Raw genomic sequence first — 72,089 nt, forward strand, 5'->3', positions numbered from 1 at the left:
TTCTGGAAATGTTCTGTGCAGAGCTGGAAATTGGCTTTGGATTTGAATTCATCACTTAATTATCTCTGAATTCGATAAGTGTGAACATCCTCACATTCTGTTGGTGTTAATATGCATTTTTAAAGACGTAACCCTCCAGTGATCATATCTCATGTTACATTCCTTTATTATCATGTGACTCATCATATGATATATCATGTGTGATATATCACTGGCAGCCCACTACTGGCTTTTTTACATTTTTGCTCTTTGAAATTTGTTTTCTGACCTTTTGATGAAAGAAGCAACTGCAAATAACATATACTTGCAGGCTATATACATTCTGTTTAGATTTATTTTTGTAAATACTGGAGTAAATCAGTCCTGTATTTTGGGTTAACAAAGTGCCAAAAAGCTTATTTCCATGTAGAGTAAGAGTCAAACTAAAGCCATGTCCAGAATATAAATTCCAAATAATAAATTCCATATTGTCTCTGTGAAGCATTTGAAGCAACAGCGGCGGCGTACCGACTGTTTGCTCACTTCTCTTCTCCCTCCTCTGTGTGTGTGTGTGTCTGCAGGAGGAACCTGACCAAGCTGTCTCTGATCTTCAGCCACATGCTGGCCGAAATCAAAGCCATCTTCCCCGGGGGACAGTTCCAGGGAGACACCTTCAGGATCACCAAAGCCGACGCCGCCGACTTCTGGAGGAGATTCTTCGGAGAGAAGTACGGTTCAGACAGAGTGTCAAATCGACGCTCCCGTTTTTTTCTGGCGGATCGTGATTTCATCCTCTGTAAACGCGAGGCTGGCTGTCGGGATCTTTTGATGTCAGGGTGTGCGGATGTTTTCGTTTTTTTTTTTGTTTTTTTTTTGTATCTCTAGGATACTATCAGTCTCCGACGGTTCACATGTGCTCACGCTGTTTCTCAATATAATGACCTGAGGGGGAGATGCTCGGATGTTGGTGCGGCTCCAAGTCAGTGTGACAGACTGTCACGCTGAGCTACTACTTACACACACACACACCCACACACACACACACACACACACAGGCCACACCCAGCTGAGAGCAGATGCTGGGCTTGGCCTTTCTTTGTCTCACCAACATGCACAGCTGAGACAAGGTCGTGACATCAGTCTGGTTGTGTGTGCACATGCGCCTACATGCCTGCGCTAGCTATATTGTCTATATGTGTGTATCGGAGTGTATTGAGTCTTTTGGCTCGTACAACAATAGAACCCCTTCCGATGTTACAAACCCATGTGGGTCCTGGAAGAATATTTAAAAATTGGTTTTATTAAAAGAACCTTTTTAAAGCTGCACTAGGGCAACTTTGCACTTTGGCGGCCCCAAGTCACAGGGAGACATAAGGGCTTGAATTTTTTGAAAGTTTGAAGGACTTCATTACCCAGAAATCGTGTAACATGATGTCAGTAAACTGCACACTCCTCAGACCCAAATGTGAATCTGCAAGTTCTCAATTAGGGGGGATGTTACGCTCTTCTCTGTTGCAACTCTATAAAAATTGCCTAATACAGCTTTACGCCTTGTACAAGGCTCTTTATTCAGATTTCTCTGTTTTTATTCTCTGTGTAGACTGTATAGTGGACACTAACTGGTGTGAGTTTAGGCAGCCTAGCATGTTTAGACTGCATCACCAGCAAACGGTGATTATAGGTTATACAGTCTGTTGCATTTTACTGTCAAAGTCAAAACACTGAAGAACCACTTTGTTCTGTATGGAACCCCTAGATGCTGTAAGAAGCCACTAATCGTTCTTTAAATAGAAGTAAAGAGCCATTTAATGGTTTGAGTGGCTCTATAAAACAGTATTCAGCCCACCGAGAACCTCTAAAGAACCATATTTTTTTTACAGTGTGTGAGAGAGCGGCCTGAGCCGATTTTGTGAAGGAGAAGTCCCATATTAATTTGCTGAGTCCCCTAAGTAGGGAAACACTTTCCACATTGTCTAAATGGATTGGAGATAATAGGATACACAGAAAACATTTGAAACTTAGATAACTGATAAATGATTCACTTTTCTTTGAACTTGTGTGTCTCTGTTATCTAAAAGAAACTAAATGAGGCCAATAAGCCCAAATGCAATGAATGAAACAGTGAGAGCTTTCCAGTAACTTAGATACAATAATGTATGTCATGTAGTTTCAGTTAGTGGTGTGGGGAAAGTAGCCCAGCTGTGATTAACACTTGCTATGCTTACAAGCACACTAATATTCCCTTAATATTCAGGATACTCAAGTATTCCGTTTATGAACCGGTGCATGTAAATGCCGTATCCTGTTTACAATAATTTGGATAAACTCTTATCCTGGCTATGAAAAAGCTGGATAAGGTAGCTGGGATATTCCTGTATTATCTGGGATACTGATGCAGGTAAACATGTTATCCCGTTTACTGTTGGTTTTCATGGTCTGCGCAAGCTCAGTGTAGCATTTTGTCATGGAGAAGGTTGGCGGCAAACATGGCAGCAAGCGCTAGTAACTCCAGGTTCCTCTCACTTCTGGGGCGAAGATAAAACTGAATTGTTTATCTATCATGAAAGATCAGAGACCATTCACCATTCACCATTAGCCTATTTCATTTACAATAAGTTAACACAATTAGAGAATGTAGAAGAATGACTGTTTTGATCATAGTTTCATTGTCTCTCTACCTACAATACAGATAGTCATGGAATTCTGGACAAAATCATATCTAACAATACAAATATTTTCAGATTTGGGTGCGAGAAACACAATCTCATCAAATGGGGGTCCGTGTGCGTCCGTATGTGGACTAAATTAGGGTCCTTGATATGAAAAAGGTTGAGAATCACTGGTTTAGAACAGCAAATGGAAAAGCTTTCATGAAGTCAGGTCGCAGTGGAAAGTTCTGAAAAGATCATATGACACAGCCGAGGGTCAAAGTCGCACAATTGGTTGCATGCATCTTTCTGTTTAGTTGTAACTAGATTACATTGCTAGCCATATCATTGGCGGGGGAACACATAGGCAGAAATTCTGTTTATTGGTAGGTACGTGAATACAGGGCAGGGTTTCCCATAGAATGTTTTTTTCAGGCAGGAGACAAGTACACCCCCCCTAAATTGAAAAGGCATGAGAGATTGCAACCAAAACTGGTGGCAGGTTGTTGATAGGCGGGATTTGTAGCTAGATTTACTGCACAAAACAATGCTGCATGAAAACGGCACTGACACTTAAGACTTTTAAGACATGAAATAGAAAATATGACATTAAAAGTGGTCGAAATTCAAGTGCCAGGGAGTTGTGGGCATCTTTCGGGCATTACTGCTGAAAAATCATGAACAAACTGAGGGAAGCAGTGGCGCAAAATTAGGCGGCTTGGTTGAGTGAAATTTCAAAACAGAGCTCCCTAGAGGACAGTAAGCGCAAATGATTTTGCCTCCCAAGTTGTCATGTTTAGAGACCGATGTGACGAGAGAGTAGACATTGTTTTTTAGAATTCTGTTAGCCTTGCGGGGGTTGGACAATTGTAGGGGAAAGCCTGGATATTGGAGAGCGGGTTATTAAAAGTGCATGTATAGAGCCCATCTTGAACGAGGCCTCAGCTTGGGTACGAGCCAGTATCCAGAATGCTGTGTGCATGTGAACGTGGCCACCGGTTCTGCACTGGTACACAGTTGCGCCAGAGCGAATTAAAGCAAACGTTTCCGACCTCAAGACGCTCCTCCTCTCGCTCCCGGGGTTTTAAGTGCCGCTCCCCCCCCCCTCTGCTCGCGCTCCACTTTGTTCACAACCACTCCGAAAGACTAATCTATTATAGATTGTTACAAACCTCAGCTTCCCGCGGTCGGGGGGTTGGGGTGGGGGGGGGTGGGGGGGGATGATGATGATGATGTGTGCATGTCATCAATCCTGTCGAGAGAGACCCGGCGTCGCATGTTAGATCTCCATAAAACACTTTTCTCCCCCCCCCCCCCCCCCCCGTAAATGAAAAGCCCAGTCAAGGTCATATCGAAGCGTTCAATCACAATTGTCCCAGATTTGGCGCAGGTCCACCTTCGGAAAATGAGCTGTTACATGATCTCTTTTTTCAAATCGATGAACTCTTATGTTTGTGTTAAATATCACGATGCTCTTCAGAGTGGTGTCGCACATAAACTCGGCTACAGCATCCCTTGATTTGCTCTGTGTAAAGCACTATTCTTTGTGTCTGTGATATGGCAAACACAGCGCCATAATAACTGCGATTCTGCGTGTGGCTTCCAGTAAGGTGGTGGCCAGATACAGCAGTGGGCATGTGAGGCTAATGTATATAGGCAAGTGCATATTAAAGTTGTGGTCAGCCATGCGTTGGACCAGAGAGTGATGTTCCCGTCAGCAGTGGGTTGTTGTTTTTTTTTTACAGCCTTGATTAGTATCACCCCAATGAGATGAAGCAACAAAATAAAGGGATTCTGCTCAACTGCCCGTCCTCACTCGTTTCCCTCTCTCTCTCTCTCTCTCTGAAACTCGCCCCCTGTGCTTGTAGTGAGCCACGTGACGATGTGCTGTCGTTGTGTTGACTTCTCGTTTTCACAGTTTGATTCTCCCATACTGCTATCATCACGCCGGAGTAAAGAATTAGCTCGCCTCACACAAGTTATTCTGTTTTTTTTTTCCATTTCTTAGTCTTGGTACATACAGTTCATACAGTACTTTGTTTTTTTCCCAGAGATAACCTGAACGCTCATGGTGTGTTGCGAGGGAGAACATAACAACATTGATATTATAATCAATTTTAAGAATACTGAGGCATCCAAATGAAGTGGTTGGTAACTTTCAGGAGGGCTGGTTCTGCATTAATAGTGATTGGGAATGGGAATATCCTTACAGAACGGCACACTCCAGTGATCATGGTTGTTTGGGACAAGCAGGAAATGTGCAGTGACAGCTACCCTCTGAAAATGTCCTCATAACGGAGCTGCCACTCCTCATTTGGTTGCTCATTGCAGAGTTTCGGTGTTGCGCCAACATTGCAAATTGTCTATTTTTTGCTGCAGAGCGACATTTGTCACCATGGCAGTGCAATAAACACAGCTATGTGGCCCATACCAGCGTTGTTAAGCATCGTCAACAAAATCTATTTTCAGTATTTCATTTATTTTATTGATGATATATGCAAGCCAAGAGTTCTCATGGTTCAAAGTGCTGTAATTTAAAAAAAAACGACAATGTGTGTCTCTTCCACTGACAGGTAGTGTGAGACCTTTCGATCTCGGTGCAGTGAATTTGAATATCTTTGGTATAAGAGCATTTTATCCTCCTTCAGAGCTGCCTCCACCATGATGTGAAGCAACCTCTCAACAAAAAAAATCCTCAGAAGGAAAAAAAAAAAAAAAAACCTTGACCAAGAAGGCTTAGCAGTTGGTGGGCACAAGATGTTGCAGTCCTCTGACTATCTTGTTTCTTGCCTATGTTGCCGTCTTAAAGAAAAGCTTGTGTTTTGCTCATTCCAATAAGGCTTCATGTGTTGGTGCCATAACACAATCCCTATGCACTTGCCTTTTTCTGATGTCCCACATTCCTGCCTAGCCTTATTTTGGTGACAGCAATAATGTATTTCTGTTTAGCAGTGTTGTTACAATAAAAGCTTTGAAGTATGTGAGGAAGTAACATAACGTTAGCCTGACTTGTCATGTTTGACAACATGAGCAAAGTGTAATGGGTACTGAAACTGCAATCATGCTGATCACGCTCTTCGCATAAATTAGGTAACGTGACCTTTGAAATAATCAGATATTACCAAAAGTTCAGTTTCAGTCAGTTTCCCATGTTGCTATCAAATCAACAGGCAAATTGGGTGAGACACTTTACTCCTCTCGTTGCATGCTGTCAAACTTCATCATCACGGTTTACAGCCCTTGAGAAAAAAAAAATTTCTACAGGATTTAGTGAGCAGCATCTAATCAAAAAAAGCAAGTAAAAGTCTTATGATAAATTTTTTTTTTCTCTCCTGCAGGACGATAGTGCCGTGGAAAGTCTTCCGACAGTGCCTTCACGAAGTGCATCTCATCAGCTCGGGCCTGGAGGCCATGGCCCTCAAGTCCACCATCGACCTCACCTGCAACGACTACATTTCTGTTTTCGAGTTTGACATCTTCACGCGACTCTTCCAGGTTGGTCAATAATAGCGCTCAACAATCAAAATCGAACCGGTTTGGAGCTGCCACATCAAGTATTTTTGACATACTTAATTGGTGCGTGTTCAGCAATTGAAAGCAGTGGGTGCAATAGGTTTGAAACCATGCGTGCAATGTTTCCGGTTTGCTGTATTTTTTACACAGCTCGTTTATGTTGAATTCTTCGGAGAAAAATCAATTTATCAGGATCCGTTCCGCTGTGTACCACTTGTATTTTTCAGTCTCCTGCAAGCCAGACGTTTACTGTTAAAAGGTCCGGTCAGAAATGTCATTATGACATTATATTTGTATTATGTCAAGAAAGCAGCAAACGGTGTAGCTCATAATAGTGATTTTTCCTGAGAACTCAAAGGGCACACCATCAAAATTTCTCAGAACAGGAGGATGCTTTCAAATTACGATGTTATTCATTGTAACATCCAGTGCTTTAACTCATAACATGCTTTTAAATGGGTGTAGGACATAGAACTCGTTTGTCATAAACAAAAAATACGTATGAAATTTTGTTTGGCAAATTTGCCATTTGGAATAAGTGCCAAAGAGGCCGTTTTAAGGAGAGAGGTAGTGTCAGAAGTAGCAGTCACTCTAAATTTCACACAGTATCTCTTAGTATCTATCAGATGCTTGCATAAAAGAAAAGATACTGAGCCCACTCTTCTCCTTATTTGGCCTGAAATGGTTCTTGGCCATATCGTCCTTGTTTGGTTTATGCAGCAGAAGTCCTGTTTGCCTGTTTGAATGTATGCAGACTGACTCACTCCGGAGGTCTTCTGTCCTTTCTCCCCCTGCCTGTGCTCACCAGTGACGTCACACCGACTCGCACAATGACTGGAACGGTGTGTCATAGCGAGAGGGGCACGATGAAAACGTTACTTGTGGGTTTGATAAGTTAACAACACAGGAGCAATAAAGTGCGTAGAGAGGATTTTTTTTTTTTTTCTATTTTTGCGCTCGTTTGAGGTTGTTGGATGTGTGTGGCTCCGGCTCTCTCCTGTTGACAGATTACTGGCCCATGTGGCTTCAAGATGGTGTGTGGGCGGAGAGGCCTTACAGCGATGTTTTACTTTGGCAGAACTTTTGCACTAAGCATGCTCACTTCCAAAATGAAAAATCGACTGTGAACACAGAAAAATCATTTGGTGAGGATCAGTGTATTTTTTTCAGACTCGGTTCTCAGAAAATATATATAAGTGAATAGAAATTCAGAAAAAAAACAAACCTCAATTTTCATTTTCAGAGCAGCTATTTTCACTCTTGACTATTCAAGAATGTTGCAAAGTGCAAATATTCTACCAAAGCGAAATATTCCTCAAACGATCCTCGCCGATAGGAGTTGCCACGGATCGACCGATTCCTAGGAAGTCAATCCCGGAGCAGTCTAGCCTGTGTGTCGGTCAAGACGGGCCCCCCCCCCCCCCGTGGTCAACCTCATGCCCCTGGCTTGGCTGATTCACTGGTCGGGAATCCTGGTGGGAGGCGGAGTGGGGGGGGGGATCAGAGGGCCCACATGAAGGTGAACACGACCGGGTGAACAAAGGAGGCCAAACCCAGTGACGAGGCACGGGCGGAGGTATTATTCTCTTAGGGCAAAACTCTTGTAGGGGGCGTTCATTCTTTTTTGCAGAGGCTCAGATTCTCTCAGCTCTAGTTTACTGTGCTAATATACGAGTCAAGAAGTCAGAAGAAGACATAAATAACTTTTCATTCGACCCTATGGTTTGGTTTAAGAATTGTTATGAGTCTGGCTTGGATTTGCGCATGCAGATATAGTCTGACGTAGGAAATCTGACCATAAAAAATAATAATATAAAATAATAAAACCCATTTAATGGATATGTCTGATCTGACCTTGAAGGAAACGAATAAGAACGGTTGCTTTCCTTGCTTCCCATTCTGCGCCCTACTCAATAATCAGTATTTTTTTTTTTTTTTTTTTTTTTTTTTTTCATTTGGCCGCCTCCTGCCTCTTTTCGCGCCGGGCCGCAATCCAGTTTACTGGTCAAATCAACAAAAACTCCCAGAGAAGCGGCTTGCTCGGGCGCCAAGTCAGTCCAAAAAGCCAGTAATTCCAGTATCCGTGAGGCTTTTCCTCTCTCCTGCCAAAAAGCCGGCTACGCAGACGAGGGCAGCGGATCATTGTCCCCCCCGGTGAGCTCCGGCTAACGGGCGGGATGGAGGTGAATGTAGTGGGGGTTGGCATCGCGCGGAGCCAACTGGCAGCCCGTCCCAGCACAATGCCCCTCGGCCCTTAACAACAGTTTTATGCTCTTAATGTAGGGATCTGATGAAAACGGCGTCTCCGTCAACCCCCAGTGATGGTGTTGTGGGAGGATGTGTTGCTGAATTTCCGCACGGTCGCTTCAGTGCCTGTTGTATTTGATCATATACCAGATTTATGTTTTTTTTTCCTGCTTTATTCACAATGTGAGGAGGATATTAAGCGGGGTTGTTGGACAGAATCGCACCCACTCACGCCGAGCTGGCCATGGCAAGAAAAGATGCAGATGTTGCCAAAATTCCTCTCTCTCTTCGAATTTGTGCTTTGTAGTCAGATGTCAAATTCTTCTATGTTTATATCTGATGTTACAAATATAACGTTGCTGCTTTCATATATGCATTCATTAACTCCACAGACGCCACCCATTAGCAGTAATGTTAAATAGCGTTCTTCCACGTCAAATGTTTTGGGATCTGTGCAGCTCAAGTTCTTTATAAACCAGCAATAGATGTATTTCCAGTTAAAAAAATGTCTTTCCAGGTTCAATTACACTGTTCAGGAGGACCCCAAGCAAAATCATGAATCATTATTATTATTTATTATTTAATTCAGCGGAGTTATTCCAATTACAGGATGTATGAGTGACTGTTCTAATCATAGGATTCACTCTCACCACCAGTATCTCCCCACATTCTTCATTTTCAATACTGAATCAACCCCTGAAGGCAGAGACCCCCCCCTGCCTTAGAGTGTGTGTCTGTACATGTGTGACTGTATCCTAAACCTCCCGGTCTCTGTCCTCCAGCCGTGGGGATCGATTCTGAGGAACTGGAATTTCCTGGCGGTCACTCACCCCGGCTACATGGCCTTCCTCACCTACGACGAAGTCAAGGCTCGGCTGCACAAGTACATCAACAAGCCTGGCAGGTACGGTATCTGTGTGTGTGTGTGTGTGTGTGTGTGGGTGGTTGTGTATATTTGACTTCACGTGAGTGTTGGACTGTCATAACCTACTTCTAAGCTTCTGTTGCCTCTATCCTAAGGCCATAATTCAGGGTTTGTTTACCCTTGCCTTGTACGAACCCCTCCCATTGGTCAGCTGCTGCTTCCTTGTTGTTATCTTATATCAGAAGTGCAGCCAGATCTTGATCTAAAAGCCACCAAGGTGGTTGTGATCTAAGTCTTCCGGATATTATAATGGGTCTCCTTGGTCTGCGCCCGTCCTCATGAATATTTATGACTCGTTGGCAAACCTCAACGTCGACGTAGCAAACAGCCTAATAGCACACAATCAAACACAATGAATATCAATCAGAAATGTTGATTGTCAAGGCATCTTCATTCGGTATTACACGCCGTAAATGGGGCATGATCTGCTCTTGGACCTCTGAGCTGCAGCCTGAACAACAAACACACCCAATCGCTCCCTAATTGCTGTCATATATATACATAAAACATGTCCTCTCTCCTCTCTCAAGTGCTCATGATAGCAGTTGGGAGTAAATGATCCCTCATCACGGAGCGAGAATCACTTTCAGTTTTCAATTGCTGCAGCTTAAGGGGAACCTTGAACGAAGTCCAAAGGCCTGGAGCAGTTGAAGCAACCAGTTCAGTGGCAAAAAAACTGAAGTGAAACTAGTCTTTAAACCCCCATGTGCAAAGAGGGGAAACAAACCCCCATGTGCAAAGAAGGGAAACAAACCCCCATGTGCAAAGAAGGGAAACAAACCCCCATGTGCAAAGAAGGGAAACAAACCCCCATGTGCAAAGAGGGGAAACAATGTGCTATTTATTTGCGAAATAGACCACTTTTTACCCACTTTTTTTAGGCCAACAGAAATCTCTAAGTAGCATCAAACTAATGTAAGTTACATGATCATAGGTTGTTTTCACAAAAAAAGCATAAATATATGCTTTTCTGAAGATATAATTGTTTTTATTTTATTGGTGGTTGTTAGAATTAATATTGTTGAAATAGTAGTAGTGTAATGCATAATGGATACACATCAGAAGTGGGTGGAAATCAGCGTTTCTGTGTCTTCACTGAAAGCAGTGGGTACCGTTTCCTGCAAAAGAACCAGCTGGTGTAGTATATGGAGCAGTACACACTGGTTTCAGAAAACGAACGCTGACAAGCCGTGTTTGGTGGAGTGCCAATCCACTAAGAGGGTTTTCCCCCTCTTCGTGGCAAGCTCCCGGTGGAAAAAAAAAAAAAGGAAATTGAATTGAAAATACCTTTAACAACAGTGCTAATTTATTGAGAGCGACTAGTGTAGCCTTGAGGAGAGCCGTGCCCTGTGATTAGTCGGGGCCTAGCATAGCAGTATGGTAGAGCAGAAGGGATAATGACAGGACTCTGAAACCTGTGTGTGTGTGTGTGAGAGAGAGAGAGAGAGAGAGAGAGAGAGGATAGTGTGTCCGGGTATGCAAATACATAGGGTGCTGATCCCCTAGTGAATCATGCAAATACCATAGTCATGAACCAACAAACACACACATACACATACACAGCTGTGTGTGTGGGACAGGGCAATCATCTGGGATGAGCTGCTACGTGTTCCCATTTCATCACACACACACACACACACACCAGCAACTACCAGGCGTCCACAGTAATCTGCTCAGAATAGAAAGATTGATCCTATAGAATGATGAAAAGGGAAACCAGAGAGGATTTTGTACTCACATGTCACTGTATTAAAGAAGGACATGTATTGTGGATGCAGTGAATAGGCCGCGGCAGTGATCAGTAAATCAATAGCATATGGGCTGCACATGCAACCGCTGAAGCTTTTCATTGTTATGTACACAGGGAGGCTCTCTGTCTTCGGGAAAACTCTCCCAGTCAGAGGCAAAAACACCGCTTATCGTCTGGAACTCTCTGTTTTCTGTCTTCCCACGTCTCTCCGCAGTCAAAGCCCCCCCCCCCCGGTGGATTTAGCCTGATGCCTTTGTTGCTGGTGGAGGTGGGATCATACCGTGGTCAAGGCTCCCTCTAAGCCCAATACCCGCGCCGGACTGCATCCATAATGCCTTTCTCTTTCTCTCTGTTTTTTTTCTCCGACATCTTTTTCACATTCGAATCGTTCCACCTCGCGCCGGGCCCGCTTCCTTTGTATTCAGCCGCGATTGGAACGAGGAAATCCCTCTGCGATAAAGGGGGGAGGTTTGAAAGAAGCCGCAGAGGCAGGCCGTTGTTTGTTGCCGTATTAGTTTTATATCAGAGGTAAAGGTAGAAAGTTCACAGTTCGCCGTAGAGGAAACAGTGCGGCTCGTGGCGTCGGCTCGTTTCTTAATGCCCGAAGTGAGATGAGCTGTGATTATCTCATCCGTTCTGCCCCTCCAGTGTTCATTCAGGTGTTATTGATCACATTGGGTCTGTGCAATTGAATCATGAGGCTATTTGAAAAACCTATTAGCGCTAATTCCAGGCATGGCACAGGCACTGCTGTTCATGAAATTGACCCCAAAAAAGAGCCATATAAGACAAAATAAAGTGCCCCTCCTGTCATAAGGCAAATATGAAGGACATTTTACTCTTTGTAAAGCTCAAAGACTTTGAGGTTCAGAAATACAGTCACCTAAAGTCCTTACATGGACTCATCTACTGATCAGTATTCATTTTTCTTCTCAAACCACAAAAATCCTCTTTTTAATCAAGGGTGCATTGTTTGCATCTGGCGTCTTTTGATGTAATGTCTCCAAAGCCCACAACAAACGGACACGCACACAACACACACACACACACAGAGCAGTAGTTAGTTAGTGAGGTCTGTCCAGTGTGTGCGAGGGAATTGAGCACGTGGGTGTCGATGCAGTCATCGTGAGGCCTGCTGATTGCCTCCTTGAGGGGGCAGTTCAGTGGCGCCGTGTACAAATGGTGCAAATCGGAGCTCGCCATAGACTCTTTGGGGACTTGCTGAAATGCATCTGAACCAGTCCACCGCTTATGATTATTAACTCTCTTGAGTGTCATGATGAGTTGATGAAGGCTCCATTTGTCCTTATTTTTGAGATTTTTGAGAAGAGAGCACTGTGCGCTAAAACTGGAATGTTGAAAGCCTTAAAGGAATATACAAAGTTTCTGGGATATTGTCCCATTGCTAACATGCTAACATGCTAACACTTCAGCATACTCTATGTTGAGTGATAGTAGGTCACTAGCATTATCTCAAAAGTGAGAATGTGAGAAGTTGTAGCAGCTCTAAAGCTAAATGGTAAGTAGTCTTAAATGATATGTGGCTAAGTCTGGCAGTTTTGTGTAGGAGAGTGGTAAAATTTATGCAAAAATAATTTGTTTTGAACTAGCAGGGACTACTTTCCCCGTTTCCATAGGAAGTGAAGGTGGTGGGTGATGAGAGTCTGTTTACAGCTAAAAAATCACTGCGCAGTAGATGAATACATGGCTGCTGACCTGACATAGTTCCAAAAATAAACCTGGCAGCTATATTGAGTTAATATTAAATTTACAAAAAAATATCATAAAAACCACCAACAACTTTGAATTACTAAAACATTAGTCTCCTTATTTTGGATAATGCTAGTGTGCCACTATCACTCAACATAGTGTATACTAAAGTGTTAGCATGGAGCTAACAGGTACACATGAATGCTCTATCACTGAGCGGGTAAGTTGACCAATGGGAGAATCCCCCCCAAAAATTGGCGTATTCCTTTAACATTGTTGATTTTAATTGTGTTAAACATGTTTTATTTTGTGACTCGTATGTGTGACCCGTGTGTTCCTGTTCCTCCCCCACCAAAAGCTACATCTTCCGACTGAGCTGCACACGGCTGGGCCAGTGGGCCATCGGCTACGTGACCAACGACGGCAACATACTGCAGACCATCCCCCACAACAAGCCCCTGTTCCAGGCCCTCATCGATGGCTGCAGGGAGGGCTTGTACGTAACCTACCACACACACACACACACACACACACTCTTTCTCTCTTTGTGTATTGATCAGTTGTGCTACTCTCTACTGTGTGCAAGCTGTAGACAAATGAGAAATGATCAACTGTAGTGGGATCAGTCACATCTGATTCTGTCTTTAAATGTTTTTTGGCAGTCCAAAGCGCTGTGCTTGTTGAACATGTAACCCTATGTTGTGCACATTCTGAAAGCCAGTTCCCAGATGAAACGTCATGTTTCTGTCTCGGCCCGACAAGAGGGTGTCTTTGAGCCTTAACTCCTTTGCGGGGCCATCTGTTTCTATCATACCTGACAATTTGACAGGCTCCCAGACAGATCAAACATGCTTCCCTCCATTTAGTGCACAGCATCACGCTTCCCTCAGCCGTCAATCAGGACTCTCCGCCTGGCTGAGGTTGTTCAAGGCCCGGCGCGTCGCCTCGCAAGTCCGCCGCCACGCTGTTTGAAGCACCTCTGTTTTTGATGAAGCAGGGAGGCCCCAGCACCTCTGGGGAAGGCCCATTCACTCTTTCAAATATCAATCTTTCCAATTATACCCAAGCTTGCAAATCCTGAGTTACTTTTAAAGTGGGACTGAAAGCAGAAAAGCGACACTATTCAGTTTTGTGATGATGGTTATTGGCCAAATTTCAATTTTTATACTCTACTCACCTATGAGATATTGCCACTAGAGTTTGGATTGGATTTTGGATTGAAACTGCCATAAACGTAACATTTTGTGCCGATATTCAATATCTCTGAATTTGGTCTTTTTCATGCCAAAAAATCCCCCAAAATTAGAAGTGTTCTGTGTGTCCTCCAGAAGTTCATCTTGTCAGAGTGGAAAAGCCACCTTAGACCACGGGACATTAAAACTCTCCATTGAAACCCAGTATAATCTTAATTGCCTCGCAGAGAGAAAATTGTTGTGCTGTCAGGCGTGAACGCTCAAAAAGACAATGCATATATAAGTATGTTTACAAGAAAACAAGATAAGTGTTTCCATAAAGTACAAGTGTATAAATAAAAAGTACTATAGTCGATACTACTACCACTACTATTACCTCTACTACTATTACTACTACTGCTACTACAATTAATAATAATAATCATAATCTTAATCATAATAATCTATTGTGTACTTGCAGTGCTGCAGGTGTAGAATGTTGTAAGATTTAAAAAAAATAAAAAAATCAAATCACACTTGATCTAATCAAGAGGCTCTGAGTGTAGGAAATGAAGAAAGAAGAATTAATAGCATAATAATAATGTAGAGCAGAAACTCCTTTTACAGAAATTTTGACAAAATCTCATAGTGCCCCATTTGCACGGTTAAAAGTTTACTTTTTCTCATCCGCAGCTACTTGTTTCCCGATGGCCGCAGCTACAACCCCGACCTCACCGGCTTGTGTGAACCGACGCCCCACGATCACATCAAAGTCACACAGGTGGGTTTGTGTCGACTTGTACGTATGCCAGTGTGTGTGTGTGTGTGTGTGTGTGTGTGTGTGTGTGTATGAGGTCATGCTCCATCTGCGTGAACAGGGTTCCTGCCGGTAAAGGAAATTCTGGAGTATCGCGGAAGTTTGAGAGGTGTACACCAGACTGGGCAAGTCAGGGAATTTGATGAATTCTCTGGGGTAGTCAGGACATTTCAGGGAATTTTACAAATGGGTCAGTTAACAGGAAAATAGCAGAATGTATTTTACACATTTATTGCATTAGATGATGGTTTTCAGCTGTATTTCTCCACAGCAAGCCCAACTGTAGTGGAAACCAGACTGTTTACCCCTTTTTCACAACATTAACAAACCAGGCAGGAAGAACATTTTTAAGCCATGAAAGAGATCTGACTTGGGTACGGAAATTCCAGAAAAACTCAAGGAGTCTTACATCAGGGCCTGTGCGCATAGGTGTGTGTGTCTGTATTCGTGTGTGTGTGTGTGTGTGTTTATGTATATTTGCATATGCGCATCACCCGATGACTAACACCAGCTTTCTGTGCCCCGAGCAGGAGCAGTATGAGCTGTACTGCGAGATGGGCTCCACCTTCCAGCTCTGTAAGATCTGCGCCGAGAACGACAAAGACGTGAAGATCGAGCCCTGCGGTCACCTCATGTGCACTTCCTGTCTCACGGCCTGGCAGGTACTGTGCTGAACAAACGCCGAGTATACTTTTGTCGGACTCGGGGGGGCCCGTAAGAGCCACGCGCTGTGGGTTTTGAAGCCAGAATCGTGATCTATATATATGTTCTACAATCCCTTTCCTCTCATCTTTCTTGCAATATTCTGTCCGGGTCGAGCAGAAAACCTCCCCCCCCCCCCCCCCCCCAAACCTCACATGGAAAAAACTTAACGTCTTCAAAGTCGACTTTTTTCTAGTAACGTTATTTTTAGATTTTTCGTGTGAGAACGAGTGCGGTTTGAAGATTAACAAGCATCTGCATATAAGCGGGAAAGGACTATTGAATAATAGAAGCAGCTTTCAGCCTCCAGTGCGATAGACGCTGGTTGAAAACCTCCCTCCTCCTCCTCCTCTTCCTCCCCGTGTCCTTGCATCTGTCCTAATCAAATTTCCACATATCAGTCAGTAGCGGAAGTGAAAACTGAGAGTGTGTGCATGTATTTCAGTATTTCTCTGTGTGTGTGTGTGTGTGTGTGTGTGTTTCCGCATCCTGCTGTGTGCGTGTGTGTGTCCTTATGTGTGTATACAGTACACCAACCTGCGCTTGTGTGTTCATATTGTGTTTGTGTGTCAGAAGCCGCGCCAGCGAAGTATGTTTGTAATTACCCTCCCTAATGAATCATTAGCGTCGGGTCCAGAGACTCCCTCCTCTCGCCTCCCTCTCCATCTCTCCTCCTTTCATCCCTCCCTGCTCTCCTTTCCTCCTCTGGGTGGGACATCTGTGTTGCAATCACACAGCGATGGCTCTCTAGAGATAGAGGCGTTCTGCACTGACCCCACTGACAGCGTATCGATCTCTGGCAGGGACACGCACATTCAGTCTGCAGGCCTGGAAGCCAGCCCAGAAACATGTCTCGCAATCATAGGTCTGTATCAAGGTTATTTTGAGTTAGCCCAAACAAAATTTGTTACTAACTCTCAAACGTTGTCATGTCACAGACTCCCAGATAGACACACAATCCCCATTTGATGAGATTTTGTCCCCAGGAACCCCCATATGGGAAGATTGTTGTTGTTGGTTTAGTATTGAATTGTCTAACTGGAGATAATAGTGGGGCAAGTGAAACCTATGGCTACAATAGTCATGTGTATACATTTTCTAATTGGGTTAGTTTCTAGTGAATTAAATTATACTGAAATTAAACTATTCCTCATTTTGCTGAGGACCCCCTGGCAACCCATCAGGGACCCCTGGGGATCCTGGACCCCACTTTGAGAACCACTGACTAAAACTAGCAAAAACTAAGACTAGCCATGAAAGAAATGAAACCAGTAAAATAAAATAACAAGCTTTACGGCAAGACGAGTAAGAGTGGATAGAGACGGGAAACCAAATGACACTGAGTTCAATCTTCATTGGAACTTAAAGCAGCGGTTCTTTAACTGGTGTCCTGGGACCCCCAGGCGTCCTTGAAGGGGTTCCAGATGGTCCCGAGCAAAATGAGGTATAACTGTTGCATTCATTCAGTTAACACTTAAATAAAGATGATGACTTTTCAGATCAGAGGTTTCAGTCTCTCTCCTGTTATCTCAGTAGAGGCTGACAGCAACAATCCTTGCAGATTGGGCTCCGTACAATTTTTCTGCATGACATCGTCAAATGCACAGTGTATTTGTATAATTTTGACTTTTTCATATAAAATGGTCCAAGCAAACCATACATCAAAAACTATTACACTACAACCGACTCTGCAGTGGAGCTTTTGAGAGGGAGGAGATGGAAGATGATTCAGACAACAATGAGTTGTAGTTTCATGTGCGAGTTTAAGAAATTGTTTTTTTCATTTAACCTGCACTATAACTGTTTCCATTTATCATGAGCCTTTGGTTTGCCTATTATTAGTCAGAAGAATACAAAGTCTACCTTAAACATAAATCAAGTCAAGTTTATGTAGCCTTTTATCACAAGTATGTCTCCAATTTTACCACTTTCTGCAATTTTACTGAAAAAAAAACCACAAGCTTTTTTTAGGGCACAGAAATGCTCAGAAATCATAGAGGGACTGCAAAACCTTTATCAAACGGGGGTCTAAAGCAGTGGTTCTCAACGTGGGGTCCGGGGACCACCAGGGGTTCTTGAGGGGGTTCCAGGGGGTCCCCAGCAAATTGATAAATTGTTAAACTTCACCATTATTTCATTTACAAGAAGTTAACACCATTAGAGAATGTAGAAGAATGACTGTTTTGATCATAGTTTCACTGTTATCTCTCTTCCTACAATATAGACAGTCATGGAATTCTGGACAAAATCATATCTGACAATAAAAATAGTCTCAGATTTGGGTCCAAGAGACAAAATCAGATCAAATGGAGGTCCGTGGCCCTAATGTGGACTAAATTAGGGGTCCTTGATATGAAAAAGGTTGAGAATCACTGGTCTAAAGCATATACATTTGGGGGTCCTCGACATGAAAAGACTCCAGAACCCCGTTATTTAAAGCATTTGAGCAGCTTTGAGGAGCACACAAAGCCGCTCGGTCCTCAAGAGACTCAATTTCACGGCTACAAACTTGGACTCCGTTTTTCTTGGGTGGCTTTACCCTGAACAGAGCTGTAGGTTTAGCTAATGAGCGCACTCTTTCCAGGCCCCGGTCCCCCACTTTGTAAACAGTCTATGAGCGCAGGAGTCGGAGGCAGCAGCCACATTAGCAGTGTTTGTTTGTCATACTTCCTGTTATGACAAGTCGACGTGACCCCACCTCCTCCACAACCTCACGGTTCCACAGAACTGAGTGTGTTAGTGAGTCAGTGACGTATGCGGGGTGGGTGTGTTTGTGTGTGTGTTTCAGCAACAAAGTATTTTCCTCTGCACTCGTTAATGCGTGAGTCAGAGAGAGAGGGAACCCTCCTACCCTCTGACAGTGACTAACCCGGCGCTGGTTCGTTCAAGTTCACTTGAGTCAGCGGTGGTTCCCTTACTTTCCTCTCTGTCTGTATATTAGTCAGCCATGGGGTAGATCAGACATGCACTCCTCGCTCACAGAAAGGAAAACAGCTGGCTTGCGATCTGTGTAATTCCACATCCTGTTCTCTGTAATGGCCTTATTTGATCTCAGCAGAGAGTATGGGGGCACATGAGAGGGTTCCCTTGTTCTACATAGGGGTTTTTACTCTGAGTCAAATCAGGTAGGTCTCGCAAAGGTTCACGGTGGCTTCTCTGCATCTTGTTTTTCCAAGATCGTAGCGATAAGTACAGTAAGATGGAGGTATACCTGAAGTTCACGCAGCATCTCGATGACTGTATCAACAGTGTTGGCACTTACTATCTAGCTCTGTCCATAAGCTGCCGTCATTCTAGAAAGTCAACACCATCCAGGATGAAGGGAGAGGCAGACAGAAAACTGTATTTCTGAGGGGGAAAAAATGCTCAGCTGTGAACCTCCCAGTGTTTGGATGTTCTTAGAAAGCTTGGGAACGTTGATTATATTAACTGTCGGCCAGCGAACTCAAGTGCCAGCTGCCCATCCCGAGAGTTTCCGAAGTGGAAGTGAAGCAAAGGTTTTCTCTCCTTTGACATGACAAACGTTCGGGAGACTTCAGTGCTAGTTCGTCAGCTCGGCCACGCCTTCCGCTGAACGTTAGGGTTTCCGCAGCGTCCGTGACCGCCGCACCATCTCCTCACCCCCCCTCCAACCAACCCTTCTCCACCTCCTTCCTTTTAACCTCCTACTCCTTCCCTTCTCCACCCGCTCCAATTAGGATTAGGTTTCAAACATGCCTTTGGTGCGTCCTGCGCCAAGTCCCCAACCATATGGCGGCCACAATTGCAGCTTTGTTCTCTGTAAATATTGTCTGCCTTTGATTGTAGCCCCCAAGTCAACAGAGGGAGATGGACTGAAAACCAAAACCCCTTTTATTCTCTTATTTATGACCCCCACTTGACAGGGGCTGCCATGTGGAATATGTACACGGGCCCATTGAACGTTGTAAAGTTACAAAACAGCTTCCCCTGGAGAGTATCTATGCATGCATGTGTCCAATTGACTTTGCCAGAGTCCTTTCATGAATGGGACGGGGGGGTGGGGGGATATAGGGTAGTAGTGAAGTGCATAGAGTTGAGTTGGCCTGAATGAAACCATGTGTATCCCAGCTGTCTGCAGCAACAGGCCATCCTGCTCCAGTTCAAACTCTACGGTCAAAGTGATTCCTCATGCTCCTAAAACGTTGCAGCAACGAAACCATGTTCACCAGATCATTACGTTTAGAAATGTCTATGGGTTATAAATGTCACTGGCGCCCCATCTGTGTCTGTGCATGTGTGTGTGTGTGTATGTGCATGAAATAGGAGATTTCATGCAAGCTCTTTTCCTCATCTGTTCCAGGAGTCGGACGGCCAGGGTTGTCCGTTCTGTCGTTGCGAGATCAAAGGCACGGAGCCCATCATCGTGGACCCCTTTGACCCACGAAATGAGGGCGCCAAGTGCTTCTTCCTGGACCAGCTCAGCTGCCCCATGCTGGAGCTGGACGAGGACGAAGACAGAGAGGACTGCCTGGTCATGAATGGCCTGGCTAACATCAGGAAGGTAACTGCCTATAGCAGCGGCTGGTAGTTAGATGCATTCTATATGGTGTATAACAGGATTTCCCTTGCCTCTTTGATTATAAAGGAGTTGGATGTGCCATCTAAATATCGTGAAAGTTTCAAAACGCACTTCCATAACTTTGTGGCGTCACAAAGTTTCGCTCATTACTATTTCTGTAAGAAATAATAGACTAACAAAGTGTTTTTTTCGAAGCGGTTGAGCGGTTGTCATTGTTTATTTACTGGAGAGTTTTCCCTACCTGTAGCTGCCGGGCCGCAGCGTCTCACATTTCACTCTTGAAATGGTTAGCCAATCAGACCGGAGGGGCCGTTAATATTAATGAGCCTTAAAGACACAGCAACAGAAACAGCCTGTTCTTGGTAAGGCTCAGAGACATCCTGGAAACATGTAAAAATGGATTGAGTGTGTTTTTGGTACATGGCACCACACACACAGCTTTGAATGGACCTCAAGACAGAAAATAAAACACTGGAAAGTGGAGAATATGGGACCTATAATGGGTATTTTTTATTGTGTAAAAGGCGCCTTTGAAATCCAATTTGCTTTGGATGCTTATGTTTGGAGTTGGAGTTAGGATTATTGATGGTAGATAGACCATTGATGGGGTATGAGGTTACCACTAGGCCACCTTAGAGATCTGAAACATCATCATGCTGCACAGTGCACTTTAACAACTTTAATAAAATTAAAGAAAAGGCTAATTTCCATCAGCACTGCTTTGCAATTTGCCATATTTGTAGACTAGAGCTAGTGCTACATGGACTGGCACTGTTAAATGCCCCAATAACTATTATTTATTTTGCCACCAGTACCACCCATATCCTTCACCCAAAATCGTAAATCAGTTATTCTGTCCTTCTTGCCTTGTTATTTTCCAGCAATGGTCCCTGCATGATCCAGGTTCCTTAAAAATGACTTTAAAGACCTTCTTCTTAGCCACTTCCAGCTTATGAGGAGCTCTCAGGAAGCCGTTCTTATCAGAGGAAATGGCAAGCTGTTACAGGCTGCCGCTCTAAACCTTTCAGCCCTATTGTCATTCAACTTCTTGTCTTAAGAGGTATTTATTGAAAATGTCATTTCAAAGCATTACAATGCTTTGACGGTTTAGCTGCAGGAGATGTGGACTGAAAACGCCTTCCACTTCTTTTTCTTTTTATGCAGACTACATAGTTTAAATCAATAATGCTGTGCTTTTTGATTCTTTGAAAATTTCCTCACCCACGCTCAAAATGTCAAAACATTTCTCTCTTTGTGTCACTTCAAAGGGTTGGAGAGGAGAGATCTATAGGCATGCAGGGCAAGATGATACCTATACCTGTATCCTATATCTTATTTACCATGGTGTTGTGTTCTTCAAGAAACAAATTCATGTCAAGAAGAGACATTTCTCCTATACCTGTGCGCTATCACATTTTTTCATTTTCTAGAGATCAGGTCTTTATTGATCAGTATCTAATTAACAAAAAGAAGTAAAGGACGTATTGTGAAAATCGAAGTGCAACTATAACTGTAATCTTCATATCTTAGCTGTGATTTTTCACACAAATCTCATAATCTTCTTCTCATATGCATCTCTCTCTCATAGGACTATCTCATAGGACAGGAGAGCATACTTCTGGGTTCTTCATCTGTTAGTTTGCATGGACTGCTGCCATACAGTTGTTATGGCAATATGTATAGCTAAATTTTTTGATGATCACAAGACAACATATACAGCTGATTAACTAGGGAGCCAGACAGCTGAGATCACATTCAGATAAACTGATAATCAGGTCTGTACGTCATTGCCATGAATGCACCATGGGAGTGTGTGGAATCTGTACTTGTTTCTATCATAAAGGGAATAAGTACAATTATTTCTGTCTATTAGTACAAAATGACCATAATATATCTGCAGGGTGGATAGGGTTGTTGATCAATAATGAATAACAAGTCAGAAAGGGAAATGACAAAGCGGTAATATTATTCCAGTATCGTGCATGATGATATACATTACCTCTATACTAGACGTTTCTGTTGGATCTCTGCTCTAATTAGCTGGCTTACTCGTCTCTTTATTGAAAATGCGACTTTATTGTTTGTGTCAATTCCAGGCCACCGTAGCTCAAGGGGAGGGGAGGGTTGATTGAGGTCATGGATTACTTTAATGCCCCTTTAATGAGACGTCGTGCTTTTCCCTTCCCTCAGCACTGTGCCGAGCGCCAGAACTCGCCCATGGTGTCTCCCAGCTCGTCCCCCGTCAGCCAGCGCAGGAAAGCCCACGGAGGAGACCCCGGCCTCTGCGTCCAGCACCTCAGCCTTCCCCCCGTCCCGCCGCGACTCGACCTCATCCAGAAGGGCGCCATCCGCTCCCCGTCCGCCAGCCCCACCGGCTCCCCGAAGGTCAGTTGTAGCACATCAGCACACCTCGTTTGGCCGTGGACATGTAGTGAGGAGTGTTTGCATTTTACTGAATGAGTCATGAGTCTATAAAAATGCGTTAAATGATGATACAGAATTATTTCGGTTAAGTTTCCTCAGGCAGTGTTACGGATTCCTGTAATCATAATCTAGATTTTCTTATTTGTCCTTTTCTCTTCCACCCCCAGTCTTCACCAGGCATGTCCAGGAAGCAGGACAAGCCCCTCCCAGCCCCTCCACCCCCCCAGAGGGACCCGCCCCCGCCGCCTCCCCCCGAACGTCCTCCCCCCATCCCCCCAGAGACGCGCCACTCCTGGCTCCCCAACTCCTCTTCCTCGTCCTCCTCCATCTCGTCCTCGACCAGCGCGCCGTCGGACTCCCAGATGGCCCCCGAAACACGGTGTCCCAAAGACAGCCACTTGGCACTTGACGCCCACAGGACTGGGGCCGAGCACCCGTCCCAACTGGGACCCACCGGCCCTTCTCACCTGAACGGGAGACCCCTCAGTTGTCCGTCTGGGGGTTTTGGGAGGTTGCATCACAGAATGGAGGGAACAGGCAACTCGGACAGCTCCAAGGTATGGTTCATATTTTACACATTTAAAGTAATAATTCACAACATTTTCATATAAGTAAATGTCCGTTTTGATGAGTGATATAACACAATAGTGATTCAATCTATATCCAGTTCATGAAAGCTTTTACATTTTCTGTTCTAAACACCCGGTGTCTGGTAGCTCTTTCCTGGGAAAAAGCCTGTGGCGCACAGGAAGTGATGTGTTTTACGTTTTTCTTTTTTTTTTGTTTGGAATAAATAGAAGAAGAACTGGGTAGTTAGCATGAGCAGTGATAGCCACCATGGCTGAACAGACAAAGAATAGAGCGCCACCTACAGAAACTCAAACCTCATCAACAGAAAATCCAAGGAAAAAGACAGAGTCACAGTACTGGACATACTGTTTGATTGACAGGTGTGCAGAAACACCACAGCAATGAATCCATAACACAAAAGATGAAGGGATTTGTATGGGCAATGTTGCTCCATTCCCAGTGAACTAATATTTTTGCATTGCACAGTATAATCTATCTTATTTAAATGAGAGAAAAAACGATTTCTCTTTTATATGCTACAGCTATATACTTTCTTCAGAAATCTAATTTCTTTCAAAGTGGAACTCGTGTTAACATATTTCAGTGTATGGCCACTTTACTTAAGTATAGGCAAATTGATACATTTTCCACCCTACTCTCTGAGGAGTCAAGGTGTACAAGCCCATTTTGCAGAAGTTTGACTTTTTAATAGTAGCACGTTTTCATATGTAAGGCAATGCATTTTTTTTTACACGTTGTAGCAGTCTCTCTGGACATGAACAGAGCAAACACAGACGACAGGATTGGAAACAATCTTGAATTACTCCTTTTTGGCAAGAAACGGTAATTGCATACAAACAACACAAACCAAGTCCAATGCTGTTATTCACTAACTCAAACCAACAAAGCCAAATGCTGTATTTCTTATCAGTCTTTTCAGAGAGGCTTCAAGTTTGGCAGTTGTCTCCCTACTGACAAACTGAGTATACAGTATGTAGGAAAGGGTTAACATGTTTCAGGTGCCATTCACTGTCAGCCCCACCCATGCTTGCCACAAATGTTTATTTTGCATCTATCAACAATGGAGTGGTGCTGGTTAGGGATCAGTTTGACCTAGAGTTTGATGTCTAATGAAATATCAGAGGACTTGTCTAAGCTCATAATGTGCTGCGTCTCGTCCAGATTTCCCCTGTAAAGGAAGTCCTCGTTCTCTACCGTATCGAGACTATATCTCCACTCCGTTACATATTCCATATGTACGGGGAATGACTCCCCTGCTGTCTGGGTACGTGGATATTTATTTAAGAACACCGGCTTGCCCGGTCACGCCCCAAGGTTTACCTATAAATCACCTGTGTTGGCGTGGGACCACTGATTGTTTGATCTCCACCGGTGTCAGGGTGCAGTGTGTGACAATCCGTGTTGTGATTTGAAAGAGAAGCGTGTGTATGTGTGTGCGGGTTACAGCGTGAATCCACTTACCTGTTGTAGTTTGGGCGTCTGTCTACGGGCAGCCTCCCTGGAGTGCTGTTTCCCTTCCTCTGTTTTTCTTTTCTTTTCTTTTCGGCACTGTTTCTGGTGGCCTCCCAGCTACGGTGTCTCTGTCTCTCTTCAGCTGCCGTTGTCCGGTGGTCTAAGCCCGGTTACGGCGGCTGTGATGAGCTAGCGTTAGCTCGGTCATAAGGTGGCTATCAGTGGGGCATGGATAAATAAAGGTTAGCTTGACAGCTAGCTAGCTAAATAGATATACACCTATGTTTATTTTGGAATGGTCATTTAGACAGATTTAGATGCCTTATAGCCAATGGGAAAATACATTAGTCTGTGGTTTCAGCTTGAATGTGTTTTTCAGCATTGGACAGTGGTGTGAGGAATGCAGCATTTCTCTCAACTTCCACAGATTTTCCACTCGGGATATTCTTGTTTTTCCCATCATGTGGGTTTCAGCTTGTTGCCCATATTTCCTTTTGGAACTTTCCTCTCCATATGCAGAGTGTGTCTGTAATGTGCTATGAATTGAATTGGAGACATTTAACTCTAGTGAACCGGTGACCTGAAGCCTTTTCTATCCCTCCAAGGAACCTCAAGTCCCGGCCGCCGCTTTTGAAACTTCTGACAGTCAAAAGTGTTTAACACTTGAAAGGTCACGATAAGAATCTTAATGCAAGGTTTCACAAAGCACGGCTACAAGAAAGGCCATTTAGAAATGTTTTATGAACGACTGTGAACCTCAAGTGCAACTTTACAATAAAGGGTAATAAAATAGTGCAAAAAATACAGTAAATAAACTAAACACTAATGCCCCAATTGCATCATTATATCTTCTCAGTGGCCAGTAGTTGCAGACTATAGTTGTACTAGGCAGCTCCCAGGTATGAGTAAGTGTAGCTGTATGAGGGTGTTGCTGAAAAAGGGCATGCACACTCAGCAAACCTTCCCTGGATAAATAAAGGTTAAAAACTGCCAACTTTTCCTGGATAAATAAAGGTTAAACAAAACCGCACTCCCCACAGCAGTGCGAGGCCCCATAGGCCAGTGTGCCTTGGATGCAATCACTGATGCTTTATCATGCTTATTTATGCTTTGTCAAATTCTTTATGAGCTCCTGGGTCATGGGTATTATAATCTTCTGGCCATAGTCCTAAAACGGAGTGAGATATGCCCTATTTATGAGAGAGCAGAGACAGTATGGCAGAGATATGCATGTTTTTATTATTTCTTTGCTCATAGACATTCAATGGGGAGATCTTTATTCCCCAAGTGAAGGCTGATTTAATCACTCGTGCATATGGTTTACAAGTCAGACTGTCAGAGAGATGAAATAAAAAGGAAGAATAAAAGCCTCGTCTGACAGTCGCGTTGTCGATAAAGCACGCTGCAGGCTCAGGCTCTATCCTAATCGAATATGCTGCTGCGCCATCCCCCTAATGAGTAAATAGATACTTAAATGCTCATTATTTTGTTGAAGTCAGTCGCACAGCATATTAGAGCGGTAATCTTTGCTGCATAAAGAAATCCCCCATAACCGATGTGACTTACAACTCGATGTTTGGTTTGACCGCACCATTCAAATTCAGCCAAACAAACCCTTCAGGGACGGCCCCAGTTTTACATGTGCTGAACGGAGGATATTTTGTGCACTCTCTCTACTTTATCATTTAAAAGCCTAGCGTCCACACACCCACACCCACACCCCCACACACACACACACACACACACAGCCAAACACACTCTTTATCTCCAGGGAATCTCTTTGATTATATACTCAGATAAGGAAAAGCCTCGAGTCGCCAGTGGAGAGCGTCGTCACTTTTGCTAATATCCATTAAGCTGTGGTGTGCATTTGCATATTTGCCATTGTCTTCTTTATGGGGCAGCATTCACTTCAGACAGGGTGGATGGATCATACCAAAAAAGGACACCTAAAAGATTATCTCACGATACGATTCGATGCGCGGTATGGGGTTCATGATATCATAAATAAATAGAAGTTTAAAGACAAAAAAGTCTGACTGTGCAGAATTATGTGTATTTCTGAGCCACAAATCTTTCTAGTAATGGCATTGGCTCGCTAGAATGTAAACAACAATTTAAAAATGTCATTACAAAGCACAATTAATATAATTTGGATGGAGAGCTTGTGAAATTGTGATGGTCAAATCATCTCAGTTGTGATAACTACAGCAGAATAAAATATAATAATAATAACTAATATCATGATTAATTTTCCTGCCCCACGATACAGTATATCGTCCCATCCCTACTAAAAGAGAATGGGATAAGTTTCCCAACGATTTTGCTTCAACAAGTGAATTCATTTTTACTATCGCTATATATTATGCAGCGTCGTTTTCCCATGATGTCTGCAGAGCCCGTGTTATGAGCTAAAACGTGCCTCCTACTGTAACTGTGTCACCCGACAACACAGTTGGGAACAGCAGAAATGTCTCTCTCTCTCTCTCTCTCTCTACCCGGGTCTGGAGAGCAGCTCCACGCAGGCGGCTGAAATTTGACCTCGCCGAGATTTCCGCTGCACGCCGGCTAATCTGGCGCCTGTGTCTGCCCTGTGAATGGGGATTATTTTTGGCATGGGATTAATGCTAATCTCAGTCGCAGAAAAATGTCTTGCCTATCACACTCTGCTGCGGTCCCTCTCTGGGGGCCGCTTTTACCTGCCAAAAATAATGCGGCATGCGTGGCGCTTGTTTTTGGTAGCACGCTATCAGGGAGCGTTTGATAAATCGGGTATCTTCCGGGCTGCAGGGCGGCCTAGTTAGAGAGACCGTCCCGTAATCGAAAGGTCACAGGTTTGGATCCCCACAGCAGCTAATTTTATGCAGTTTAGTGCATCTTTGAACCCCCGAGCTGCTTCCTTGTGAGTAAATTCTATTCTGTGCTGTAGATGCAAAGGTACAACATGTTCATACGAAACTGAATGAAAGGAAAGAGAAATAAATATGCTTGACGCAGCAGTGATACAGTCAAACGGAGAGTTGTCCGCCTGTGGTTTGATGCCCTGTAAAGTGATCCGAGCCTCTTTAGGAATGCATGCTCACTCACACGGGCTTTCGCTGCCGCCCTGATAGATGGGAATCATCAGGGAACACAACGCAGATATTGGATGCATTAGTGTTGTTGGGTTTTTTTTCAATTTGTCGAATGCAATCGGAAGTGAAACTGACTTTGACCTTCTCACCTATTTCTCTGTTCTTCTATCTCTCTCTCTGTGTCTCTCTCTCCCCTGTATGTGTGTGTGTGTGTGTGTGTGTGTGTGTGCAGCCCTTCTCTAATGGCCTGCAAGTCAGCGATGACTATGACATCCTTCCTTCGCGGCACTCGCCACCTCAATCCACCCTCACCGGTAGCCACAAGTGAGTACCACACACACACGCACGCACACACACACACACACACACCCACACACACAGAAGTACACGACGACACTCTCAGACACTCGTTTATCTAGCAAGACATGAGTGAATGTGTTCAGAAATCACGTGGAAAACAGTTTGGACAATTTTTTTGCCATTTATCAATATTCAGAAATCAGATCTCAGTACAGCCACAAGCAAAAGCAGATTTAAATTTTTGTGTCTGTCCTCTGCATCCGTGCAGTAGTCCATTAACACTTTCCAGTGAATTTCTAATGAATTATTTTATGGTTCGTCTGACTAGGCTTCAGGCAAAAACACGCCAACTATTAAAGTATGTGTAACTCATTAAAAGATGCTGAAATTCTGGACTGTTGAAGCCTGTTTAATCACTGAAACATGGATGCAAAAAATCTTTTTAAGACTCGGTCATATCTCATTTCCAGCATTAGATTTTTGAAAAGTTGCTTGCAGAACTGAGTCGACCACAATGGAAACAGAACAAAATAGCCGGTGTGGTCTACACTGAGAAAGCAGAAGTCCAACACACCAGACCGCACATCTAGTATTTCATCTTATTTGCAGCTAAAATGTATTTCATTGCATGTTAAGATTGTTTTCCTTACACATGCATTGACCTAACGCTTGATAGATGAGATTGGAATGGTGACACTGAATCCAACACTGCTCAGTTCTAGAAGGAATCAGCTGTAGTATTTTGCCACAGTCTTGTTCTACTATTCGATACTTCCTCCCAGTCCGCTCTCAAGTTTCTCCTCCTCAATCTCCTCCGTTCTTTCCTCGCCGTTTTTCTAGACGCACACGGGGCCCGAGATCTAGTGGCCTTAGGGGAAAGTCCTGGTTGGAAACGGCTTTGAAAAAAAATGACGGCTGCACGTCTAATAGCCTTTTAGCTGCAGCCAAAATTAGATTAGGTATTTTGTCTGTATCGGGCCGTAGTGCAGGGTGGGGATAGAGCTGTCACTTCTGATGAAGCCTGAGCCGCCGGGGGGGGGGGGGGAAGCTCTGCTTTTACAGGAAACTATTCGGTCTTGTAAAATATGGTCGGCTTGTGTTAGAGCGATGTAGATACACTTCCCCTGCGCGAGCCAGCTGACTCGCAGGCATACGTTCTGCACACATACTGTAGGTAATGGGCACACACACACACACATTCTCACACACACACACACACACACAGTCACGTTTGTATTAGGTCCTAACTCTTACACCATAAATCCGATTGACACGAAATTTGCTACACAAATCCTTCTACCCTTATAAATTATCAACCTAATGGGGGCCTTATAATTAAAGTAATAATCCCCAACATAATATAAAATAAATGTCAGTTTTACTACTCTCTATTGCCAGTTGATACCATACAATACTGATTCAATTCATACCCGGGTCATGAAAGCTTTTACATTCTCTGATCTAATCACTTATGAAGAGGTTCCTCTTTCTCGAGAAAAATCCTCTACTGCGCAGGAGGCGATGTGTTTCATGTTTACAGAAGCAACAACAGCAGTTTGTTTGGAATAAATAGAAGAAAGTGGAAGAAATATTAGAAGCTGCAGCCTACATTGTTGTGTCTTTATTATGACAGGATGTTGGGCCAGTGCCTAGATTCGGTGTAAAACACCAAAGCAATGACCGCAAAGGTGTCGGATTATCACTTTAAAGGTCAACCTTTTAAACTCAAAGCTAATATCTGAGGTGATGGATTCTGTTTAAAAACACTTACACCGATTGGCCTGATGGGGGCGCTATACTCAAAGGTCAAAATTTCAAACTTTGAAAGGCCATAACTGCTACGCCACCGGTCCAATTTTGATCAAACTTGGAGGGAAGATGCATTTAGTTACTGATTGGCCCATGGGGCGCCTGCATCATCCGCAGGGGGAAGACATGTTTACTGTGACCTTGTCTTATCATTAACTAGGAGAGGCATGAGAATTACAGTGTGGTGTTTGTCTTGTGATTCAGCTGGCCTCCTGGCTGAAGGTTTGTGAGCGTACTTTGACCCTTTGCAGCAGAATAACATCGTAACACGTAGACAAACACATCCACAAGCCTGCTTCTGTAACCTTTAGGCTACTGCCACGCTAGTGAATCCACTAGGTCTTACCACCAGTGTAAAAGTGAAAATATCAGTGATTGGTCTTTGAATGTACCTGATAACTGTATGAGTGACATTATTGTAGGTTCACAATCTTGTATGTTTGTCCTCCCAGACCCCTGAACCCTTTCAGCAGCCCCGTGATAGAAAGACAGAGGGGAATGATGGAGAGGGTGGAGGACGAGTATCAGATCCCTTCATCCAACCTCTGCCTGAGTCAAGCTCCCATCTGCATCTCTGTTCCCAGCAGGTACTGCAGTCATGCGCCTGAGTCTCCATGAACTCTACCTTCTGCATGTAAAACACCTTGGTGATGATGTGGATTTCAGTTTCATTAGACGCCTGTTAACCAATGAGATTTCCTTCTTCTTCTTCTTCTCCTTTAGGCATCTGGAGAATGGCTCTCCAGAGCCTTCCTTGGAGGAGAGGAAGCCCAAGCCTCCTGAGCACGGTGAGTCACCCAAACCGGTACAGATGAAAATGCAAATCATAACATATAAATATCTCAAGCGCAGCCCTACTGGCATGAGTTCACTGACATCTTCATCGGATCCATGAGGGAGTGTGGAGGGGATATGATGGCCTGAATATCTCTGTGACTGCACTGTAAAAAAAAATATCTATCTGAACATGTTGTTTTATCGAGTATTGGGGCTTAAAATCTTATTTTTCTAGTACCGAGTTGTCAAATGAGATAATTTCACATGAATTTTCTTGAATCAAGTGCCATTTTCTTGATACTAGTGGAGTGATCTGCCTTGTTCTGCCTCATTTCAAGATGTCGACCCTCGTTGAAGTGGAATTACCTCGCCCTGGCTGAAGATTTTAAGATGAATATGAGACTGAATGACTCTTTACGATGGGTGTTTTTTTTAGAGTGGGTTTTTACTGCACTTTAAACCACAGGCTACTTTACAATAAACTCTCCTTGTGTTCCTCAGGTGGCCATTTTGAGTCGGTCAGGGCGTTGGCGCATACCGCCCTCTGCCCCTTCAGCACCAACAAGACGCCCTCCGACTACGACATTCTGCTGCCCCCGCAAGGTAGCCCACCCACCCCCCCACCTCACCCAACCCCACCTTCTTCGTCCTTCTCAGGAACTGGAGTTACTTTAAAGTGTCATTGGAAGCAAGGGATGAGGTGTTACGGCACTTTTCCTCTGTCCTACACATCACAACCGAGCTATATTTGACTTTTTTTTTTTTTGTAACACTTTACATGAAGATGATTCATGGTGATGCATTACAAGCAGATTAGATGTCATTAATAATACAGGTGCCACATCCAACCCCCTGTAATTTTTTGCACTGCTGAGTATAATCATCACTCATTATGTGCTTATAATTGTGCTGATGAGGTAAAGTGACTGATTTTGTGTGTAGGTCACACCCTAATAGAGTCACAAATGTGTGTGATGTGCATGGGTATTTAAAAGAATAAATTCAATTCAGTGGTTCATAATTTTTACCTACAACAAACTGCCACCTCCTCCATTAGTCCTCCTGCTTGTTAGTAATGTCCTCTCCTGCCTTTTCTCTGTAGGCCGGCATGCCAGCTGCTCTCTGGCATGTAATCCCACTGCAGAGACTGCAGATGGCTCCGATTTTCTACCAGTGTCTGTCTCCTCCTCGTGGAATAACCACACACTGTAAACCGGCACACGGTCTTTGTCTTGAGTCTTTTGTTTTCTGCCTTGTTTTTTCCCGTCGTGTCGTAGCGGTGGAAGACCCCTTCAACAGCCGCCCCCCGTCCCAGCCTCCTCCTCCTCCTCCTCCGCCGGTGCGCCACAGCTTCACGGACCTGTCCTCCTCCTCGTCCTCCAACTCCTCCACTTCCGCCGCCATTTCCCGACCCCACAGGCCCTCCTCCGGACACGAGCACCTGCTGTTAACCCCCGGTGAGCTGCGAAACTCAGGAACATCACGTTCAGATTAGATCAAGTTTAAAGGACATTAGGTTGTGGGTTGTGAGCAGAGTTTAAACTAAAACTGAACTGACCTATCTTGTCTATTTGTGAAACTAACTAAAATAAATTACAAATATAGGCAAAATTTTTAGTTTTCTTTATTTGTTTAAAGTAAGAAAAAAAAGAATGAATTTTGGGATAAGAATTTCTGGCTATTTTTACTGAATGCTACTTGTAATACCCACTACAGTTTTGAACTTCTGTCATACCTTTTAAAAAAAAAATACCACTTCCACCAAAAATACAAAAACTAGAACTGAAAGTAAATAAAAACTACATTTCTAAAATAAATCAGTAAATCAATAAAAACTAAACTAAATCTATCAAACCCACACTGAAAACAAACTAAACAGAAATTGAAATAAAACTTGAAAACTAAATACAAATAAAAACTATAATAACCCTGGATCCAGAAAAATAGACTATGATTAAGAATATCACTAATGAGAGGTATTTAAACATAACATTGCCAACAATTGCCACAATAGAACAAATTAAGTAGAAACATATAACTGAAAATTATTTAAAACTATGGATTACAGCGTGTATGTAGGATATGTAAAATAACAGCGGAGAGACCGTACTAATACGATATGATAATAAAACAAAAATGTGATATGTATGTAGTAGGAAATTGGTGACAAAGCTATAAAAAATATCAAGATACAGTATATGCAAGTGAGAAGAATACGAGGAAAACAAATGTATGAATTTATCGCATTTATACGTGTGTTGTATTTTAATTAACAGATCCGTTACACATCATACATGTCAAAAAAAATCCCCTGTTTCTCCTACGGGGTTTTATGCTAATCGAATATTTTTCCTCTCCGTAGATTACTGTACTTGTTTATTATGTTCAGATAATTGTGGAAACTGTGATGCACTGCATATCATTTGTCGGGTGAGGTTGCGGACTAGCTGTCAGGCTGTAGCGATTTGCTTTCCCTGACTCGCTTGGCGTGTGTGTGTCTGTCTGTGTGTGTGTGTGTGTGTGTGTGTGTGTGTGTGTGTGCTGCAGACACGGTGTTTGACATGCTGAACAGCGCTGCTCCGTTGCCTCCGGTCAGAAGACAGGCAGGAGAAAACGTTAAAGGCCTGTCCAGAGGCTGCCTGGAGTACGACCACTTACCAGCCAGCCAAGGTAGAGCAGCAACCCTGTTCACCTCATGCCCGACTGAGCACACACACACACACACACAGGGTGGAAGGTCTGGAAATGTACGGAAGAGAATTCGATCGTTTCCAGGTCTTGATATCGCACAAAAAAGACTTTCAAGTATGGGAAAATATTGCCGTAATGTGTTGTTGTAGGGCAGAGTTTGCCATACTTGAACACCAAAAGCATCAAATCCAGGACTTGAGGTCTGGAAAAAGTGTGGAATTTTGAAACTGAGACTGTGCAGGAACCCTTTGCATCCAGGCCAGGGCAAAAGGGTTTTTTTTTTTTGGGCTGAAAGATACCCACAAAGGAAAATACCACTCAGCTGAAGAACTCATGTGTGCTCTCATGGTCTCAGACGGTCTCATCAGTGTGTGTGAACATGAACAGGAAGTCTTGAGCTGCTCTATCAATAAGGACTTGCGATCGGTTCTCTATGCAGCAGTACATCAAAGGCTTAAAGATCCCATATTATAGTTATAAGGTATTGCATTTTAACAGGCTGTTATGAACTCCAGTAAACGCATCACAACTGGACTTGGTCCTGATTGGCTCCCGCACTAAAGAATCACTGAAATTCTTCCAATCAGGCCGGTTTGCAGCGTTTGCACTGGAAAGCTCATTTGAATTAGAGGAGCTGCTGCTGTCCGCCAATATTGTGAAATATTGGCCGCCAATATTGTCTAGTATTGTGAAATCTTCATACTCATCCAATAAATACCTTTTTAACTAAACTGCATTTATTTGCAAAACATCACAAAGAACATTATACTTATCCTGAGCCGTAGTAGATTTGAAAGCAAAATAATGAAAACTGAATAATATGGGATTTTTGAATGAGCGGGACAGACTCATCGTCTTGTTTCTAGCTATGAGAGACATTGAAACTGTCCTAAGGTATTTTAAAAAGAAAGACTTAAAAGCTGAAGTTCAGTGGCAATCCTTAAGCAGATGTAAAAAGCATTTACTCCAGAAACTGCACTTTCTTGACCACCAACAATACTCTCAAGTTTCTGCCATTTTCTCTGCTGACCCGATTTCCTCTCCGCTTCCCTCTCTCTCTCTCTCTTCCAGTGTCGATGGACTGCCTGCAGGCCCCCGCCAGGCCGCCCAAGCCGCTGCCCCGGAAGCTCCCGCCGGACGTCCAGGCGGGGAAGCCCCACGGCGGGCCGGACGCGGCCGGCGAGAGCGTGGACGCCAAGATCGCCAAGCTGATGGGCGAGGGCTACTCCTTCGAGGACGTCAAGCGGGCGCTGATGATCGCCCAGAACAAGGTGGACGTGGCCCGGAACATCCTGCGCGAGTTCGCCCTGGTGGCCCCGAGGCTCCACCTCTAAGTCGCGTTAAAGAGAGGCGGGCCGGGGAACGGACGGGAAAGCCGTGCCTCTGAACGAACTGGAGGGGAAAAAAAACACAAAAAAAACCACACACAACAAAAGGGCTTCTTCGATCTGCTTGGCCTTCGCTGAGAGAACGATGACGGGGGAAAGGGAAGACTCGCCTTTTTTTTTTTTTCCTCGCCGAGCAGAGATGACGACGCACAACGGTGTGACTAAAACCAAAAACCGAAACCGCAGAGAAACACGGAAACACGGGAGAGAGACGACTTCTTCTGTGAACGATGACGAAACCTGTGAAAACTAGCTTTGGTGTGAACAGTGAGCTTTGCCGGTGCTGGCCCCTGGTTTCCAAAACGCTCCTGTGGCCCCGGTGTGTGTGTGTGTGTGTGTGTGTGTGTGTGAAGTCCCGACCCCCTGCTACTGCTGCTACTGTCCCCCCCTCTCATGGCCCCGCCGCCCCTCCTGTACACTTTTGGTTTGAAGCCTCTTTCCAACGAGAACGAGACAGTTGCAACTCGACTGCAATGCCCAGTGATGCAGACATGCGCGGTAATACTCATTTACAGCCAGCGGGGGGAGCCAGACTCCACCGTTTCCCCCTTCCTCAACCCCTGCTTTCCTCTCTCTTTCCTTTCTCTCTCCTTGCTCCTTGTCCTATTTACTGTCTGTTGTTTCATCCCCCCCGTCCTCCTCGTCTCAGCCTCGTATATATATCCCCCACCCCACCCCCCCCCAGCCCCATTAGAGAATACCCGACTGTTTGCCCAGAGTCTGGCTGACTTGTTGGTCTTAACAAGGTCTGGTGAGCTGGGAGCCGGGAAGACGGGGGCCAGAGGAAGCCTTATTGATTCACTGGTCTCCCCCGGACCAGGAGGAAACTATACGCCCACTCCAGAGGAGCACTCTCGTTACACTTGGTATCTTATTTGGACAAGAAGAGCGACGGAGGAAGAGAGAGAGAGAGAGAGAGAGAGAGAGAGAGAGAGAGAGAGGGGTGTGAGTGTGTGAGTGTGTGCGTGCTGGGCGGGTATTGCAGGTTCAGTCTTTTGTTTCTGCTCCTAGACCAGAGGATTAAGCGGTTGGGGCCTTTATTTTTTTCATTTTTTTTTTTTTTTCAGATTTAATTACTTTCTTCATCTGAGGACAGCAAGCCTATGAATGTATTTGTTCTGCATGAGTGAGCTGTAACGCCGTCCGGCCCTCCCCGTCCCTCTCAGGCCCCGGGCTCTGCCCTTAAGTGATTACGATGCGGAAATATTGATATTTCAATTTTGACTTTCTACGTGCCAAAAAAGGCAGAGAGAGAGAGAGAGAGGGGATCCGGCGAGCGCCCGTGTGTATACGCGCGTGCCTTCATCTCAGATCAAGCATTTAAATGATGAGGGGTGGGTGGTGGGCGAGACTGTTCTGTATATCAATGAGCCAGACGGCGCCTGGCGCGGCCCTGAGACGACGTGCCCCTCCGGGTCCTCGCGGTGCCACCGTCTCCTCGTGAATCACGCAGCCATAACCATAACCCCCCCCCCCCCCGCACGGTCGACCGAACTGTCTCCGTCTGATTCGGAGCGGAAAAAGTCACTCGGGTTTTCTACCGTTCGCTCGGACACACAATAGAGACGGACAAAGTGGAGCTCTGTGTGTGTTTCCAGCAGTAATTTATGCACCAGTGGACCCCTTTTTTTTTTTTTTTTTGGAAAGCCAACAGCAAGCTGCGGAGCGTTCAGGCACCGCTCACTGCGGAGCACGAGCGAGAGTTAAACCCCCTTTACCTCTGGAATCCGGAATCACTTTTATTTCTTCCCGCTGACTGCATCTATACCTTTCATTGGACTTGTTTGAAATACAGCAGAACACCATCCCATACTGTTTTCCACTGTTTGGGAGTAGGACCGTGGGTAGATCTGTGCCCGGCCTCGCTGGGGTGTAGTCTAGCATCAGACGGTGGCTGCATTTACATGGGTGGAGTAACCATACAAGGTTAAGGTCTTATTTAGGTTAAGCTGTTTACATGAACCTTTGATAACCCTGTGTCTGAGTCTCCCTGTCACCACAGTATTCCTGTTCACAGGCAGAACGATCCAGCAAGAAAAAGTAGGAAAAGGTCTTTGGTTTGGTCTTTGACTGAGCGGTAGGAGGCTACTTCAAATGCAGGGGAACGGAATGATGATCCCAATCGTAGTATTAAGTACTGTTCACTGCCATGCTGTTCGCTGACATCAAAATGTACCCATAATGCTGTGCGAATTTTAGCTGTTTGACGGGAGACTCTGCAGCCAAAGTGCTCTTACAGCCCCCACAGCGGGATGTGGAAGGGACAGGGTCCGGCCGGTGTGTGTGTGTGAGAGAGAGACAAGACCGCGATGATGAGGTTTTGATGCCTTTCAAAACCTCAAATCCACTTCCGCCCTCCCGTCCCTCGTCCCTTCCCCTTCCTGTTTTTTTTTTTGAGCGGCACTTTAAAGGGGAACGCCACTGTCGTTAAGCGGTGAACGCGTTTCGCTCTTAAGGCCCGAGGATTTTGCGATGGCGAGCCGCGGCCGTCTGGAAGGGAGAAGTCAAGAGAACCAAGGCTCTAATCTGCGTTATCATCCGCCGAATATGCAGATGCAGATTTGGAAAAACAATGTTATCCAACGCAGCGCAGCCATAAATGTGTGTCGACAAAACAGAAGCAACGTAAAAAAAAAAAAGCATAGAATTAAGAACTTACATAACGGCTAGTCATCAGCTCAGGAGATTTATCGGCTCCCTTGACAATGGGAGATGGAAATTCTGGACTCATGCTGTTTATTAGAGTTTTTACATCCAAATGAGGTTTGTATTACAGTGGTGCTATCCGCTCTGAAGCAGACAATGCACCAGGATCCTCAGAAAGCAATCATCAATACTGTGTTCACCTTTTCCATCTTTTCCAACTGATGGAGTGTGACATCACAGATTCGTTTTCTGGCAGACCAAGCCCCTTTTAAAGCATAGGAACGGCATGTCAAGGCAGAAATTCAGTGGCATTCCCCTTTAACTCGAAGCTTAATTTTGCACTGGTCTGTTTTTTGTTTTTTTCTCTCTTTTTCCTCAAACTTGAAAGTCTCTGAGCTCAGAATTGGCAATTCCATTGGACTCCCTTGTGAAGGGGGTAAGTGGCCTTAGGTTGCAAAGGGCAGTTGTTATTTTCTAATTCCATTTTCTTATTAATGTGGTTCGGTGACAAATACTGTGTTGATAAATATGTAAAGCATAGACTAATGTGCAATTAATTTATACATTATTAATGCCTTTTTCTTGATATGTTATTTTCATGGATAAGTAAATAAAAAAAGTCATGACTTCTTTTTTTTAACGATGTGCGTGTGTGTGTGTTACACTTAATGCCATTTTGCTGTGAGCACCATGGGTCAATTGTTTCCTAACATTTTCACTGTTCCTGCGTAGAATGAGTGCATTACTTTGAACTAGAGGCTTCTAAAAAGTCAATTGTGGTTATACTTGTTCCAGTAATACGACAGCAATGCAGCAGAATGTCATCAATAACTGTGACTTCAAACGCTCCCCAAGCAAGCTACTAAAGTCAGATACAGGCAAACCTGCTCTTTGACAAATTATGGTAGCTTGGAGTTAAAGGGAAAAAAGCAAGTTTCTGGGTGTCAGAACATAGACACAGAAATCATCCACATGTCCCCGGTAGATCATTTGCTCCGGTCGGTTTAGCATACACTATGTTGAGTGATCGTAGGCTACTAGCATTTTCCAAAGTAAGAAGAGTAATCTTTTAGTGATAAAAAGTTTTAAGTTCTCATTTATTGCTCAATGAGTATCATTAACTAAATATAGCTGATGTAACCAGATTTATTTTTTGAACTATTTCAGACATGTATTCATCCGCTGTGTAGTGATTTGTAGCTGCACACAGTCTCCCATGACCCACCACTTTCACTTCCTATAGAAAAGGGGAAAGTAGTCCCTGCTAGTTGAAAACATGAACATTTTATCAGTCTGCTACACAAACCTGCCAGACTGCAGTGCAAGTGCCACAAGGTCTCATTTTCTCCCTTCTGAAATAATGTTGCCTGCTGAACACTGTCATGTCACTGTGACATTCTCTAAAATGAAACACTTAACCAATTCAGGTTCTTTTCATTGTGTTTTACTGGGCATCTTGCATCCAGTACAGCTTGACATGCACAGTGAATGATCACACTGTCTTATGAATTATCATTCATTACATACCTAGTGTATGCTAAAGTGTTAGCATGGAGCACTGGAGCAAATTCGTGCATAAAATAGGCCACGCCCATCATGGGGGAAATCGCTCTCCATTCACTTTGTGTGACTGAATGTACATCATTGTCATTATTTCCCAAATTAAACATGCCTAAAAGCTGTTGTGTGGTGGGATTCCCAGCCAACAAACTTAAAAACCGTGAATTACAGTTTTTTGGGCTCCCGAGCAAAACAAGGAGCCGTTAAGAAGAAAAATGTGGATCCAGATGTAAGGAGAGAGGCGCTGACAGTGGCTCATGGTAGAAGAGTATGGAATCAGATTTGTGCCAATAGGATCAAACAAAACTTCTTAAATATCACACAAAAATAAGAATTTGAGAGAGAATAAAACTCACTGAAGCAAAAAAAAATGTCATCTCAAAAGTAAAACTTATAACAAGCAAACAAATTATTTGTGTACTTTGTACTTTAGTTCCCTCTGCTTCTTTCTCACTGATCAGACTTTTGCAATCACTGTGGGCTTTGCGGTCACGCTGCCAGCTCTCTCGTTTGCGCTGCCTGACTTTTGGTTTTCAGTTCTGACACAAACCTCTCGCGTGGGCGGGTTTTTTTCAGGGGTGCGTCCCCATTGGCTAATGAGTTTTTGAGTGACAGCTCGGTGCCCTGGATGTTGTTCAGTGCAGCAAGCGCGAGTTTCGGACAACACCATTAACAGCAGCACTGGACATTCGACTATCTAATTTACTGGATTAATTCCTAAATAAAGTGTAAGTATTAGACGTTTACTTCAAATATATGCTTATATATGCATAAATGAAACACACACACACAGTACATTCATAGTACACATAGTATACTCTGTCTACATTCATATCTGAAACACATACATGTATACTCCTGTATACTCATATACATACATATGAAATGTTTGCACATGCATAGGTTAAACACTCGGACATGAATGTGTAAATTAAAAGTATACATATATTAACAGTGTTATGAGTCTGTGTTTAATTCGGCGTGTATCTGATCCCCCAACCAGCACTTATTTCAGTGAGAAATCAAATTTTTGAAACGGTTCACCTCTCATTCCCACGGTCTTCTCCCACTAAAATAGCGCAGCTAACCAACAGAGGCTGGTAAGTTGAGGCCACAAAATCCAAAATGTAAAGTTTGTACGGAAATACAGTTTATCTTTATGGATTCTATTGGTGCCGAATTGACAAGAAGACTGTCTACATATGACGCCTTTTATCTTGTGTTTCTAGAGTTATGTGTTTTTACGAACACCTAAGGAATTGTTAATATGTCATATTTCTTAAAGGGAGTTTGTTGTAATATTTTCCCTGGAGATCGCAGGAAGCTTCAGTTTAATTCAAACTGCTAATATGTATATCTGTTAACATTTTAACTGCTAAAGTATGATAAGGTTGTCTGACGTTGATTGCTGTTAGTTATTGGTTTGATTAATGGTTTAATGATGTGTGTTTGTATTGATTACTGACGGTGGCTGATCAGGCTAAGTATCAGCTAATTGTGTGGATGTAGCCTTAGCTTCTTAGCTAGCAATCATTATAGATAGCAAGTTAGTTAACGTTAATTAGGTGAAAGCTAACTCACATAGCAAAGCTTAGCTTTATTTCTAACTTAACACAATAAAACAACAAAACGTCTAGTACAGCACAGACAACATGATCAATACTTACACTTTATGTAGGAATTAATCCAGTAAATTAGTGGAATGTCCAGTGCTGCTGTGTATGGTGTCGTCCAGGTATCGTCCGAAACGCCCTCATTCAACTCATTAGCCAATGGGGACGCACCCCTGAAACAACCCGCCCACGCGAGCCGACCGTGATTGCAAAAGTCTGATCAGTGAGAAAGAAGCAGAGGGAACTGTAAACAAAAGTACACAAATAATTTGGTTGCAAGTTATAAGTTTTACTTTTGAGATGACATTTTTTTTGCTTCAGTGAGTTTTATTCTCTCTCAAATTCTTATTTTTGTTTGATATTTAAGAAGTTTTGTTTGATTCTATTGGCACAAATCTGATTCCATAGGGTAAGGAGACCAAACTACCAAAAAGTCTGAGTAGTATTATACGAGTAGGTGTCACTTTTTTTCAGATGGTGCTTCTCATTTTAGAATTAAACTCTTCATTTATTTATTAATTGGGGTGCTGGCTCCAAAAAGACAAGCCCACAGTACATCTGCTAAAATGGATTCAAACTCACCACCCTTTGGACTAACAGGCAATGACCTATTTTGCTTGTTCACAGTATGCATCTGATTTAGGATTTGTTCCACAGCACACTATTAGCTAATGCAAATGTCTTGGACAGTGTCTTAGGTTGGAACTGCCAAAACCAAGAGGTGGAGGCAGCGCTTTCCTCAGCGAGCCAACCTGAATCATCCGGGGAATGAGTCTGATTAAAATAACCGCTTTCAGAGGGTGCTGCTTTTCTGTAGACGTGGGGTGGGAATTGAACTCACACCCCAAACACTGTGCCACTGTGCCAGTCTAAATATTACATTTCATACAGGGTGGTGGAGTTACAGGCGAAGGATGCGAGGGGCTTACGCACAGGTAAGACACCCTGAAGCATAAAAAAAAAGCTGCATCCATGGATTAAAGGGGCATTAAGTATTCTATCAGCCTCTGTCGGCAAGCAGGAGGAATCGTGACAGCATCGATAGAGCTAATCTCCTCCTACACAAGTCTGTGGCTCAGCCTCCGCCCCTCCCGCCCCCTTGAGTTACACTGGCCAAGTCACATTGTCATAATACAGACGAGTAAGCTAGCTAATTAGAGCCGAGATCCAGCAGAAATGTCTGGTGAAGAGCTAATATATCACCGTGCAGATCGGGAGTGTCTTGACACTCCAAATCTCAGCACCTGGCGAAGTAATCATAGAGTCATTGGTATTGATCAGCAACCACTTGCAGATAAATTATGTCCATTTTGTGCTATGGGGCAGTAAAAACTGTACTTATTGCCCCTTTAAATTACTGAACATTAATTACAGAAGTGACCACTGAGAGCTAAATTTTTTGCATAGAATGTAGAAAATATGTACTTGCGGTTGCCAAGGAAATGTATTTTATTCGGGAAGGTTTCCAGGGGCCACTCGTTACCTTTTATGTAGCTCTCAAGTGGCCCTCAGGCCTAGCTTGTGCCTCCGCAGTACAGCAGTAACACTCTGTACAATCACACACACAGTAAGTGCAGTAATCGGATAGAAGGAAAAGGGACTATTTATTGACAAAAACCCTTGCAGATAGCACTGTTTTTTTTTTCAAAATGTACACTTTATTGTCAACAACAGTACAAAAACAAAAGTCTATATTTACAATACTACTATGGCCTTCTCATCTTGCCCTCTTTGGTTTCACTGCTGACCTGATTATTTGAAAAGGAACAAAAAGGCATGAGAAAACAATGGACTAGGTGCACAAAGATGTCGACCAACCGCTTTTTTTGGAACCACCCCACAGTGCAAACCGACCAAAAGTCACCCTCCGCTCTTGGAGATTTGGTGGAGCCCAAGGCGGCGAGGAACAAGACATCTGACTTGAAGATGCTAGGTTGAGGCGCGAGCTAAATCTGCTAAGCCTGCTCAGTGTGAAATGCTGCATTCACATCATATCAGAAGAAGTGGTACTAGGGGGCTGACGTGAAGGTTTTTTTTTTCCCAATTCACGATTAATCTGATATGATGTGAATGCGGCAACAGTAGTGGTAATGTAGTGTTCTGGTGTTCTCATTAATATTAATCACGTGCAAGCTTAGAGATTGACTGGATTTTTTTTGTCAAGTCAGTTGTCCCACCAAAACATGCAAGTCATCACTACAAACATTCCCAAGGCTTGTAATTCCTGTGAACAATTTTCATGATGCATTGCATTGTGGGATGAAACCAGGAGGACCAGCAGACCACCATCTTTGTGCACCTTCTCTACTTTGCCAATCACAACCATTGTCTCAAACTTGGGTTATCCTTCAGACCATTTAACCAAAAACAAAAATAACAACATGCGCAGACACTGTATTGCCTTATTCACCCTCATGTAACTCTCCTACCATACAGTACCTTTTCAACACTTGAATCGCCCCTTCTGAGGAGGCTTCAAAGAAGATGATCTAGCATGCTGCAGCACAACCATCCTGGTTGGTTTCACACAAAACATAAATACATCGAAAACACAAAAAAACACAGGACATTCAGACCTGGCATAATTAAAAAAAAACTAAAAAAAACATGATTTACTTTCAATCCGTGGTCTTAACCTATAAAGTACGGTACTTCAGGAGAGGAACTCTAGAAATAAAGGAAGGTGAAGAGGTGAAGACTGCAGTTTCAGTCTTGAACTAAATCACAGATGCACCGATCACAAACAGTGTCATAACCCAAGCCTATCCAAGTGTCTGTTTTCATATGAAGAGGGGGGGAAAATATGGCAGCGTGTTCTTTTTGCCGTTTGCCAAGTTGTTGCACATTCCTGAACACATTTTCACCTTTTCACATTTCGGTTTATTTGCAACTAAAAGGAAAGCCTCCCGGTAATCCCTGGGAGAGAAAAACTAGAAGTGAGTGACAGTGCAATGTTAATGCAGAATAATAGTGAAGCTGAAGTGGGGAAAATGACTGTAATTTACAGAAATAATCAAGAACTAATTGGTGGGTGTCGCATAACGCTCCATTTGTTGACTTCCTATCTACACAAATGCAATTTCAGACACGATAAGTTTGCTTTTTTTTGGATCACAGACAGTTACAATGAACTGCATGTATAGAAATCGTTCTATATTACATCCAATTGCTGATTTTTATGCTGTGACTAGAACTACAACTCAAACTGTCGTGGGAATCCATTGCCAGATATTCAGACAATCAATTAGCCAGTGTTCAAACCCAAGAAAGTAAGTCGGGGGGTTAAGTGGTGCGGAGGTTATCTTTTGAGAACGTGCAACAGCTTCAATAATCTGTCGCTAAAGCCTGTAAATGTTAGCTCCGAGGGCGGTGTTGGCAGGGTGAAACAGCAGTGAAGTGTCATTTTTTTTTTTTTTTTTCTCTGAGCACAGTCGAGCGAAGGCTTTTCCACACACAGCGCACACAAAAAAAAAAAAAAAAAGAAAAATTTTTTGGCATGCTCAGCCGGGGCACACGCATAATTATGATTCGTTACACAGGCCTTTAAAAGCGTACAAGGATTTTACATTCTTTGAAGAAAATTTCAAGAGCAAGAACAATTCAAAAAAAAAAAAAAAAAAGTCCTAAAAAACAAAAAAAAAAAAAACAAAAACAAAAAGGAGCGCCAAAAAAACCCAGCGCACAGCCTCACGGGTCGCTCGGGAAAACAGAAGGGGGGGAAAAAAACACAGAGAGCATTCACCAGGAACACAAACAGAAAATGACACGGTAACACGAGGCGGCCTTTGTGCAGGACCGCTAACGGCGGGATGGGACAGCAGGCTGTGGGCGGGGCTTGGTGGGAAATTACTCTTGATTGCTGCTCGCGCGGAGCCTGATGGAGGGCGTCGGCAGCCAATTGGGAGTCTTGGTTTCGGCGTGACGGGGGGGCCGCGTTCAACTGCTGCTTCCCCAACAGAGAAAGAGAAACACAGTCAGGTTTCGGTCGTGTAAAGTTTTAACATCTTGCTTAACGTTTTATGATGCCAGATGAATCACCCATACTCGAGTAATGTCTACACATTTTAATAACATACAGTACATACAGGTTATGTATTGACATATAAATCTAAAAATCTTAACCATATATGTACAATATGTGGAGGAAATGTATGTCAATATTACAAAAATGACCACTTTCTTCTTCATATGTTCTTTTACATGTTCTTCATGCATTTACATATATGTACATACAGTACATGGTGAAGAAATACATTTAAATATATTTAAATGTATATTATCCCAGGCTATATTATGCAAGAGTGTTATGTGTTGAAATGAAATATGCCAATATACAGTATTGACTTACATTTTGAAGTAGCTTGCCAGGATAATATTATTCATGACTATATATTTACTTCTGTTTTGAAATATTTCAATAAATATTTATTTAAAGAAGAAAATCCAATATTTAAAATAAATAGATGCAGTGCAGAATGAGTGCGGCACATTTGGGAGATAATGAGATAAATATTGGACTTTTGGAGCCACAGTGTTACTTAATAAGTGCAGGAGCTGTATAGAGAAATTTTATGACTTTATAACTTTTATGATTTTATAACCTCTTGTTTTAAAGAAGGAGGCTGCTAGCCACTGTGTTTCACCAGTGTTTTGCCCCTGGTTTTGACTGACAGGTGCGATCTAATTCCGTCATTATTTGCGATCTACAGCACACTGAAAGGCTCAAAAAGGTTGTTGCACAGCTACTGGAGAAGCATCCAGCTGTTCAAAATGCTTAATGATCGATAAGAGGAATCGCTAGAGTGGTCGCTTATCGATTCCGGTGAATTAGGCAATTTGGAACCGGGACTAAATTGGAACCGGTTCTCAATACCCGGCCCTACCAACATCCAAACTTGTCCATCATGTTGCAGCCACACTGAAATTGAAATTCAACTCAGTTTGACACTTTCTATGTGTGTGTGTGTGTGTGTGTGTGTGTATACCTTTTTCGTCCCTGAGTCCAGCCCGGCCGTCATTAGACGTTGTGATTGTTCTCCTCCAGCTTCTTGCTCTCCTCAGACGTTCCCACCTCCTTCTCTCCGGTCTTCCAGCTTCCTTGTCTGCGGTGAATACAGAGGTTTTTAGAGAGTGACGCATCTGTCCCTGCGGCGTGACCCTCCTGCACCCCGCGTCCGCACGGCAAAAGCTGGAAACTCTTCAACATATATATATATATATATACTGAATATATATATATACACGCCACGTTCCTCCTCTCTCCCTCTGAATCACATCCACTTCTTCTACCTCTTCCTCCGCTACGTGCTCTGAAAGCCTTCCACCTTACTGTACATCCGCAGCTCCCTTCCACCTTTCTATTGATTCTTTTTTGGGAGGTTTGATGTACTTTATTCATCCAGGAAGGGGCAAATTCTCTTTTCTCCCTCTGGTTGGGGTGCAGGGTGAGCTGGCTAAAGCAGTGATGTTACTGTGTTCCTCTGGATAAGAGGAACTTACAGTCAGATTTAAATGTAAATGTGGATGCTCCTGTGTGCGTGTGTGTGTGTGTCTGTGTGTGTGTGTGTGTGTACCTTGAATTCTTCATGTAGAGCCAGTAGATGAGTCCCACCACTGCTGCAGCTATGAGGAGCCCAGCCACGATGCCCACTATGAGCTTCGCCTGGTCCTCAGCATCCTCTGTAGACCCTGGGAAACAGACGCCACGAGGTGAGCTACAGGACACACACACACACACACACACACACTTCCAAAAAGCACTCTTACAAGAATACAGAGAGTTTATGGGTGATTGTCCCGTTGGTCAGCTTACCTGTTATGTATTGAGAACAGATACGTGACCCCAGTATTGTATAACACTTTAGCAAACACTATGTTGAGTGATAGTAGGCTCCATGCTAACACTTTAGTGACAGTCATTAACGTTATCTCAAAAGTGAGACAATGAGACATTGTAGCAGCTCTAAAGATAAATGGTAAGTAATCTTAAATGATAGGAGGTTAAGCCGGTGTTAAGTTAAGTTTGTGTAGGAGATTGGTAAAATCTATAAAAAAAAATACACAAAATGACACAAAAATAACGTGTTTTGAACTAGCAGGAACAACTTTCCCTGTTTCCATAAGAAGTGAAGGTGGTAGGTGGATGGTTTTTCACCTGATATGGTTCTAATGCTATATCGAGCTGTATTGAGTTAATGATATTTAATCTTTAAAATGTATGAATCTACAGGCCATAAAATAAAAACTACTACCAACCTTTTATACCTTAAAGTTCAGTCTTCTTACTTTGGATAATGCTAGTCAACATAGTGTATGCTAAAGAGTTAGCATGAAGCACTGGAACCAATGATCTACCAATGTTTTGGTATCTATGTTGTCATCACTTAACGGGCAAGTTGACCAAAGGGTCAGCGTCCCACAACTTGGTGCATTCCTATAATAATCTGTATAATCTGCTTCTGAAAGTTCACTTGCATAATGACCCAGTCTTTAGAAAATAACAAGGATGACAAAGCTGAGATGAGATGCATGTTCACGTGATGGTGTAGTACTGACTGCATGTAAATTGATGGCGTATGGGTCGGTTTATACATGATGGGAGTGTGATGAGTTGATGTAGAGTGTGTAATCAGAGAATCCAACAGGATGACCATACTATACCACATAAATTTCACCTAAGCACATCATTTGATATTCTCAGGGCAAATGTTCAATTGAGGCCCTTAAAAAAAAGTCTAGAAATTAATACAAAATTTGCCGAAGGAAATCAAAATCTTACCTTCAAACTTTGTATCCTCCTTAAATACTGAAATCAAACATAATCAAATTAGAAATCATAAAAAATTAAAAGCCAAACAAAACAAGCATACTGTACTGTTTACTAAAAACAAAAAGTCAAACAAAACTCGACAATTCTCCACTGATCAAAAGTAAAGAAAGTCTAGCCAGTCGCAGTCTGACAAAATGAAATCCAAAGTTTTCTGATTGTGCCTCGCTACAAGCAAATTGAACCTCGGCAGGAGGAAAAGCAACAACACCTTCTAAAAGCAACAATTTACTATGCTCTCAGAGCATATGCCAGGCAGTGGCTCTTAGACGCGAGGGAGAAAAAAAAAGGCGAGACAGGTTTAGCACCCCGACAAACAAGAAATCCAGCCAAACCCGGGAGATAGTGAGGGAGGAGGAGAGACAAAAGAGAGAGGGATTATCACAGACAGAGAGAAGGAATGAGGAGAAACAGCAATGGCACAGCATGTCTGCATGAAATGAAAGGACACTGCTGTTGCATTCAGCGTTAGCCTTTGACGGTCTCAGCCTTTTATTATATAGTCTTTCCTGTATTTTTTTAACCAAGCATCCATAGTAGGCGCAGTGTGAGGACTCTGTTTAATTGGTGTGTATGGACTGCAGACATTTAAATGCGAGTTCCACACCGGTAGCTGTTTGATTTCGCAAGGAACGACTTTGGGTGATAGGTTAAATGACTTCTGGAAAATAGGTGAAAACACAATTATACAGCGTGTTCGAAGGGAAAGCAAACACCAACTTAAAAGTCTCTCCGCATTCAAAGGTTGCGGTGTCTCTATAATAGTAGTTTATTCATGGGTGTCAATTCACTAAACCGTAACGTATTGCAAAGTGCCCGCATCCAAAATCATTTACCGCCACGCCTTCCCAGCCCCGCGTATACTGACTGAACTTCTGGGGACAAGGTGGAGCAAAGACCGGCGATTGACCAGATATTATTCGGCCGATGTGATAAATTATTAGACGTAGGTCAGCAAACTATCAGCTCAGAGGGAACATTGCTCCTGAATGCTGCCTGATGTGAATGTGTTTTAGTTTAGTTATGGCTTTCAAATGGATGTCTGGGGTTTTTGCTTCATCTTTGCTCTGCAATGTAATGATAAAAACTACAAGATCAAATTTTGGACTCATGACCCAACACATCTATTATAGCACTAGTATAACTCTCATTACGCCAATGCGTTCCCTATAAGAGCGAATGAAAACCAGCACATATCTCATTGCACAGCTACAATGAGCGCCATTCTGCGTGGGTCTGAAGTGGGGAGGAATTGCAAAACACTCAATAGCTAATAGTGTTTTCCTTTGAGTTGTTATGGCAGCGTCATAGTGGCCCGATACCTTCTGCGCTGGAGGCTGAAAAACTTAAGACACCACTCCTCCATCACTTTCAGGAGAGCTGCTGATCATAACATAATGCCACGTTATTATGTCTTGTTTCCAAGGTGACACCGTCGCCGTCGGAGAAGAAATGTGTCTCACCGAACAGATGATATTCTAATAGCATTTATTAGAACAGCATTCACCCCGAGTGGATATCTGAATAATTTCATTTTGCCCATTCTCATAGATGCTGCAATTCATATATTTTCATACTTTTCATCCAACCGTATATTTCCGCATCAGATGTTGTAGCGGTGTAAATGTCAATGTAAATGTCAATTGCGTTATCTTGCGACATATTTGCGTTTTTCTTATTTATATTCTATTTACTTTGCTATACACTATTACTGTATGCTGCTGCAACGAATTTCCCCACGCAGATCATTACAGTTTTATCATATGTTATCTTATCTTATGTGTGGACCATAAAAGAGAATATAGCTCACACCTAATCAACTTGAATTGCCCTTAACTGCAGGAAGGCTTTGCGTTGATGTTTGCTTGATTTTAGATGGTAATATGCCTCTTCTTATGTGAAAGAAATGGAATCGCACTGTAATACTTAGTAGTCTGTATTGAAATGAGTCTGCAGTAATCTAGCTGCTGGGAAGTTGCCCTCTAACCCTGTGTTCACACTGTGAGCAACATCATCAACCAGCAACTGGAAGAGTGTTTTTCGGTTCATTTTCAATTAATGCTACCTAATTAGTGCTTGGCTTGCTATGTTAACTCCTCAAAAGTGATGTAACATTATGAAAGGCAGTCCCAGGACAGAAAACACATGATTTGCCTGTTCAGAGCTTTCTAGCTGCAGGATAACCGCATAGATCCACCCGGAAACCATCAGACACGCCGGTCACAGTGTATACAAGCAGTAACTTACAGGACGAAACATTGATGGTCATGACATCCTCTCCCAGCCGGTTGGTGACGCTGCAAGTGACAGTCAGGTTCACCCTGGGTGTCACCGTGATCTTGTGGGTGGCCTTGCCATTCCTGTAGGAACTCTCCTCCTGCAGGTACAATAAAAACATATTCTTGAACTATGTGGAAAAATCACACACACACACACACACGTAATCGCCTCTTTAGTCGGAACACACTCTATCAACTTTTCCAGGATATTTTGTATACCGCTTGACAGGTGGAGAACAGCGGGGGGGGGTGGGGGGGCGAGGGGGGAGCAAGGCAGATAATGGGAGGAAAATACTGCAAATGTCGACATCAGACAAGGGAGCTGAACTCTGCCGATATGCCGGGGGAGTCTGACAGTAAAAGCCAAACCGCAAACTCATTCTGAATGCGGAATTAAACACAAAAAAAAAAAAAACCCTCTGCCTCCGTGCCAACAGACCTAAACCCGACAGAGAGGAGCTGCTCCTGTGATAGAGCGGTGCTGGTTGGTGCATTACCTGCTGGAGACGAGGCCTGCAGTAGTTCTTCACAGAGCCTTTTGATACACGTGGTATATATTAGAGTGAGCGATGTTCCGCGTTGAGGCCGAATGTCACCCAGACGGTGCTTGAAAAGCTCGCCTGAGAGATTGGTTGGGGCAATTCAAGAGCAGGTACGTTAAAGGGAATATGCGGCCGTTCCTTATCCTTTTTTTTTTTTTTGCACAGCTAACTCCCTCGCCCGCAGTATTTTCCATTTTCCGCAGGCCATTTTAGGGCGCTTTCACACACAGTCCTTTTTAAACAAAAGCCGACTCGAGCTGAAAAGCCACTCGGCTCTCTTTGTGTTCGCGTCATTTGAAAGAGGACTCGGGGTTCTCTGTCTCGTCCACTTCGGCTCTGATGGGGTTTCAGTCGCCTTTGTCTCCACACTACAGTTCCCATCTATAACGTCTTTAGGATCGGCACGAGCGCTTATGACCAGAATACTGTCCGGCTCATTGTAAAAAAAAAAAAAGGGCATGTGTCTTTTTGTGGAATCTCTGCTCCGTCTCATTTTGTCATGCGTGCTCATGTATTTTTGATGGCGTTTTTCAACTTTGACGCAGCACTGCTGTGCAGTCCTATTGAAGTGCCTGACTTTCATGCTGACAGGCAACCGGAGGAAAACTTTCATCTCTTGTACATTGTAGGCATTTGACGTTTGATATGTTCCTCATTCCCTGCGTCGAGGAGCGCAGTGCTTTCTTCCTCGGACCAAACTGCTGGCTGCCAGCCATGATTTGTCTTTGGTGCGTTCCAGTGGAGTGATAACAGGTGACATCACTTTGTGTTCGCCATGTGCTTTTTACGGGAAACACAAATCGGACTCAAAACGAACCACTCTCAGTGGTTCGTAATAAATAAAAGTTTGTAATAAATAAAAGATCAATAAAGTGTGAATGTGCAGAATTATGTTTATTTCTGAGCCTCGAATCTTCCTAGCAATGGCATTGGCTTGCTAGAATGTAAACAACTACTTGAAAGTGCAAATAATATAATTTGGATGGAGAGCTTATGAATTGTGATGGTCAAGTGTCTCATTTGTGATTACTACTGCAGAATAATATCACGATTCATTTTTCTGCCCCATAATACGTATTGTCACATTTTTGTATTGCGACATTGAAATTCGATATAGAGGGGTCAGCGGTCATTTGGAGAGTTCACATATGCAACAAATACTGACTAATCGCTTTGAGTACTCCTGAGAGGCTGACCAAGTGTGAAAACACACTTATATTCCCATCGATTTATCATAATTTGGGCCAAGGCTCTGGTCTAGTCCTGGGCCACCCGAATTATTCAGGTTTCTCAAGTCACTTGAGTTTGTACACACCTCATGAAAATCCACCATGGGACACTATATGCAGCAAATCACATAGCCTTTGCAGCATTCAATTCTAATGCAAACGTTCCTGCTGTGCATTCAATTGCCACTTGTCTGGGAAATTGCTGCCATTTATCCGTTATTGCCTTAAAAGGACAAGGAAGCTCTAACTTTGGCTGTAGCTTTCGGTGCAGAAATGATCCCCACTCAGTTCCCAACAATGCACTAAGGCTTGAAAAAGTTGCCTGTCAGTGGGATATTTCATGGGATCCAATACACAAAGGCTGGTAATGCGATTTGGAATTACATGCTGCATCCAATTACACTCTGAGCATATACTGTGCAACAATGTAGGAGGGTTTGAATGTTGGAGAAATGGTAGAAGTGAGTGAAAACCTCAGTAGAGCAATACTTTACTTTAATTGTATGGGCAAAGCTAACTCTGGCAGGCTCCTCAAAGAACACCTTAATCACATCACACTATACTATTTGTTCTGTTTTCTCGCTTCGCGTTGCCATTTCCGCCGCAGCTTCTTTTTCACCGCCGCCGGCCCGAATCTACCGGCTTTGGTTCTGCACAAAGGTAATGCGGTGCTAAATACGTGTATATTTATGTGCTGGATGTTTGTTTTGTTTCCTTCCTTGTATCCTGCAAGAGCAGAGCATTACTGTCAAGTCTATTTGTCTTACCGTTTCATGAAATACAGCTTAATACCGCACTGTTGTGCGACCAGATGTCTCGGTTCATGCAGAAACTTCTATATTAGTCGGTCTGGATAGATGCTGCAAATTATTTGTCCTAATAAAAACACAGGGTCTCCATCCTGGCGGAATGGTGAAAATGAGTTTAAGTTGCCAACTCAAGCGTTACATCGTGCTCACACACACACACACGCGCACACACACACACACACACTCCCTTATGCTTACATGGGTGCCGTTGATGCTCCACTGGAAGATGGGCTCTGGCACTCCCTCAGCCTCGCAGGTCAGGACCTTGTGTTGGGCGTCGTCCGCGCGGTGTTTGGTCAGACTGGTGATCACCGGCATTCCTGATGCAACCACATTACCATGTCACATTATTTCAGGATACTGACGCTTTGTTCGGGTTTTTACTGCTTCTACAAGACTCCTTGAACAAGCGAAATGGCTTTGGAAACGAACGGAATTCAGCTTTCTCACCCCGTACGCAGGCCAAGGGCCAAAGGACACAAACACACACACACACACTCACCTTCTACCACCAGTTCGAAGGACTGGCGACGCGTGATGCCGGCCATGGTCACCTCACACACGTAGACGCCTGCATCTGTGTACGTCAGCTCGCCGAACACCGGTGCCTTCGCCGCCTTACCATCCTAAAAAATGAGAGTTAAAATATCAATCTGTGTGAACCTGCCGCTGATTCATTTCACTCCAAATACAACAACAAACATGTCCTTCCTACCCCCTTTTATTCTCTTCTATTAACAGTATACCGAAGGGACATCCTATAAATGTATGGGAGGAAGATGTTCCTTTCAGCAATTAGTAAAAATGTAGTTTGTGTTCTGTCCAATGTGGAAATACCATACAGCCAGATATTATTCCCATGGGAGCTCTGCATCACCATGACGAAGACGCGGTATCTTTAATCTTCAGTATTTCAGCGTTTGCTGTATTCTTATCTATATCCTACTCTTTGCTGCAGCAGTGACCCAGTTTCCCCACAGGGATCATTAAAGATTCACCTTATCTTATCTTATTTCATCTTATGTTTCATGCTAGACTAAATTTCTTCAATGCATCAGCCATATCTTACTAGGATTTCTACTTTGGGCTGCAGATAAGGATTTGAAAAACAGTTCCTCTTTCAGAATTCCTTTTAATTCTGCCATCCCTTCCACAAATGTAATATCCGGTGTCTTCCGTGCGCCTCAGTGGCATTTTAAAGTTTTACTCTCCGTCAGAGGCGCAGTATAGAATAAATGGTTCACTAAGGAATGACACTGGCGTTCAGCTCTTGAGGAGGCAAAAGAAAAAAGAAATCATCACTTTCCCACCACTATATATAAAAGCACAGAGGGTGCACTTAGTAAGTTTCTCCTGTCAAATTTGATTATTGACTGAAGAGCAAGTGCTCTGACAGTATAGACAGTTACACAAATCCTCTCCTTTCGCCCTCTTCCATCTCCACCTACCTCTGTCTTTCATTCCCCCGCTCCCTTGATTACCCCTCCCACCCCCAACCCCGACCCCGACCCCGACCCCATTTACCTTGGTCCACGACACCTTAGCTTCACCCGAGGCGTCCTTCTCCATCTTCACCGCCAGGGTGTCCCCTACCGTCTTCAGGACCGTCCCGGTGGGAGTCAGACTCAGGTCCAGGTCTGAGAGACAGACAGGGGACAAAACGGGGATGGTTGTGTTGAGTCGTATCAGTTGGCTTTAGGTAACAGCTGCATCCATTTATTTTGCTGCCTCTTATCGTGGGGGAACAAAGCCGCCGTGATGCGGCGACCTTGACGGAGACTCATTCAACACTGATGTCACAAGGTCCGTTATCAGACCCAGTTCTGCCAGCTCCGGCGAGGTTTCAGCCTCTCCGTCTGCTTTGCAATAAGCCCATCAGTTTGGGCAGTATAACCGTAAACAAACCACTGATTAGCAGACCTAAAACCATGTATCTATTGTCTGTTAATGGAACCTACGTGTATTTTTTGTGTGATGGATGATTACCAAAACCACATGTCTCATGCCTCTGAGTTGAACCCTGATGCTTCTGTGGAACTTGAATTTTCAAGATTTCACTTCCCATTTCTTCTGCAACTTTTTGCTGACTAGAGCATTTTCCACTGTTACAAGGGTTATGCTGCATTCATGTCGTATGTAAAAGTCGGTAGATACGAGCTCCCTACAGTAAAATACCATTCATGTCAGCTTTTGAGTGGTAAATACCACCTGGAGCTCAGGTTTTGGCGATGGATCCTGATTTCTGTGGTCAAATATAGGGAATGATGTTTCAAATAAAACCAAGACAATGAACAACTGTCATCACATAAGTCATTTTGTCGTCACTACTCTTAAAATGCCATGGCAGGACACGACTACTTGCTGGATTTTTTGTTCGTAGATTGCATGTTCAATCCTGTAAAACATGAAGTGCATGTCATTTACGTATGAAAAAGCTGATCAGGAGCAACTGAAGTCTTCTCAAAACTTCAATCATGGCATCATGACGGCTTCAAACAAGTTCCAGCAACTCTTTTCCGAATCGTTTTTTAACCATCAAGTCGTTCCAACCGTCGCTCTAATTTCCCGTATGGCATGAATGCAACATTAAAAGGTGGGAAAATTGCCTCTGTGCCTCAAAATTTTGGGGTATTGTTACAAAAACCGGTATATGAATTTGGTAAGCCTGTTTGAATACAGCGGACCGGCTCTTTTTGGAGCAGTTCTCCGACCAACTTTTTGCGGGAAAAAGGAAAGCAGCACGTCAGACCGGGATGTGTCCGGTAATAAATATCTGTCCGCTAGCTGTCCCATAACATTTGCGTTACCGTGCGGCTTCTGCCAGGCAGCTAGCCGAGGCAACAGCAACATTCCCTTTTCTGGCGAGGACATGTTCCCTCCAGATACACAAACACACACATACACACAAAATATCTTAAACAATTTCCAATTTAGAAAGCTATTGTTTTTCTTTCACACTCACAAACTCAATTTAAAAGTTGGGAACTGAAAAGAATTCTTTGTTTAAGATGTGTGAAATGCACCGAAGCCGCAATATGGGACATAGGGGAGGGAAAATGTGTCAGACTTATTTTTTATTACAATCACAGGGCCCATTTGAACTGAAGGCTGAGAAACATACACCTGGGAAGAAGGGAGTAATTACTTGAGGGAGCGCTGGTGGATGGTAGGAGGGAGAAACGGCTTATCAGTTGCCTGAGCTCTTCGCCCACCCAAACACTTTGTCACTTTTGCTCAGTGGATGTCAGAAATTTCTAATTAGTTCTCCTCCTCCCTGCTTGGCACTCCACTCTTGCCTCCCTGCCAGCCTGGGCTCTCGAAGTTTAAATTTGATTACCATTACTTTGCTCCCATGACTTTATTTACAGTGAATAAAAGTGCCTTGTTATATAGAAAGTTAAGACATTTCGATCAAGGGGGGGGGGGGGGCGGCAGGATGTGGGGGAGTTTGTTTTTTTTTTGGGGGGGGAGGGAGAGCTGTTGTTTGCCGGCTCCAGGCAAAGGCAAACTCAGGACAACAGTGTGAGGTCTTGTCTGCGCTCCACCGAGTGATTTCCCCCTCTAGTTGCGGTACAGTGCAGCCGTGCTCTGCCTCTGCATATGTCACCGGTACTCACAGCTAACAACGATGTTTTGTGCGGCCTCCATTTTCTCGTCGTCGACCAGAGAGCATTTGTATTCCCCCGTGCCGTCTCGATGGATGGCAGTCAGCGTGTAGGAGTCCGAATTCTCCACCAGCACTTTCTGGCCCTGGCGGAGGGAGAGAGAGAGAAGAGGAGGAGGAGGAGGAGGAGGGGGAGGGAGAAGAGGAGAGCTGTGCTATTAGTTTCTATCATACTGAAATGAGAGCGTGAAATGAGGAGGAGTGGAGAGGCGAGAGGAGAGGAAAGATGAAGAGAGGAGGGGAGAGGAGTAATTTCTTAAAAGAAGAAAAAAAAAAAAAGTGCAGTTATGTATTTGTGAGCAGTTGCTCCCACTCAAGGTCAGACCTTTCATTAAAAAACTGGATATCAGCCAGTCGGAGTCGTCCATCTGCGATATGATGCAGCTTGTTTGATTACTTTTTTATTGTATAATTGATTTGTGGGTCTATGGGTCTACACATGTTTTCTTATTCTTACTCTATTATTATTATCCTGGGTTTTAATGGAGAGTTTTAGTGTCCCAGGTAGGGCTGAAAGATATCAACAAAAACTTTTGTTTTTCTTGTCATAGATTTTTTAGAACTTTCAAATTGTTTTAAGAAAAGTGATTTTGTTATAGAAAAAATGTGATGTCAGTGTGCAGGACTTACTGAGTTTGAGTATGATGAAAGGTTTTCACCAATATTGTACTTGATTCAAAGGGACAGAGAGTACCTGCAGCACTAAAATCCATTTTGGACGCCCCTCTCTCTTAAGCAGTTAATTGCAGCCTCTGCAATTTGGAAAATTGCAGAAATTCATATTGCGATTTCAATTATTTTTTGATTAATTGGTCAGCTCTGGTCCCAGGTCTAAATGCTTTTTTGTATTCTTCTGGCACGAAAATGGTCAAATTTAAAAAATACTGAATATCAGCGCAAAATATTGGCAGCTGCAATCCAATAAATATCGGTACTGGCCTTCAAAAACCTGTCAGTTCAACCCTAGCAGCAGTAACTATATTAGTATAAAACTTGAGACCTGGCCAGCAACCATCATCACAAAATTGTCAGCTGCCTTTTTGAATAGTGTCTTCTCTGCTTTCAGTCTGACTTCAGAAGTATCTCAGGATTCTCAAGCTCGGGCGTAATGGGGGAAGACTTTTCAGAGACATTTCAAAGAGCGGCTGCCGCTGTCCGGACGGCGAGGCGACGGCGGAATCCACAACGGCGAGTTGTAGTCACAGAGTCCGACTCCCCCGGGGGGGATGGCGACCCACCTTGATGTGGAAGTTGAAGCTGCTGGGCGGAGGGTTGCCGTCGGCGTGGCACTTCAGCGTCACGTTATCTCCTTCCGCGACCGGCCCCTCGGACAGCACCTGGAGGCTCACCTTCTCCGACGGGTCTGGGGTTTGAGCGGGCGGCGGAGAGAGAGAAAGAGAGAGAGAGAGAGAGAGAGAGAGGGGACAGAGTCAGAGAAGTTATTTCGTTATTTTTAAACACGCGCCGAGCGGAGTGGAAGCGCACGGCGACCGAGTGACCTCCCATCGCGTTTGAAAAGGCGACCCTTTCAACACCGTCATCAATAAACGGCGTTCGCTCCCATAAACTGGGGGCGAAGACTTTTCACTCGCCTACAAATTGGAAATTCCACCCATGAACTTGCTGCGGCGAGGCCTGGCCGAGAGATCCTCTTTTCCTTTCGAATCGATCGCGACCCCGGCCTCCCGCTCCCACCCGCTCCTCCCAAGGTCGGGGATGTGATCGGGAACACAAAGAAGCACTGCCGACTATAACCTCCAATTAGAAAAGGAACGGAAGTCGTGCGTCTCAGGGGAAAAAACAACAACAACAAAAAAAAAACTCAAATCCCGAAAAATCCCGGAAAAGATCCCATAGCCTGCCACAGCGGAGAGCTCAGCAGGCACCTCCTTCTCCTCGGTGCCGCTGTGTGCAGTTCCTCTGCCTCTGAGATAAAAAACAGCTTCCCAAGAGAGGAGCTGCTCAATCCGGTGCACCTCCACACCTTCAGCCGTCTCGAGCCAGAACAGTCTATTTGAGCGCATAAAAGAATACCATCCACATACACCTTTCATTCTCCGGAATTCTGTCTCATTTCTATCATGCCAACTTCTTATTTCATGCGTCTCATTCTTTTCAGAATCACTAGCTCATGTTACGCTGGCTGAATGGACTGCTGAAGACTCAATGTTCCTCCGCTGCTGTTTGAATGCACACGAATGAAGCGACTGAATGTTTATAAGTGCAATGGAAATGAATAGTCTACTGTCTATCATATGCCTTGCAATGTCGTTGCACCCTGCGAGGTCCTGCTGTCCTTGTACCATGTCTCGGTTTGTACTGTGTTACTTTGTATATTGCACATTTATTGTACTGTGATTATGATTCTGTTTCCGAATGGCAAATTGATTCAGGTTGTGAACGGAGCATACTAGCTTGTTTACTGGTAATACAGGAGGTCCAACCTTAGGAGTGAGAGCTGGGATATGGGAGATAAAATTCCATTCAAAACCAAATTCGGGGGAATAAGTTCCCTCTAATGTAACTGTCCGAAAAGTCTGGAATCACTAAACGAGCATCAAAACTGCTTGTCAGAAATTCATCTTCAAATCCAGAAAATCTAGAAAGCCTGTGTGGTCAGGGACGTTTTTCAGACACCCTTTACATGGCAGAAGCACCCCTGACACACGCGGTGAAGAGGTGTAATACAGCCGTGGAGCCTGGTGGCGGCGCTGTAGTCCACTCACAGTGAATGGTGAAGACTTCCGGTGTCGACTCCTGCTTGGCCAGCAAGTGTGTGGACAGGCAGGAGAAGCTAGCGCCGATATCCTCCTTGGTGGCTGTGTACTGGAGGGTGGAGGAGGTGCTGGACAGGCCTGTGGCTGGATCCACCTTCACACTGGGGCTCACCACAACGGCTGCGGAGGAGGGGATGGAGAAGTAGACGACACACACACACACACACACACACACACACACACATACACACAATGGTTAAGACTACAGGTATAGCATTCAGCCTCAGGTAAAATGACAAAAATCGAGATGCAGAAGTAGATAACAGCACCACTGAAAAGAAATGAACACCATCCAGCAGATGATACATTTATATTGTCTACTCTCAAATCTATTGTTTTGGGGTAAATATGATACACTATGACAGTTTTCATTTTCGACGTATCGTCACTGTAAACCCCCCGCCGCTGTCCCCCCGGGGGGGTTTCCCGTATGGCAGCACTGTGCTGTGGGATTGTTAGGTGGTTTCTGGGCGTGTCGGCAAACAGGATATGATGCGTTACCTTTCCCATCGGCCGCCAAGGGCTGGCCATTCTTTGTCCATGTGAGCTCAGCCGCGGGGTTGGCATCTTTCACAATGCATGTTCCCAGCTGAGCAGAAAAACAAAGAACAAATATAAAAATAGGTACCAAACTGCATGATGGCCAGACCATTGACAGTCATTTCATTGAATGTGAATGTGAAAAAAATAACCATATGAAATTATAAGTCCCAACCATTTTTTGGCAAGTAGGAATGGTAATATGCACAGTGACAGTAGGTGACAGTTAAATCAGATTTGGTCCAGTCAGTGTTGTCCACCTCCGATATGATGGATATGATGCAGTTTTGTTTGATTTCATATTTATTGTAGAATTGATTAATACTACACTGGTTGTCTATGGGAAGCCCTTAACCTGACCTGATTCTACTGAGACATTTTGATCAGATTCCACACAAATAAGCATGAATATGTTTTATTAGTATTAGTTTCAATGCAGTGCCCTATGGTCTAAATGCTATTACAGAGACCTTTCCACCCTGACAAGAATACAATTATGGGGGGAAAAAACTCTGAATACTGGTCATTTTTTGAATGTCAAATGCAAAGATATGAACTATCAGCACAAAGCTATCAGTAGCTCCGGTCTAAAAATATCAGCATCAGCCCTCAAAGAGATAATGCATAATGTGCGTAATGCCTGCTTTCCATCATCAACAGGGGGATGTCTAATGTGGGCCAACAACCACCTCATTCAGAACTAAAATAGTTCTTGTTAGCGCACTGTTGTCTGTCTGTTGCATCTTCAGGACTGAAGGTCACTAACGGTAGCAGTGATAAGACGTGTGTGAACCAGATAAACACTGAGTCACAAGAACATTCCTGTCCGCTGACCTCCTGATGAAAGTTTCATATCCTGCATTGCTGCTCCTGCTGCTGGGTGAATCTGACTCACCACAACCATGTGCTCTTTCAAAAGGAATTTCCTGTTGGGAAGCATGCTCATACCAGTCATACAGTAGTAGTGATGTATTCATTTATACATTTTGATTTTTTTTTTTTTTTTTACAGAAGATAGATTCAAGTTTCTCTCCCTTAACCTGTCGTTCCTTCTTTTAATGGCTTGAGAGGTACATGCATGTAGTCTGGTTCACATTTAGAGTGAGACAACAGTCCGATATTTTGTCCATTGTGTTAATTTGTGGTGATAATAATAATAAGAATTATAATAGTAGTGATCTGTGTCCCAAGAATAGAGGTTAGAGGTTAAAGGCATAAGATAGCATTTAATTAGCCAGTGAGTGTATTGTAACAGCAGCTGCCCGCTTCACATTCACACACTTACACACATTCACATCTGGGAGCTGCCCGGTGCAACCACAGTCTGCTGCTGGTGGCCACTGAGCAGCTCCACTGGACCAGCTGGGGTTTCACTGCTTTGTTTGAGGGCACTTTGATGGTAGCAACATCGATATGTGTGTGTGTGTGTGTGTGTGTGTGTGTGTGTGCAAGAGAGAGAGAGCCAGAGTGTGTGAATCTGAATGCATGTGGGTGAGTGTATGAACTTGCATTGTGGCTTCTGTTGTAAGGCAGAGAGGTGCAGGAGCCTCTTTGGCATCGCTCCTTTGACAAATCACAATGGCTCAAATTCCATAGTGTCACTTTGTGCTGGAGAGAGAGGATCCCGTATTTCAGGGACACTCGCCTCCCACCGACAAACCCCAGCAACTTTAGCCAGTGTATGGTCTGGTCTACTGGGAAGGGGGGGGGGGGGGGGGGGCAATGCTATCTAACTCCACCAAAGCAGGCAAGAAGATAACCTGAATCAGATAATGGAAAATCCCTCAGCAACCATTTATCACATGATACTCTAATACAAATAGCTTTTAACATAGTTTCAGGAGGAGATCTCTGTTAAAACAACTAACCAACGGCTCATGGAGCAAACAGACTCCCATCCCAACATGAGGCCCATGAGACAATTTTTTTTGTAATGCACAATTTTGGTCGACAAACATCTCCTCACTGCATACATACCAGGAAACTAGTATAACTCACTCAAAAGTTCTCAAAGAATGTAGCTTCTATTTCAGAGCGAGTTTGTGAGTCTAAAAGTGTAAAAAAAAAATGTCATCCTCTTTAGACAGAGCCCTGTACTTATTCACACATATATGCCGCCACACAGACTTTCTGTCACTTTCAGTCAATTAGCCCGGCCCGAACACAAGGAGCACAAGGAAAATGTGTCTGACACCAGCAAACCACAAAACAGCAAGACAGATGCAGACAGCCACTACAAATCACATAAGACAGACACACACACATACATACACTATTATGACCTAAAATATATTTGAGCAGTTGAATACAAGTGCATATGATTGATTTTCTGGTGTAAGATGTGTTTAATATGTAATTGTGACAGCTTATAACCAGTGATGTAGGAACAAAAATCTATCATATTTGAAGAAAACAGGCCCTATAAGTATGAATTCATGTCTTAGAAGGTGGTAAACTCTTTTCTGTAAATAAAAACGTATATAAACTGCAGTTTAGGTGGGTTTTACCCTCCGCTGCACCCCTTTGTTTGTATCATGTATGACTTTCATCTAGGCTGAATATTTCACAACTAATCGATGTTCACAATGCTGATTTCTGCACCGCTCCCTCCTCGAGTCCTTGAGAAACCGCAGACTTCCACCAAACAGGAGGCACCACAAGCCTGCCATTGTTTCCCAAAGAACAAAGACTCTGTATGTGCTTTCGCATCTACAAGGCACCTGGCATTTTCCAAAGCGCTCGTTTTCATTTCTTTATTAAGTCATATACACTCGGAGTGATATTTTTCACGGCTTGACATACAGTATCTCCCCGCCCCGGCGCGACGCGGCCTAATGAAAATGCGACCTCTCCCGCTCCGTGCCCGCGACAGCTCGGGCCTGCCGCGTTCTCCAGCAACCACTCGAGATGACACATTACTGTAATTTGTAATTCCGCTTGAGTATGAAGCAGCCGTGCCCTCCGTCATCCTCCTCGCAGGTTATCAAAAGTGAAATCCCTCTCTTCCACTCCCGCTTTCTTTCCCTTTCTCTCTCATTCCCTGCATCTCTCCCTGTCTCTCTTCCCCCCACTACAAAATGCTCAAAGCTGTTCAATGGCGGCTGAATTTTTAGGTGGGAATACCAATAGAGGCAGCAGTGCTCACTTGATCCATAATAAATGTGTACACGCAGCATGTGGTGGATGAAATGTGCATTGCTTTCTGGCGAGTGGAGGCGGATGACCGCTGTGAGTGCGCTGCCCACAGCTTTTCGAATGTTTTTTTTTCTGTTTTCTTGGCGATACTGATACGAGAGGGAAATCCGAGGCGAGGGTGTGTTCAGGGAATTAAAATAAACAACCAAATAAGAAGAATATTTTCAGAGGAATGGGTTCATCACTATGAATGAAAGTGACTTCTGCTATTGTGGAACGTATCCATCGTTCTTAAAGCCCACAGACCAATTTATGCTCTCACAATCTGACATTTCTTGTAGTTTTACGTGTCAGTGTTCTCTGCCAAAGGCATTTTAACAGCAACCATAACATTTCGGTAATGGCTTCTGGGAGTCATTTTTCACCACCAAGAGGCAACTTTGGGTGACTCAGTTAGTCAGGGGTGAGACACTTCACTCCTTTATATTCCTCTGTAGAGCTTTTGCCTCACCACTTTCCCAGCGACCACAGCTGGCAGCATCATGCAGGTCCAGTGGGGAATTGGCTGTGTGCGAATAATGACTAAATATAACACCACGCCACAAAAAGAGCGATACTTGAAAAACATTGGCATGGTGTGGGTGAAGGTCCACTCAGTAAAGTGAATAGTCTGATGCGGATTTGTTTGCAAGTGTGGGTTGCTGTGACACGAGGAGTCTGGCTGCAGACCTCCGCTGTCAGGCCAATCTCCGCTGTCAGGACAGCTCCACGCTCAGGTCTCTTCTTCGTCAGTTATTTTGACATGGAGATATAACACTATGTTATATCTCTATGCTCCCAGTACCCTCTCAAGCTGAAGTTCCGTGAGACTCGCCACATTTCCAGGCTTGCCGCCGAGAGATGAAATATCAGAACAATAAAAGTTGCAGGAGATATCTCATCCTCCCCCTCCGTTTCTAGCTGATGTTTTCATTCATTTTGTTTACTGCTTGTTTTCATTCATTCATGCATATGCTTAATTATTCACACGTACAAAATGAATGATGAAGAAGAACGTTGGGCTGCGTCATTAGAATGAGAGAAGAAGAGACCTGAGCGTGGAGCTGGCCTGACTCCTTGGCCTGATGTGTGACACAGTAAACTGTCTTGTCTTTAGCTCTAGTCTCTATGCCAAAACTCTGAGTTGTAGCTTGATAACTGTCAGCTCAGTTAACCTGAACAACCTGTTGGTTTATGGCTTTGTTTACTAGCTAACTAGTCGGCACGCTAAGCAACTATGGTAATGTTAACATGTGACCACTAGCCATCCACCAATAACTTCTACTGGATACGTTAGCTAGTGTGAAAATCGTGTTAAGAGGACAGTGATAGATAGCTAACCGGATACTATGGTTAACTAGCTAACAAGCTCACATATCTAAACATAAAATCGATCAGGTCAGTGGCAAATGATCAGTTCCCAGTCAAAAACAGCACAGAAATTAACCATGCCTTTTCACTTCTGTTGAGACAGACAAATCTTACATTTAGAGGCATAAGCAGCTGTTCACAGTCACTGTCACGCCCAAGAGCTGAGGACCTCCAACATGGCCGCCAGAGGGGGTGTAACAACAGAGACTTCAGTTTTTGAATTGAGGAAGGTTCTGGCTTCCAGTTCCAGGTCCTTAGTCACGTGGGGTTCTGTCAGCCGCCCTGCTTAGGAGACAGGAGCTAGCCTTCGCTCTACTATGAGAGCAGTGCACCCAGGTGAAGTTTAAGCATGATTCTATCTCCCCATCAAGGCTGAGACTAGTGTTTGGGCTTTTTATGGAAATCCAAAGGTATTCCGAACATTTATCCGAACAATTATGTCTGGTTAAAAGCCATTATATATTCAGTTATATGCTAACAGAGGCTTCGCCTAGGCGGGGATGTTGCCAAGCAACCAAATAAACAGAAATTTCAAAGGGACATCAAACTAGATATAGTGGATCAAATCACATTAGGGGCATGAGAGACTTATGATTACATCAAATGTCAAATGGAATAAAAATAAATACCCAATAAAAACAAATACCTAACAATGTTAACACATTCAAACCAACAAATCACTAACACACGCGACACAGAAAACAGTACACCGGAACTAGTTAAACCAAATGATGAAACAGCCGATCGATGGAGGCGTCTGATGTTAAAAACACAACAGGGAACAGCAATGTCTGGCCCGCAGAGTGCCGCTCCTGGCACGGATTGGCGACCACAGCGCCCACTCAGGAGGCAGGATGAGACCTTTTACCTCCTATTGATGGACTAGGCCCTGCTTCATCTCCTCCCCTATCTACCAGCTCTGGTTATGACACCGAAAGCCCTCTACACCTGTACGTTGCCAAACTTCATCACAGTTTACAGCACTTGAGAAAATAATTTTATACAAATCACGTCTGTCCCCGATCGAGCGGCATCTACTTAATAAAAGGAAGTAAGTTGTGTTACTGCACAGAATCTGGACTTGTTTTCTGTCTGCTTCCCTTTCCTCTGTTCTCGACTCTCCCTCAGGCTGCCTGGATATCTGTGTGAATTATCCAAGATGTCAGTTTCCTAGATACCCCAGCCAGGGACCACAGTGGTAACTCATGCAACACTCTCCCGCAATTGGCTTTCATTTCACGTATTGTGGAATGGTGTTCACAATGCAACTAAAATAATAATGTACAGTAGAAATTCAGTAGCTCAGGCAAATGGACGAGGCAGCGTTCCCAGAGTGGATGAATATTTACGCAAACTACAATGTTATAAACATGACATCACGATTACCGCAGTTCATAAAAAATGCTTTCAATCCTATGTGTGCATGAACATGTGTGCAGAATTCATGTAGGCCTTTAAAGACAGCACACTCTACACTCTAGGAAATGCAAACGCTTCCCGGATGAATCTTACCATTGTTAGTTTGTCCTTCTCCAACATTTCGGCCTTGTCCATAATCTCGGGTGTCGACGGTTTCTCTGAAAACACAGAAGGAGAGAATCAGCCGTTGGAATCGTAAGAGTGTGTCTGTGTCTGAAAAGTTTCTCGATTTCCTTCCTTCCTCCATACCGTCTGCACTTTCTGAACTTGTCTATAGCGCTGAAGGTCACTGCGAGAGCACTCAGAAGTATTGCAATAACAATGCGGGGAACCCGGCTCACTTCATCTGCATGTTTAGCCGCAAACTTATTATGCTGGTAATATATTCGAGCTGTAGGCCGTAATTCTAACCTGCCCCCTGTTACCTATAACCTAATACTTTCTCTCAGGCCTATTGAGCTAGTCTCTTCATGTCCTATTTCACGCTTGGGTTTGCAAGACCCATTAGAAGGTGATACATGGACAGTTTTGGGGAGTGAAATTCAGATTAACCATATTTCCTTAAGCAGGGTTGGAAACAGACAATAGGGACAAAAGCAATGTGGATAACATAGAGGGTTTTAAATGCAATTATAACCAAGCTGTTTGTTAACAAAATTGCTTCAAAATGTTACCCATGTATCATGAATCAGCATTACAAAGGCCAACCATTAGTTTTTGGTTAATCAGACTAGTTCTAATGATTGTTCTCTAAATACTGTGAGCTACTACCTGGAAATTATAAGCACGTGGCTTGAAACAGGACAATGTATCCTTGCTCATGAGATAGGTCCTTGTGATAGAAAATATGGGTGAGGAGTATTTGATAAGTCCATTTAAAAGCCAGAAACTATTAATCATCTTAGAATTTCTTTAGCCAGGAATAACCCTCGGACTCTTAGCCCAGTCACTCTATTCTAGCATCAAAAGTGCAATGCAAAAAAATGTTGATCTTAGCCAATGATTTCATCTCATATTTAGTCATAAACCTATTTTTAATTTAAAAAAAAAACCTACTAAATAAATAAAATAAGCTTTTTTTCAGATGAGGTAATTCCAGTTGTCTCCCACACAGTTTCACTTGTTTCAAAAGTGTCAGTATCTTTAAACAAGGCATAAAAAAGTAGATCAATCGACTAAATATAAAATAAATGAAAGAACAGTCTTGAAGGATGTTGATTTGCATTATAAACAAGTACAATTATCTCATCCCTGTTGGCAGACCATAATGTAATAACCTCCAACATTTTCATAAAAATAAATGTCTGTTTTTCTATTCTCTGTTGCCAGTTGACATAACACAACAGTGATTCAACCTATAAAGCCCGTTCATGAATGCTTTTACATTTGCTGAAACACCTGGTGTCTGGTAGCGCTCTCCGGGGAAGTTTGTTTGGAATAAACAGAAGAAGAAGCTGGGTAGTTAGCGTGAGTTTGCGGTGATTTGTGTGATTTGTGCCAGGCTCACTGTTGACGACGACGGTGACGGGGAACTCCATGAGGTTGCTGGCCGACACCACCATGCAGGTGAAGGTCCTCTCGTCCTTCAGCGAGCCCTGGCTGATCAGCAGGCTGGAGTTGTCGGCGATGCTGACCCGCTGGGCGTAGTCGTCCGTGGCCTGGACCGTGGCTTCGCCCTTTTGGATCTGTTTGACCAGCAGGTCTCCCGCAGTGCCGTCGTCTCTCTCCTGGGGGGGGGGGGGCGGGGGGGCGAACAAGAAAGAGAAAACGTTAAGAGAATTGGACCGGAAAGGATGATTTGGTAACACTTTAAATTACAGCTCCTCATTCCCCCCATAATTACAGTGTACTTAAATAGAATTGTGCAAAACAATGTCTGACGCAGCCTTGGAGCCTGTCATTCAACAGCCCTGAAAAGAGTACTCAACGGTAAGATGGTTAGATTTGGTAAGACCTTGAAAAACAAACATTAATTGGGAGGATAAACAGTGCCAAGTCACATTGTCTCTTGAAATATTAGCAGATTCGCTATGACAGATCTTAATTTACCTCATTGATACTGTCTAATTACACTGGGGATTATGAGGGTCCATATTTACCCAGCATCTTAGATTAAATTGATGTGACATTGACAGTAATTATACACCACTGCAAAATCCAACTCTTTTGGTAGATGTTTATAATGGACCCAAGCAATTAAACCTGTGTTCAAGTCATCTCTTGATTATTTCTCTCTACATTTATCTAAGTATCTGTAGCACGTCCTCAGGACTTGCTTTCATAGGACAAATAGGAACTGGATAGGAATTTGTCATATCATCATAGTGTCATTCAAATAGAATAGTTTGGCTAGTTTGACTTTGTGCCTGGCTCTTGCACTAGTAACCCTAACCCTAATTAAAAGTTAATGTATAGAAAGCTGACTTTTTATTGTAGCAGTCCTGAGTGTATTTGTGACAGTGTTTGTACATGAGTGTACTCTTTTGCTGGGGAAAATGACTGTGAAATCTTCAAGGCCAAAGTCTAGCCACGTGAGCCAACCTGAAGTAAAGCCGAATCTGTGTGTCCTCATGAGTCTTATTCAGTCTGTCCCGGGGGAAACGTCTACACGGTGAACCTCAAACACTTTATAGATAGCGTAGTAGGTCAGTAGCTACTTACGTATTTCCACTTGGTGAACATCAGATCGTCCGGTGGAGAAGCTCCGTTGTTGCACGGTACAACGATGGTCTCTCCATACAGGGCAGTAACCGTGTCTAGACTCCGCACTGCAACACAAAAAAAACAATGTACTTTTAGTCTCGCTGAATATTGCATGATCCACCGGAGAGCATAACAACACGGCTCAAGTCAGAGTCGGGCTTGCAACAGCGTGTGGGTTGCGGTAAGCTTAGGGAGGCAAGCTTTTGACTGCAGGGTTGCTGGTTTGAATCCCAAGTGGGAAAATCTGGACTGAGGGAGTGAGCGAGCTTTTGAGGTGTCCTTGGGCAAGGCGAACCCCAGACGCTCCGGCGGACAGTACAGGGCGTCCGAGAAGAAGCGAAAAAAAAGTATGACAACTGCTTGTCAAAAGTAGGAGTCGAATCTACGCCTCAATTTGAAGAGCAGAAACCCTGGCACCTTGGATCACTTGGCCATCCTGACAGCTGGTGTGGCCAGGGAAAACAAGTACAACAACAAAAAAAATATATATGCTGTTACTTATCCCTATGATTCCAGACTTTTCAGACACCCTGTAGAAAACTGCGGTTGTACTGGACAGCTCCTCCCAGGTATAAATGTCTAAAACTGAATGAGTGTGAAGCAGGGCGTTGCAGGAAAAAGAGTCAAATAAAGCTTTTAAAAAAACACACCACACTATGTTGTCACACCGAAGTGCCACGCCACCGCATTTCAAGCATGCCTCCCCATTAAGCTGGATGGCAGAGGTGGGCCAGGTCACGCTCGGCGGGTCACGCTCGGCGCTTCGTTGCACTATGCAATGCCACCGCAAGAAAAAACAATTTCCTCCCTCCGCAACATTGAGCGTGCACCGAGGTGGAGAAGTTGCTATGGCGGCGCAGCCCAGTCATGTGCAATGTGGGAGGAGGGGAGGAAAAGGGGTGGAGAGAAGATGGATGGATGGAGGTCAGAGCGGAGTAGAGGGGCGGCAAGGTCTTCACGCTCCAGCTCTTTCTCTTTGAGCTTTCAGCTAAACAGGCAGAACGAGAAGGGGTTCAGATTCTGGTCATTCCAAAGTGGTGAGGCCAGAAAATGCCCACAGTGCAGACGCTGACTTAAGTGGTGTTGGGAGCCTCGTGCGCTCCCTCATGATACCGTGTGGTGTTGTCTCCATATCCAAACTTTTTTGTCAAAACTTTCATCGAAAACAGCTGAAGCCCAGCAGAGTATCAGAGTTTCTGTCCCAAATTGAAACTGTGGGAGATAATCATGCAAAGTAATGAAATAACCTCATGAATAACAGAATACAATGCTTTAATTAAAAGGCATAGTCATTTTTTATCATTTGTCCAGCAGAGAATAGATTCATCATCATCTTCTTCTATTCCTCGCCTTATTGCCATTATCATTATTATCATAAATTTATGTAAAATACATTGGTAATTAAGCATTAACGCATGATTAATGGAATAATTGCAAACCAAGAATCTCATCATTTAGGCATGGGCGATTTTCCGGTTTACCTTCAGAGCGGAGGAAAAGAAACACATGCTGTGCACCGGTTGCACTCTTTCATCCCTGAACATGCTGTGTTATTAGGGGTTCAGGCCCCATAGGGCTTACACTCTTTTCTTTTCCTGGAGGATCATTTATTTATTCATTTGGGTTTCAAGTCCAAGCCCAACAGAAAGAGCAGTGATGAAACAGCATTGATATGAAAATGGATGCAAGTGTTTTCTTGCGCAACCTTATTCCTTATGAAACTGCTTCAAAGCCTGACCTTGGACAGGAGCACCAATCAGTAGTGATATTACTCATTCACCAATAATCCTATTTTAAATCTAATCTATTAGCCTTATCATGAAATTCAACATATTACCTCCCCTCACTTGGAACATTTTGCAAAAACCTGCTATAATGTTTGCTTCTGTAGGCTTAGGCTACAATAATTAATGCCAGGTTTGACTCCTAGTTCTATTCATTCACAAGCAAGGGGACGACCTGCATATTTTGCCATGTTTATATAAGTAAACAAATAGTGTGAACTTGCAGTAAAACACAGCTCCATGGATTTTTTTTTCTTCAAGTAAATCTGGCACAGAGCTGCTCTCAAATTAAAGTAACAGCGTATACACTGTGCAACAGTAGTTATGGTATAATGGTGTCTATGAACCAAAAAAATGCTGCAAGATTTCTGGCAATGCAAGACACAAGTCATAGGGGAATTCTGTACAAAGAGTAAGCTAAATTTATCATCTATGAAAACATAACAACAGTTATGGAGGAAGTAAACAAACTGTCTCAGTGAATCGAGCCGGATGGCCAATTATGAGAATCTGTGTGCCTCAAAACTTCAGAGCAGGAAAAACTGAGATGCACCAAAAAACATGGCGGCTCTTTAATTTCAGAGTTACGACACGACTTGGTTTGCTTTCCTGCCTGGCTCTCACTTGTGTAAAGGTTGACAGTTTCATTGTCAGCCTACAAAAATAGAGTTAATTTTGTCACAAATTAATAAAATTAATGACTAGAATGCTTGGTGACAAAGGCTTTTTGCAATTTTGTAATAATTTTAGTTGACTAAAATCATAGGCCATTTTAGTCAGTAAATAATTGACTAAATATACAGTATATGCCATGACTAAAATCTGAGCTTTTTTTGTTGAAAGACTAGACTATGGCTAAATTTAAAAATGCTGTGAAAATGAACAGCAGCATACAGAAATATAAAGTCTCATACTACAAATTTGGAAGAGTGACAATTTCAGACGAGCCAGGTGTTCAAGTCCCCTAGAGCCCACACACACACACACACACACACACACACACACACACACACACACACACACACACACAGGGTAGCGAGAAGCTTTCATTATACCACAAGCTGGGAATTATAAGGTTCTCTCTGAGGGGGTCAGGGTTGTACAAACAAAGCTGTAGCAGTCGAGTTTTGTCTCTTTACCTACACAGGTGTGGGACGCCATAGCAACAAGTTATCAGTAGGGGATTAAGAAGGGGAGGAAAGGAGATGAGCAAACAGTGGAGTTTCCTGATTAGCAAAAAAGCCATTGAGTGTCAGCTTAAAGGCAGAGGTGGGACTGAGTTTAAGTAGCAAAGTAGCAAAGAGGGGGAGAAGAAACAATCCCATGCCAAGTCTTTATCAACACCAGGATAAAGTTCTTAGCGAGGAGAAACTCAGGTGTGCCTCTAAAATATTTAAGTCTCAACTGTGTTGTCAGTGTCCAATCGCATGTGGGGGGGAAAAAATCCAGCTTTTTCAGAGATTTTGGCCCAAATATTGCTTGAGGGTGAGAAAAACCTGCTATTCCTGGAGAACAATAGACAACGTTTTAATATTAAAGACTAAGGTGTTTCTGCTGCAATAGCCTTCATCAGGGTTACAGGATTGCATGCATGGTCAACGATAAATATATTCAATGATATCCACAATGGCCACTTCAGGGCCCATAGACCAATCAGACAGCAGATTAAAAAAAAAAAAAATTGCTGTGAGCTGGTGTGGCCAAATGGAACGAATGAGGAATTTAATTTTAAAGATTTTTAATATGCTATGGCATTCTTGACCGTAAAATAGGATTATGTGTTTTACCCTTTTTTTTCAATACTGGCATCTGTTGGTCTATGGGCTTTGAGGTAGCCATTTTGGTTGCCACTGAATATATTTATTGCTGACTACACATGCAATCCTGTAACCCTGACGCAGGTTATTGGAGTTGAAACGAGTTGTTTTTTTTAATACTAAAGCTCTGTCAATTATTATCAAATTCACACACATATTTTTTGTCTAAACATTGCTTAAGGTCAGCTACACAGTAAAAAACGAATAACTCTTGTGTTCCTTCTGGTTGCGTTGCTCTGCCATAAAAATACTAACTTACTTCCAACAATTTTGATGATGATGATGAAAGCTTATGGCGTGCTCATTGATAAAAACATGGCGTGACTGAGATTTGACTTGCTTTATTCTTTAACATGTTTTTCTGGAGTGCTGCCATTCACATGTTCTTGTTGGAAGCGTTTCACAGCCGTTTTGTATTGGAGTTGCAGCACCACAACTAATCTGTGCTAAACCTCATTGCAGTTCTGAACACGTTTTTTTTTTTTTTATTGCATTCATTCATTCATTTTCACTGCACGCTTAATTCTTTTCAAGGTTGCGGGGTTTTTTTATTACCTTCCCCTTCACAGGTCAATGTTATCAATATCTGAAATGGCTAAACAGGGGTGAGAGACTGTAGCGTGTTTGTCTTCTTGACCACACTCCCCATCTTTCCAGGTATAATCCATAAGTCACCCAGTATCTGTGGTGTCTGATTAACAAAAGAGTAATCGTTTTCAGGAGCCGCGCTGCAGCTGGGCTCTGTTCACACAGGTGGGGCAGGCGGTAATGTTTGTGCATTAGTCTCCCATTGCTGACTGAGAGTGAGCTGAAAGTAGCAGAGGGGA

General features: G+C 43.5%; 2 protein-coding genes across 2 annotated transcripts in view; one reads left to right on the plus strand and one right to left on the minus strand.

Annotated features, from left to right (window-relative positions):
• Positions 1 to 563: 563 nt before the first annotated feature.
• cblb (Cbl proto-oncogene B, E3 ubiquitin protein ligase) lies at positions 564 to 34,493 on the plus strand. The gene is made up of 16 exons (XM_071522300.1): positions 564 to 707; positions 5,966 to 6,122; positions 9,170 to 9,291; positions 13,131 to 13,268; positions 14,638 to 14,725; positions 15,292 to 15,423; positions 19,785 to 19,985; positions 22,194 to 22,388; positions 22,595 to 22,984; positions 27,777 to 27,868; positions 30,106 to 30,240; positions 30,377 to 30,441; positions 30,932 to 31,033; positions 31,708 to 31,887; positions 32,978 to 33,100; positions 34,193 to 34,493. Exons 1-16 carry the CDS (start codon positions 598 to 600, stop codon positions 34,453 to 34,455), a joined length of 2,493 nt encoding a protein of 830 aa, XP_071378401.1. The 5' UTR covers positions 564 to 597; the 3' UTR covers positions 34,456 to 34,493.
• A 9,469-nt stretch (positions 34,494 to 43,962) lies between these two features.
• alcama (activated leukocyte cell adhesion molecule a) overlaps positions 43,963 to 72,089 on the minus strand; it is a 66,378-nt gene continuing 38,251 nt past the window's right edge. The window contains exons 2-16 of the mRNA XM_071522313.1: positions 67,620 to 67,726; positions 66,466 to 66,685; positions 65,052 to 65,116; positions 58,956 to 59,043; positions 58,404 to 58,574; positions 56,916 to 57,040; positions 55,631 to 55,763; positions 53,538 to 53,650; positions 52,516 to 52,639; positions 52,212 to 52,333; positions 49,402 to 49,531; positions 47,107 to 47,133; positions 45,902 to 46,016; positions 45,314 to 45,430; positions 43,963 to 44,271 (exon numbers count right to left, since the gene is read on the minus strand). Coding sequence (XP_071378414.1) covers positions 45,346 to 45,430; positions 45,902 to 46,016; positions 47,107 to 47,133; positions 49,402 to 49,531; positions 52,212 to 52,333; positions 52,516 to 52,639; positions 53,538 to 53,650; positions 55,631 to 55,763; positions 56,916 to 57,040; positions 58,404 to 58,574; positions 58,956 to 59,043; positions 65,052 to 65,116; positions 66,466 to 66,685; positions 67,620 to 67,726 — 1,625 coding nt within the window. The 3' untranslated portion in view covers positions 43,963 to 44,271; positions 45,314 to 45,345. The remainder of the gene's footprint in view (positions 44,272 to 45,313; positions 45,431 to 45,901; positions 46,017 to 47,106; positions 47,134 to 49,401; positions 49,532 to 52,211; positions 52,334 to 52,515; positions 52,640 to 53,537; positions 53,651 to 55,630; positions 55,764 to 56,915; positions 57,041 to 58,403; positions 58,575 to 58,955; positions 59,044 to 65,051; positions 65,117 to 66,465; positions 66,686 to 67,619; positions 67,727 to 72,089) is intronic.

This window comes from Centroberyx affinis, unplaced genomic scaffold (assembly GCF_046629955.1).
Source record: "Centroberyx affinis isolate AG114_WGS23_722 - 3 ecotype Tasmania unplaced genomic scaffold, CSIRO-AGI_Caff_v1 ptg000975l_1, whole genome shotgun sequence".
Lineage (NCBI taxonomy): Eukaryota > Metazoa > Chordata > Actinopteri > Beryciformes > Berycidae > Centroberyx > Centroberyx affinis.

What these genes read in the sequence shown, in the direction of transcription:
- cblb (XM_071522300.1), top strand. Translation starts at nt 598, where the DNA reads ATGCTGGCCGAAATCAAAGCCATCTTCCCCGGGGGACAGTTCCAGGGA. An exon ending in GCCCCACCGGCTCCCCGAAG is followed by an intron (nt 22,389 to 22,594) that starts GTCAGTTGTAGC and finishes TTCCACCCCCAG; the next exon opens with TCTTCACCAGGCATGTCCAG. An exon ending in CCACTTACCAGCCAGCCAAG is followed by an intron (nt 33,101 to 34,192) that starts GTAGAGCAGCAA and finishes TCTCTCTTCCAG; the next exon opens with TGTCGATGGACTGCCTGCAG.